General features: G+C 49.6%; 3 protein-coding genes across 4 annotated transcripts; 2 read left to right on the forward strand and 1 right to left on the reverse strand.

Annotated features, from left to right (window-relative positions):
* Positions 1 to 329: 329 nt before the first annotated feature.
* LOC133345974 (aryl hydrocarbon receptor nuclear translocator 2-like) lies at positions 330 to 33,331 on the forward strand. The gene is given in 21 exon segments (XM_061557199.1): positions 330 to 674; positions 9,179 to 9,335; positions 10,932 to 10,988; positions 15,341 to 15,554; positions 16,601 to 16,814; positions 18,325 to 18,427; positions 20,975 to 21,034; positions 22,159 to 22,244; positions 22,508 to 22,543; positions 23,147 to 23,223; positions 23,939 to 24,073; positions 24,192 to 24,266; positions 25,443 to 25,594; positions 26,546 to 26,639; positions 27,912 to 28,053; positions 29,049 to 29,160; positions 29,565 to 29,724; positions 30,820 to 30,989; positions 30,991 to 31,100; positions 32,330 to 32,469; positions 33,069 to 33,331. Coding segments are annotated over 21 exon segments (2,487 nt in total). The 5' UTR covers positions 330 to 580; the 3' UTR covers positions 33,168 to 33,331.
* Positions 33,332 to 39,601: 6,270 nt separating this feature from the next.
* On the reverse strand, positions 39,602 to 51,693 carry SCNM1 (sodium channel modifier 1). Of its 2 annotated transcripts, none has more exons than XM_061570012.1 (8): positions 51,376 to 51,693; positions 51,055 to 51,125; positions 48,222 to 48,310; positions 47,226 to 47,323; positions 46,339 to 46,430; positions 44,320 to 44,516; positions 41,731 to 41,836; positions 39,602 to 40,797 (listed from the first exon to the last, which is right to left on the reverse strand). In XM_061570012.1, exons 1-8 carry the CDS (start codon positions 51,424 to 51,426, stop codon positions 40,575 to 40,577), a joined length of 927 nt encoding a protein of 308 aa, XP_061425996.1. In that variant the 5' UTR covers positions 51,427 to 51,693; the 3' UTR covers positions 39,602 to 40,574. The 2 variants fall into 2 exon arrangements, with proteins under 2 accessions (XP_061425996.1, XP_061425912.1); XM_061569928.1 differs by having other exon boundaries at positions 46,339 to 46,433.
* Positions 51,694 to 53,364: 1,671 nt separating this feature from the next.
* Positions 53,365 to 60,054, forward strand: LOC133360080 (ARL14 effector protein-like). Its single transcript, XM_061578701.1, has 3 exons — positions 53,365 to 53,881; positions 57,443 to 57,519; positions 58,166 to 60,054. Exons 1-3 carry the CDS (start codon positions 53,825 to 53,827, stop codon positions 58,374 to 58,376), a joined length of 345 nt encoding a protein of 114 aa, XP_061434685.1. The 5' UTR covers positions 53,365 to 53,824; the 3' UTR covers positions 58,377 to 60,054.
* The last annotated feature ends 11,042 nt before the right edge of the window (positions 60,055 to 71,096 follow it).

The following is a 71,096-nucleotide window of genomic DNA, read 5'->3' on the forward strand; positions in this document are numbered from 1 at the left end:
AGGAGCCACGGGGACGGGGGGAGGAGCCACGGGGGAGGGGGGAGGAGCCACGGGGACGGGGGGAGGAGCCACGGGGGACGGGGGGAGGAGCCACGGGGGAGGGGGAGTGGCCACGGGGGAGGGGGAGGGGCCACGGGGGACGGGGGGAGGAGCCACGGGGGAGGGGGGAGGAGCCACGGGTGGTGAAGTCCTCAACGGATCAAAAAAACCCAACAGCAGCGGCAGCAGCAAAAATTCGTCGCAAATCGCCGCGGCCCCTCCGCTCGCGCCGCTCAATCGCGAGGCCGCGGTCCCTCGCACGCGGCCTCCATTTTGAAGGGGGGGTGGGAGGGGAGGGGCTGCTGCTCTAGGATTTGTGATCGCTCGCGAAGGCCCAGGGCCGACTTCGAACACTCCTCCCTCTTGCATCGATCTCTCTCTCTCTCTCTCTACCTTTACACCGCCGTCTTTGTCTTGTTCTACACACACACCTCATCATCATCATCACCACCATCATCATCATTATCCCTCCAACAGTCGACGACGACGAGGAGGTTCAGAGACTGATGCTCTCGGCCCCGGCCTTGGAACCGGCCGCGATATGAACGCCAGGCCGCCGCCACAACAACAACAACAGCAGCAACAACAACAGCAACAACAACAACAGCAACAACAACAACAAGCCCAGGGCGCAGGTGAAGTTGTGGCCACTTGTTTGCTCTGCGTGTCGAGATGTCGCGGAGTTTGGGGGGGCAGGGGGGTGGTACGGAACCACGCCCGGCCGCCTTTGTCTCCCCACCTGCCCCCCCCCCCTGAGGTTTACTCACCACCACCACAACTATCACAATCGTTGTTGTTGTTGGTTGTTGTTGTGGTGAGCTGAGAGAGGGGGTGCGCCGTGGCGTCTGTCACCCATATTTGACCCACCCCCACCCCACCCTGTTGAGTTTTAAACTTTAGTTCGCTAATCGATTGTTGTTGTTTGGGAACTTTTGTTGCTGCTGCTGTTGTTGTTGTTTTGCCCCCTTGGGCATGTCAACAGCCCGGTTGGTTGGAGTTGCTGCTGGTGGTGGTGTAAGTTGGCAACAATCGCCGTCTCGCACCCATCCGTACGGCGCTGTGTGTCCAAGCCCGGCCGTGTTGCTTATATACGGCGAGGAGGGGAGGGTGTGTGCAGTGGTGAGGTTGTTTGACCATACTTCACCACGCCGGTCAATGCGGGATGGTGAAGACGCCAACAACAACAACAACAACAAGCGCCATTCGCCACTAAGTGGCGGTGACGTCACCACGACGCTTGTGCCAGGCCAAGTGCACCTTGAGGCTGCCACGTGAAGTGTCGAACGCCCGCTGGCAGGAGGTCACGGGGCAGACCCAGCAGGTGCCACGGGTCGACTGACCGAGATGACCGAGATGAGTGGCTGATGCACCACCTGTGCCCCCTACTGTGCCAACTTGCTGTGCTTTAGCCACCCGGCGCTCCGCTCGTTGTTGTGAGCGTCGCTCCTCCGCCCTCCGTTGTTGTTGGAAGGCGACTGCCTCCTATTGCCCAGTAGCAGCGTCCTTCACGAGCCTCCTCCACAGAGGCGCCGAGCACATGTACACACACACACGTGGGGACATGTAAGTACAACAATAGATGTTTTGTTTTTAAAGCAACGTAGTCTTGCAGTCCGAGCAGATACCAGACTCGACTCGGCTGAACTCCCGATATCTCGCTTGGTTGGAGCTGATTCCGGACGATTTGGTCTAAGGCGGCCACAGTCATCGTCAGCAGCGGTTGTGTAATACAGGTTGGGTCGGCCCCGCCATCGGAATGTGGAATTTACGACAATGCTCGGTCAATCTGTTCAACGCGTAGTCGTAATAGGGCATTAGCCACCAATATTATCCACAGTGGAGGTGGTCTTGGGTTAGATCGCGTAAATACAAATGTTGTCGTTAAACCCGCCACCACCCGACACAGATCATTGTTGGTACCAGATTGTCTAACAAGTGACGACTTCACATTCATCCCCACCCGCGCTGTTTACTGTTTAAGACCGAAACAGGAGGGGAAGGGTTTCTCCACAACGCTCTGGCTGGCGCCTGATGATGCTGGCTGCTGCTGCGGTTGTAATTACCGGCGAAACGTTACGGTAATCGAATGCTTAAACGTTGTAGTTGGGGTTTAACTCTCCAACACACAGCCGGTGTGTGTGTGTGTGCTGAACTGGTTACGAATTGGCACGTTTTTGTTGCTAATTGGCCGTGTCGGTTTAATGACACGCGTTTACGCGACATCGGCTAATGTGAGCCATATATACAATCTGTAAAGTCTGGCCGAGTGTTCTTTTATGACAGAGAACTCAACTCGCACACTGCTATTCTGATTGCGAGTGTAATCGTTACGTTACCGAGTCCAGCCATAGGAATGTGGAGCTGACACCCATGGAGGCGAGGGCTGTCCCAGAATGTTTTATTTTTTTGAGTCGCACAATGTAAAACAACGTAGGGTTCATGAAGCATACAAAACAAAAGTCATGCACATTAGCAAGTTCACTCAACAACTTGACATACGATGGAGGCATACGATTTAGAAAGCAAATCAAAAAGTATGAACACAATTTCGATTTAAAGCTTTCGTGACTGCATGGATTCATATTCTTGGTTCTTTCGGTAAAGTCACGTAGAAGGGAAATAATAAAAATAAAACATAATCAAAATTCTCACGACGTTTCGGCCACAACGCAAGCAGCCGTCCTTAGGTGAAGAACAGAGCTGTCGGAAAAGACAGCGTCCTAATGAACACTGCTAAGCTTGGCAGCTGTATATTATCTAAAGCTGTTATTGAAGGCTCACCAGGATCAAAGTGATTAGATAAAGGAAGGGGTGGGTAAGAGCAGGCTGGTGGAAGTTAATCATTCTAAAGACGATATTGAAATGCAATGTAGTCGTGTGCCCGAAGAAGAACGTTGTTTTAAATCAAGTTCAAGTTCATTTATTAGGTATAGCCCTGTGAGCCATTCGGCTCTTGAATCGGGTGCAACCGCAACAAACAATAAACTGCTCGGCTTACAAAACTGGCCCCCAGGAACGCAACGAGTCTGTAAGTCGGGGGACTGCCCGCGTAATAGGCAACGTTTTAGGCAATGGCCTTTCACGGCACATTTAGAACACTCTTCATCCCTGGCCTCTCTCTCTCTGTCTGCGTGCGCTGTGAAAAAGGTCCGTTGCCCGAAACGTTGCCTATTAGACACACTTGTTCTTGTTAAGGTCACGTGTGTTTTTTGACAAGGGTTGTTTGTGTGTTTTTGTTGTTGTTGCATTTGTGCTTTGTGCACCGCTCTGAACACACTGCATTGTCAAACAATGGCAGTCTCGAGCATGTCATCCAGTTGCATAGCCTACCTTTGTTGCCCCAAGGCAAGGGGTGTCTGAGTAGATAAAGGCTGATTAAAGGTGATATCCCTGCCTCTTGCACCCGCCACCGTTCGTCCTGTCCAAGTAGTTTGTTGTCGGTGGCTGATGGCATTATTATCCACGCTCGCGCTTTGTATATACGCACACGCATCGTGCCTTTTATGTGTCACGTCGGCCGTTTTTAATAGGCTCTGTCGGAGTTTTAGAAGTTATGGTGCAGTGCAATATGTGGCTTGTGTTTCTTTAATGAGCTGTTGAATGAGTTTCAACCTCGCTACGTCCTCTTGTCAGTTAAGTAAAACATCAGCTCGCAGGTTATGTAAAGCATTCGCCAATTAAAGTAGATTCATATGCTCACGACGCACGCATAAAATCACGTGCGCAAGAACAGATTGTTTAACGTCCATGCATATTACATGCGAATGTTACATATGTAATATTAATCATGTTGCGTATCGTAAAGCGGCGTTCATGTACGTTGTGTCTTTCCGTCGCTGAGGAACCAGACAAGCTGCTAGGCGGCTGGTACGAAACACGCCTTCCATTGCAAGATCTCAAAGCTCTGCAGTCCTCTATATAGTCAGATGTTTTCAGCCAATTAATGTGTTTTTATACGCATGGGTTGAAACTTGCCACAACATGCAAAAATAATACCACACCAATTATTGCTTAATTTTATGTAGTAATTAGTTTTGGGTCAAACTTGGAGCCATATCTAAGGCATAGGACATAGTGAGGGTGAATGTCATCAAATATATTCTGAAGAAAATACAAGCCACAGTGTGCTAAGGGTTTTTACCTATGAACATCTGATAGTTCACCAGCATTGGTTCAAGCAAGCCAAAAGTCTGCTGATGATAAACTGAATGTTGAAACCAGTCCAGAACTTGCTTGTGTTAAAGCAATGCAACTGAAATTGTGCACTCCCAAAAAGCCCGTGTGGCTGATGGAATGTGTTGAAGAAAAAATACTTTTATTTCTTATGTCGAGGGACAGGTATTGGATGGATGCTTCACTGTCTGCCTCGTCGATTTTATGGCGTGGATTTAAACAAACAAAAAAACGTGGCCGTTGCTGGAAGAGACATGGAAACGAAAGTTGAAAAGAGTGCAAAACAACGTCGATGCATGCTCGGAGTAATGGACGTCCTCTCTAGGACGCGTACCCTCATTTGGCCACCGCTCGCCAACCCATCGCTCGATGGAGTAAGAAAATCGCCTCGTTGCTCGCCTCTTTTTTTACATTTCTGCCAAACAAAGGCAAAGATGGGCAGGTGCTTGCACTGATGTTTAAAGAAGAACAATGAATGCATGGATGAGATAAATAAACTACAGCTTGCGGGCACATGTCATGTATGCAATTGTAAATAGCAGGGTATGGTGAGAATTGAACAGGTGGGGTTAGTGGAAGCAAGGAACAGCTACAGGCGGCGAAGAAGAGAAGGGATCTTGATTTTTGGGTTCAAACAAACTCCAGGACGACGATGACGGGGGTTTGATTCATGAGCCAGAGGGACCGCAGTGTATTCCGTCTACCTGTTCTCACCCCCCTCCCCCAGCTCTTGCAGGTGAATGTTTCTCCATTGAGAAGGTAACGAGTTTAACAAAGAAAACATCGATTGACATTTTGAGTCTTTCCTGGATAAAAGGGTATCATCATTATTATTACTACGGCTCTCGTTGGGCAGGTTCCGCAAATCGGGCAACCTCAAGAAGAGTAAAAAATGTCATCGCCCTTTAAATAACGCACGTGGTGTCATGTTGAAGGTTGATCGTCTGCAGTTGTAGAAGCTATAGATTTGCTTCGGGAATGAGTGACTGGTTTCTCACGTGCGGTGCGCGAAACTGAACGCGTACCTCCCATTGGCACGGTTGGCTACGTTACAGTGGATATGTTGCGATGCGAAAGTAGTTAAACATACATACAACGCACCACCACCCCATCCCGGCGTGGATGAAAAAGCAAGTAAGTTCGAGTACATCCGACGCCGCTTTTATGTTACGAGAGTTTGTCTGTCCTCAAGGAAGGTGGATTGATTAGTTGTCTCTGAATCACAGTCCTACTCGTTTGGCGTACTACACCCCAGTAATAAAATAAGTAATATTTTAAAAACACTTTTTGTTTTTAAACACGCTTTAATGAAATGTACCCTACTAGTAATGGAAGAACTCCATGACTCCAGGAAGTAGCCGCAAAGCTTGCCACAACATAAGGGGCCGTGGTGATTTACAGCCAACGTCGGTTGACCGTGGAACATTAGACCCAAGCCAAAACATAACATATAAACAAGATTGTTTAAAAAATATATATAATTTTTTTATGAAAGAAAATAGTATTGTCATCAGTATGACGTAAGTATACCAAGTTTGCAGTCGATACCACGTTGGGAAGTGGGTTAAAATTGAGTTACAAGATTTGAGGATACGACAACAACAACAGAGTGAGTTAATAGAAAGCGTGTAAAAAGGCCACTTCATAGATATGCTATTGGTTACACACATCTTCAAATTGACTAATATGTACGTCATATGAATGTGTGCATGTACGCTGAACTTCTTTCGCACCGTATGTAGCCAACCGCGCCTAATCGGAGTTACCCAACTAGTTTGGATTTAGTGCATCCTGTCAACATCTTGACAACGTGAGAGATTGTGCCAGAAAGATGTGGCACGACTACTTGAGCCATATTGGCACAAAACAAGAGGAAAGTGGAATCAAATGATGAAATGTGCAGTGGACACCAGTACAGGCTATCTGCCCATGGATCGTGATGATGATGTCAACATCCTTTTGAGGTTAATAATTTTCTGAGCACTACATTTTTGAGAAGCCCAAAAGTGGCTGTGTTGCTGAGAAACACGCTGACGTCATGGCAATGTTGTGGGGAATTTTGACTCCTGGTTAAGGGCCGCAGATGGAGATGATTAAAACAGGCTGCTTGATGTATTTTTTTTTTGAGCGTTTGATTTTATTTTATTATGAAATGCGACAACCCACAGAGGAATTGTTTATGCTTCCACCAAGTCTCATCAGCAGGGTTTGCCACCAACTCCCCCCTTTAAACCAATTGTGCTGAACCATTAAAAAAATCAACGTGTGGCTTCAGGAAGAGAGATATTGAAGTGCATCGCAACCACTAACATTGCCCCTTGCTGAAAGCAGGAAGTTTTTTCATGGTACTGAAAATAAGCTGGGCAAAATATTTTCTCGCGTTCAACATCGGTGCTGGGTAATTGCTGCCGGTTATGCATGCCAAAGTTGCAATCGATTGTGCAACGGATGACGGTGCGTTGCATAATTCTGCAGTTGCCAAGTCCTGACGTTTTTGAAGCCTCGTGTGTCTGCAGTTTATTCGGAAGAAATTAAGTTGTTTATTCATCTTTGATGAGCATCGTTGGGTCTCAAGACCTTCCTTCAGGAAGGGCCTGCATACCCAAATGAGAGCAAATACGTGTAGGGAATGTCTCCACGCACGGATTCATAGGCACAGTTTCTGTACTTCCATCTCTTGGCCACCTCACAGCCCCAGTGGGCAGAGGTCGCAAACGGGTTTTGATTCCGTACCCGTACCCGGCCGCACCAGGGTCGCAAACGGGTACCCGTACACGTGCCGGGTACGGGTAGCCGGGTATCGGGTAGGGTACGGGTATCGGGTACCCGATTGCGACCTCTGCCAGTGGGTTTGAGAGTTTACAATTGTGTTGTTCCTCCAAATCACTTGATAACGAGCATCCTTCATATGGTTATAATGAACGAAACTCATTAACGGCCTTTTGTCAATCAATCTCTGGATGAAGTGCTTTCCCGCACGGTATCAGTCATTGTTGTCCTTCCCCCGCTGCGGTGGCTAGGAGATGTTAACTCCCTCGCCTGATATGCAGGAGGTCGTGCGTTTGATGCCGACCCTGACAATGCCTGTATGTTTTGGAGTCTGCATGTTCTCCCTGTGTTTGCGTGGATTTTTCTTCGGGTCCTCCGGTTTTGTTACGTCCACATTCAGAATGAACGTGCGTTTAGAGTATTTGGCTGCTGTAAATTAATCCGGAGATAAGCCACTTCGTTGAGCTATCATTTGCGGCCCAGGTCGCTTTTGAAAAAGAGCCGTATAGTTCAGTGGGCCTTACCGAGTAAAATACAAAAAAAAAATTGTTTTTTATCGACTGTGCAAGAGTTGTGCGATGTGACAGAAAGAAACAAGCAATTTCTGGGTGCGGTAGCGTCTGTAGAGAATTGTTTGTGATGGCCTCTTGACCCGACCTTGTCCTTCATACAATTCTAACACGCGGCCAGGCGTCAATGCTGTGATAAGGTAAAGCCTGGCTGTTACCTTGCGAGCTCAAGCTTCTTCGTGCGGTGCCAGTGATGAATGGCCCCGAGCTGGACGACTGAATAATAGCTCTGTCTAAACACAGGCCCCCCGAACTTGTTTGTCCTGTAACCCGAACCCTGAAACCCTCCCAGTCATGTTTGCAGGCTTGATTTGTCCATTCCGTGTACACGATTCACTTCCGTGTGTGTGTGTGTGTGTTTTGTTCCGTCAACTGGTTAAGCCTCACTGGGGTTGCTGCCTCTTCCTCCTTCCAACGTAATGGCTCAAGCAAAATGACACCTTTTCTGAATTCTTCCCCCAATCGTTTGCCAATTTGCGCCGGTGGCGTCGCGTCATACGCGACTTAACCCCGTTCCCGAGACGGTCTGCAAGTTGCAGGGTGGATGAGTTTTCCCGTTCACCGCCAAATCTCGGAACGAGCAAGCGGCTCAGCGTTAATTTTATTTAGAGAGGCTTAGTAACGCCGCTGGTTTGTTAAGACGTTATTCACCGCAGAGAACTGCAGCGACACCACGACCGCCGCCACTCTACGATAGCTGGTACCAAACTGTGCCACACGCTCTCCCGCATGGCTTTTTACTTGCGGTTCCATTCCAATGATGAACACGTACGTCGTCGGAATGAGAAAGGGGTTGGTATTCATTCACAGTCATGTGAGCCTTCATGTTATAGACAATTGCTCCCCACAGAAGCGGATACCACAGAGCTACCTCTTGAGATCCCTTCCAAGTGACCTCTGGTCCACGCAATAGGGGGCAGCACTGTCCCATGAAAGTTAATGTTGGCACATCATTTACGTAATGTTTGGGGCATGGCAATCAACCCAATACTTTGTTTTCTTAGAGATGGAATTTAACCAAACTAAGCACAGAACCCGTATTTTTCGTGTGTGCAGATCACTTGAGAAACCAGTTTAATCGCAGCTCAATCTATATAGAGTGTGGATCTCTGAGGCTATGGGTCTCTGAGAGTGTTGGTTTGGTTGCGAGTCTATGGATGTCTATGTAAGTCTATAGGTTTCCTATGTGAGTCTGTGGGTCTCGATGCGAGTTCGATTCCCACTCACGGCCAACACCAGTGACGATTATCTGAACCGGTCCTGGACCTCCCCATGCTCAATTCAGCCTCAAATGAGTACCTGGTGCAGTGTGTAAACATCGTCACTGGGGAGACGAAGGCAATTGGGCGTGGTGTTGGCCACCCACCCCCTCGTGTGCCATCCCGGCCTTCATAGGTGCTCGCGAATAGCACTTGCCCCAACAGCCTGTTCAGGCTACACAGAGGATCTTTGTCTTGTCTGCCATCCTACGAACCCTGTGACCCCTATTTTGATTTGCCGCTCACACCAACACTGGTGACGATTATCTGAACCACTCCCCTACCAGGCTTCTCCTAACAAGCACTTGTCCCAAAAGTCTGTCTGAAAAAGTTCTCACAGGTTGGGGGGGATGTTTTGTCTCGCTGCAGGGGGTGAGATGCCGGCCGAAGGGAGCCTGCTCTCGGGAACGGCAGGCGCCCTGTCTCTGCCAGGACAGGGCCCCATGAGCGGCCACCCACACGCCCTCGCCCTCCCGCAGTCGGCCTCCGGCACCCCGGCGGGCCTCGGCGCGAAGAAACGTACCGGGTGAACCACCGCGCACCGCACATTCAACCGCCGTGCCGTCGCGTCCATGCCGTCGTCTCGACGCGTCGCCGTTAGCCGGGCATCACCTTTTGAAATTCGCTGACGGGTCACGATCGCGGAAAGTTTGCCCCGCGAACCGAAGTTCTGTCTAGATCAAGCCCTTAGTTTAGCGTTGACTTCCGTTAGGTAAATTGGAGAGGCTTTCCCACGGAAAGACGTTTCCGCTCCAAGACGTAATAAAAATAAGCTTAAGAAAGCAGCAAACAATTTTATTAAGCACACGTTTGATGTAAAATATCAATAATAACACTCTAAATAAGTCGCGAAATATAAATACTCTACAGTACTTACTAGGAACTGTCATGAAATGCACACTCGGACAAATTACAGACCGTGCATTGCTAGATTATATTCCCACCCCCAAAAATTTTTTTATTTAGAAATTCCAAATTCAATAATTGCGAATTTATCGTAAGGTTCAACAAGCAATGTCTGTACTATCATCTCTTAATGTTTTTTGTCACCCCCGTTAACCGTCTTCGCTGGATTACGACGCACTCGTTTACCCTCGCGTATTAAAGGGGGCCACGGTGGCGAGATGTTAACTACCTCGCCTGGTATACAGGAAATTGTGGGTTCGATCTCACCCGTAATGCCTGTATATTTGGAGTTTACATGTCTCTCTCCCTGTGGTCAGGTCGATTTTTCACCAGGTCCTCTGGTTTTTCCCTCCACATTTAGAAACATTCATTTAGAATATTTGGCTGCTTTAAATTTCAACGTGAATATAGTCTGAGCTATCGTTTGTGGCCAGGTCGCTTCTGAAGAAGAGCTCTGTAGCTCGGTGGGGCTTACCTGGTAAAATAAAATATAAATAGTTTATAGTTAACTTCCATTGCTGCACAGCATTGCCTCGTCTTCCGCAATGTTTGCAACCGGGACATCGGCTACCCACCTCCGCTTCTGTTACACAAAGAAGTTACAGGACGGAAATAAGTTATAACACCGGACTACGAGCACATCGACATTCACCCGCACACACGCCACAAATGAACGGCAGAGGATTTTCACCATACACTTTGCTAATGGTTCAAAGCAAGCGGCCACAACCTGCATGCATACATCATCGTCCACGTCATAAACCACTTGGTTGAGCTATCATTTGTGGCTAGGGCGCTTCTGAAAAAGAGTTACGTTAGCTCGGTGGAAAAATTAAAATTGTTTAGTTTTTTCTTCTTGGCTCTTTCGGTAAAGTCACTTAGAAGGGAAAAAATAAAATAATAAAATTAAACAGCGTCTTTCCGACAGCCCTGTTCTTCACCTGAGGACGGCTGCTTGCGTTGTGGCCGAAACGTCGTGAGAATTGTATTTTATGTTTTATTTTTATTATTTTATTATTTCCCTTCTACGTGACTTTACCGAAAGAACCAAGAAGATTAATCCCTGCAGTCACGAAAGCTTTAAATCAAAACGTTTAGTTTTTGTTTATTGACAAGGAATGTAGACTCAATAGATGGCAGTGTTTCCAGTCATCGGGGATCGGCTTTTGACGTTGTGCCCCTCCCCCCTCTTCCCCCCCCCCCCCATCCGTCGCAGGTCGGAGTTTGACGATGACGAAGATGACGACGGCCCCGGCACGAGCAAGTACGCCAGGTGAGGGTGTGCGTTGTTGTCAGTCCGACAAGGCTTCCTCTCTCTCTCTCTCGCTGCTCTTTTCCAGCCGTCTGTTGTGAAGTCCTCCTTTTCCTCCGGAAAACTCCATCCTCCCCACCCCCCCCAACTGTCGCTCTCTAACAGCGACAACAGCAGCAGCAGTAGCGGCATTGCGTTTATCTAGCGACGATCAGGATCGAGGCCTCGCACGTGGCTTAAGGCACCCGTGACGTACGTCGACTTTCACACGCATTAATTCTAGATTTGAAGATTTCGTGACTGCAAGGATTCATATTCTTAGGTTTTTTCGGTAAAGTCACGTAGGTAAAAAATGTAAATTAATAAAAGTAAAATAAAATAAAACAATAAAAAATCACGACGTTTCGGAAGCAACACGGAAGCTTGTGTTGCTTCCGAAACGTCGTGATTTTTTCTTTTGTTTTATTTTATTTTACTTTTATTAATTTACATTTTTTACCTACGTTACTTTACCGAAAAAACCTAAGAATATATTTCACACGCATGTAATGGAGATTTTTTTTTTACGCCGACCTGCGGGCGGGGTGGGGGGGGACAAGCACACGGCCCGTGACCAAATCGTCATGTCCTGCGTCGCGTGACGGTTTGTTAAATCGTCCAGCGGTGAGGAGCGGTAAGTCGTCCTCCGTGTGTGTTTATCCGTGCTGAATAAAAACATTTATATATGGAGATGGCAGGAGGGCCTTGCGTTAGGTGTAGCGGGTTCAACCGTGACATCCCCTTAAGCATGCCCACGACGCGACCCTCGCTCAATCAAGCGCCCGCTAATTTACTGAAACCAGCACTTGCCTAGCCAGCCACAATTCGGCACCATTTATTCTTTGGTGCGCACCACGCGTGGTGGGGGGAATCGCGATGCTACCAGAAGAGGGAGAGATTTTCTGGCAAGTTTAATTAATAAAAAAAAACATTTAATTGGTTGTGCCGCAGGTCTGAGGATGACCAGAATTCTGGCGACAAGGAAAGGATGGCAAGGTGCGTAATTATTAGCCAACGCCAAGTGGTCGATTTTTTTTTATTGTTCCCTCCCGGTAATTCTAGATTTGAAGCTTTCGTGACTGCAAGGATTCATACTCTTAGGTGTTTTCGGTAAAGTCACGTAGGTAAAAAATAAAATTTAAATTAATAAAAGTAAAATAAAAAATAAGTATAACCCGTAAAAACAAAGTTTTTCACTCTAAATCCTTTATATGCGTGGCGGCTAGAGTCCTCTCGTCCTCTGGCTTGAGATGGCTGCCACCTATGGGTCAGATGATTGTCTGCCAGTATTAAACAATTGGTAATTAAATATTTAATTTGTTTTCCCTAAACAATGTAAAATTTTGGAGATTTTTTTTCACGAACATCAATTGTCTCGCACAACGAGTCTGTGTGCAAAATGTCAGCTCGATTGGATCACGGGAAGTGGGTTAAAAAACGACCGAAAGGTTTGCACGGTCGCAAGCAAGCAAGCACGCAAGCAAGCAAGCGAACTTAATATAAAGGATTTAATCACGACGTTTCGGAGGCAACACAAGCTTCCGTCTTCAGGTGGAACCGTCACAGCACGATTGCTGTATTACTTTTATTAATTTTATTTTTTACCTACGTGACTTTACTGAAAAAACCTAAGAGAGTATCCCTCCCGGTAATCCGTCAGTGGGATTCTGACTTCGAAGCTCTGAGTTTTGAGCCACCCTGCAATTGTAGCGAGCCCATGGTCCCAGTCCTCTCACTCAGTGCCCCTGGTCATCTTGTGCAGATTTGCATTACTCTAATATAGCCCACTCACCCTTTCTTGTGAGCTCTGCAACCTTGTGGGTAGGTGAGCGAGTACCCATGATGGCTTGCACGGCACACGAGGGGGTCGGTGTGGGTCAGCACCACGCTCAACTGCCTTTGCCTCCCCATTGGTGATGTTCACACACCACACCAGGTACTCATTTGAGGCTGAGGTCAACCTAGAGCAGGCACGTAACCGGTTCAGATAATCGTCACTGGTGGTGGCCGTGAGCGGGAATCGAACTCGGGTTCGCCGGGTTCGTAATGCAGCGCTCTAACCGCTGTACTACCGCCCCCTGTGTTGTGCTACCGCTCCCGCATCGGTGCTTCTCGCTAACAGCACTTGCCCCGACGGTCTGTTTACAGGCTATGCGGGGAATCTTTGACTTTGTGTGAGTGAGTGAGCCAGCGCTCTGTAACCTTTGTTGTACTCGCATAGCATTTGCACGGACAGTCTTGACAAGAGGATTCTGGTGCAAACCCTTCATCGGAGGGTTGACCCCCCACCACCCCAAAGCCTCTTGAATGTGTCCTGCCTTTCTCAGCTGTCAACTTATCTTGTTGCACTGCTTCTATAACCCCCCCCTTCCCCCCCTCATAGATTCCGCCTTCTTCCTTTTAAACAAATTGTTTTGGTGATGCTGCTCCATTGGCAGCGGTGCACGAGTAACACAGGAAACTCGGCACGTTTGTCAGCAACACTGTGCATGCGGCCAGAGCAGGAAATGTTTATAATAAGTGACCTTTCGGTTATGCTCGCAGCAGCGGCGGCGGCTTTTAGCTCAGCCATCGGACAAAGATGGTGGTCACCGCACCGCGCGGCGCTTTCAGATGCGCTTCTGCGGCCGGCCGAAGCGCTCTTCCTTCCGATATTAGGAAGACACTGGGAGCTATGGACGTTTAAATCATCATCTCGATGGAAAACTAATTTTTTTAGAACTGCTTTTTGTGTTTTTTAGTTTGTTGTCCTTCCCCTGCACCTCCAATTAGCACGATTGGCTTGCGTAGTGTGAAAGAAGTTCAACATACAGACAGCTTGGTTGGCTACATATACGGTGCGATAGAAGTTCTAAACAGCACGGTTGGTTACGTATGGTGCGAAAGAAGTTCGACATACAGTACATATAGGTGGAGGAGGGTCTACTGTACAATTACACACAACCTAACACCCCCCCCCCCCCCCCCAAATAAAAATACAACTGAATCATGATTTTAGTAATGAAAGCCTACGTTTAAAACGCGTTATAATCCCGCTTGGCCTCCGTGGTCGGAGATCGGATGCATTCCAGGCCGTTTGCGCTCTTTTACGCGATTTAAAACGGGCGTTGACGCTGTGCCGTGCTCACCGTTTAAAAAAAAAAAAACTACGGGGAGCCAACTCGCAGTGAAATGTGCCAGCTCCCATCTTCGGACACCCCAAGCCGCCCACCTGCGGATGGAACGATCGTATCCGGTGCGCTCGAAGCTGCGTGCACACGTCCTGAAGTGTCCAGTCTCTGTTCTCTTGCTAAGGCGACGGTAGTTTCTTCCCCGAAGAACAGCGCGTTGTGAAAAAATTGCGTTATAATGAATAACATTTAATACATTAGCCTCTCGATTGTGCGAATGACGGGGAGGACGGCCGCGGATTATTCAAAATCGCGGATCATCTGAAAATATAACAATTTTCCGCGGATCTCTGTGCCAAAAACCACTAATGTATGTATAATAAAAAACTCGCAAAATCAATGATCCGATAAATCACTCAATTAGCACAACTGATGATTTCGATTGTTACTCTTTTGATTTAGAGCGAATGCTGACGGTCGACCGATCGATGCACGTGCTCTGATAACACTTCCCTGCTCCCGCACAGAAGATGCAGAGGCACGCCAATCAACATCAATCAAACGCCGCCCATCGTTGTAAAGATATACAACTACTGTACTGTAGAGGTGATCACGTGGACTTCGGATTAACCGAAGCACGTATTTGTTCAGTTTATATAACAATGTAAAAGTGTTTTTAGATTATTAATTTGGGTTTAAGGGAAAATCCACAAGTGGTTAATCCGCAAATCGGATAAACCGCACGTGGATAATTGAGTGTCTACTATATTGGATAAAGCACAGTCCGCGATTACACGTAAGGTGCGTATGCAGGCTGAACAAGTCTTGAGGCGTGTGGGGTAGCATCCAGCAGCATCCCAATGCCTTTTGCGACGCTACGCCGAGGCACCCATACAAACCGCGTATTCCTACTCGCACTGCGACGTAGTTCTGTCCAGTTCGCATTCCGCGTTCTAAAAAAAATGTGTTCCCTAATACATTAATCGCGTTATCAAATTCGCGTTATGAAATCCACACGGCGTGATAGCGGAACTTACTGCAGTTGAGTTGTTGAGGAAAATCCTTCCCCCGAAACAGCTAGTTTTTGGGTAGCCTCTGATTCGTGTGTGGAAATCTGAGCCGGAACCGGACTGCCAAGCTGCGAAATAATCTTCGCACGTGCTAAAAAAAAAAAACTCCGCGCTGATATGGTCGGCAAAACCTACTGGCCGCGACCGTGCGCAGGGAGAACCACAGCGAGATCGAACGGCGGCGGCGCAACAAGATGACGGCGTACATCACGGAGCTGTCCGACATGGTCCCCACGTGCAGTGCGCTGGCGCGCAAGCCCGACAAGCTGACCATCCTGCGCATGGCCGTGTCGCACATGAAGTCGCTGCGCGGCACGGGCAACACGCCCACAGAGGGCGCCTACAAACCGTCCTTCCTCACGGACCAGGTGTGCCAGAGGGCTGTGTGTGGCGCCATGCCCTGACCCCTACCCCCCATCGCTACCCAATACCCCGACCCTCATCACTACCCCAACCTCTATCACGACCCCCATCACTACCCCATACCCCTATCACTACCCTGGACCCCTATCACTACCTCAACCCCTATCACTACCCCATACCCCCATCACTACCCTGGACCCCTATCACTACCTCCAACCCCTATCACTACCCCATACCCCCATCACTACCCTGGACCCCTATCACTACCTCCAACCGCTATCACTACCCTTATCACTACCCTGCACCCCTATCACTGCCCCCAACCCCTATCACTACCCCCAACCCCTATCACTACCCCATCACTACCCCATACCCCTACTCCCATCACTAGCCCAACCCCTATCACTACCCCAACTTGTCCTTAACCTCTCCCGCCTGTTCTCCTAACTGTGACCATAACCACACCGCCACTTGCAAGAACAACAACAACGTTTCTTATGAAAAAAAACAACAACAACCCCACACTTTATTATCTCAACCACCGTCATCTTACGTACAATTGTACAATTTGCTGTAAAGCGCCTTGGAATTAGGTGGTGCTATATAAATCTTGATAAGATAATTGTATAAGGCAAATGTAATGTCGCCTAAATTTGACGGTATAAACCGTAAGAGAAAACTGACGTTCGTGGTTGTTTGAACCCAAATGGGTAACACAAGTTAATACAAATTATACTGCTCTACAATTTGAACAATCAGTAACGTGTTAACTTTCACTCGTATACTTCTTCTTTAACTTCATACAGAGCTCTCACAACACAGGCACTGCCCTCTCCAGGCTTAACTGCACTCCCATCTGCCATTTCACCCCTTTGTATCTGCTTTTCAACTCCCTTGATTGCCTTAACTCGCCTCAACTGTCTCAATTGCCTGGACCGTCTTAATGGCTTTAACCGACAGCTTCGTGGCTGTCCGTCGATCCCACTCCCATGTCCCAGCAACGAGCTCTGCGCGTGCGTGACCTCTCCCCCCCCCACCCCGCCCCTTCCAGGAGCTAAAGCACCTGATTCTGGAGGCGGCTGACGGCTTCCTGTTTGTGGCGGCGTGCGAGACGGGCCGCGTGGTCTACGTCTCGGACTCGCTCACGCCCGTGCTCAACCAGCCGCAGTCCGAGTGGTTCGGCAGGACGCTCTACGAGCTGGTTCACCCCGACGACGGGGACAAGCTGCGCGAGCAGCTCAGCACCTCGGAGAGCGCCATGGCCGGTCGGCACACGCACGCACACCTGCACACGCACGCACACCTGCACATGCACGCACGCACGCCTGCACATGCACGCACGCACGCCTGCACATGCACGCACGCACGCCTGCACATGCACGCACGCACGCCTGCACATGCACGCACGCACACCTGCACATGCATGCACGCACACCTGCGCACGCACGCACACCTGCACATGCATGCACACCTGCACATGCATGCACGCACGCCTGCACATGCACGCACGCACACCTGCACATGCACGCACACCTGCACATGCACGCACGCGCATCTGCACATGCACGCACGCACACCTGCACATGCACGCACACCTGCACATGCACGCACGCACGTCCGCACCCACGCACACATGCACGCACATTCGCATGCACGCATGCGGACATGCACGTCCACACGCAAGCACATCCATGCACGCACACCTGCACGCACGCACACCTGCACACACGCACACCTGCACGCACACCTGCACGCACGCACACCTACACGCACGCACACCTGCACACACGCACGCCTGCACACACACACCTGCACGCACACCTGCACGCACGCATGCACGCACGCAACCCTAATGCGCAGATAGACCTACACAATATAAAGATTTCCCCAGACAGCCTTGAAAGAATGTTTGGGCAAGTGCTGATAGCAACTAGCACCCATGAAGGCCGACACGGCACACGAGGAGGTAAGGTGGCCAGCACCACTCCCGGCCGAGCTTTGATGGCGTCGGGGGGACCCACACAGTGTGAGTCGCCCCCCCCCCCCCATGGGACGGCCCTGGCGATGAATCACCATCAGGCACCAGCACCATCAGCTCTGTCACCAACACCAAAGATCATCCATATAGCCTGAACAGGCTGTTGGAGACACTGCTGTGAGAGAGCACCTTGGAAGGCCGGCACGCCACACAAAGGTGTGGGTGGCCAGCACCACGCCTGGCCACCTTTGTGTCCCCAGTGGCGATGTTTACTACACACCGCACCAGGTTCTCATTTGAGGCTGACTCAATTTAGGGGAGGCCCAGGTCCGGTTAAGATAATCGTCACTGGTGTTGGCCGTGAACGGGAATCGAACTTGGGTGGGCGGGTTCGTAGCGCAGCGTAGCGTATTCCAGACGGCCGCAGAAGCACATCTGGAAGGAGGCGATGCAGTGGCCACCTTTTTTCAGTGGTTAACCAAAAGTCGCTGTTGCGAGGACTACCAGAGTTTGCGTGATGGTTTATGCTCCTTGGCGATATCAGCAAGGTGTTGGTGGTTCATTTGTGGCAAGCACTTTGTGTGTAATCAGTGCGACCTCATAATGTGCTCGTTCGGCAACAGCTAGACAGATAAACACAGCAACACCGGTACATCTGCACAGCTACACGCACAGAGACACACACGGCTCTGACCCTTCCACTTTGTGCTGCGTTGTACCGTACCCGAGTTGTCTCGTACGTTAGTGGGGTGCGGTGGGTTGAATGGGTCTGTGGTGCTTGTGTTGCTGGTGCTCAGGACGTATACTGGACCTGAAGACGGGCACCGTGAAGAAGGACGGGCAGCAGTCGTCCATGCGCATGTGCATGGGCTCACGGCGATCCTTCATCTGCCGCATGCGGTGAGGCTTGGCGGCAACGACATTACAAAGACGAAGGTTCCCCCGTGTAGCCTTAACAGACTGTTGGGGCAAGTGCCGTTTATCGAGTAGCACATGCGAAGGCCAACACTGTGCGGGAGGGGGTGACGCGGCTAACACCACGCACGGACATTGAGACACCGGGTTCATAGCACCACTACACTACCGCTCCCAACACAACAGCCACTGCGTCATTGGCTCGCACATGGGTATAGACACGTGCACACATGCACAGGGAAACACAACAACAACAACCGCCATTCGCCACGCTTGTGCCAGGCTATGCGCACGTTAAGACCACGTGATGTGTCGAACGCCCGCTGGCAGATCACAGAACAGACCCAGGTGCCATGGGTTGACTGACTGAGATGACTGGCAAATGCACCATCTGTGCCCCCTACTGTATCAAATTAGGGGGCACAGATGGTGCAATTATCACAAAACCACGTGAAAAATATCCAGGGGCACATAAGCATGTAAACACATGCATATTGTATATCGACAAAGATCCCCCGTATAGCCTTAACAGACTGTAGGGGCAAGTGCTGTTAGCGAGCACCTATGAAGGCCAGAACGGTACACGAGGGGGTGGGTGGCCAGCACCACGCCCGACCGCCTTTGTCTCCCCAGTGGCGATGTTTACACACCGTACCAGGTACTCATTTGAGCCTGACTCGATCTGTTCAGATAATCGTCACTGGTGTTGGCCGTGAGCGGGAATCAAACCCGGGTCGCCGGGTTCATAGCGCAGCGTAGCGCTAACCGCTACACTATACACACACACAGACATCACACAAGCGTTACACCGCCAAGATCCCAATTCTAGATTTGAAGCTTTCGTGACTGCAGGGATTCATACTTTTAGGTTATAAAGATCCCAATTGCTGACAGAAACTGAGCAAAAGACTGCTAAAAAGGATGTACATTGTACGCACTGGCCACGTGTTTTAGAGGGCATCGATTTTCCAGTATCCTTAGAGCGCAGTACAAAGCTGGCAGCTTGCGAGCTTTCTGACCCGCCCCTCCTGGACATCTGCGAGAAACAGGTTTGTAGCTCATCGAATTTCTCCAGGTTAAGATTCAGATTTTGGCACGTGGACGTGTGGACGTGTTCGCACGCTCCTTGCTCGTGTAGACCAAGGTGGGGTTGCCAGGTTTTTGACCCGATGAGCCACGTACCCAAATGTTCATGTGACCAAGAGCCGCAAGACGCGCGTGGGGAGGTCACGGGGTCGGTTAGTGCCCACCGGTTGGCTGTGAGGTTTTGATTTTAGAAATATATCTGCAGGAGCACCTTGGGAGTGCTCATGTGTGAGTCCGCTGCGAAGGGTGAGTGTCCCGGGTCGCTCCCAATTCCGCAGATTTATTTTTCTCTTTAAAAAAAAATTAGTTCCATGGAAAAGTCAGGAATCTTCTGCGTCTCTTCTTTCTTTCAAAAAGTATTATAGAAACAAAGATTCAGGTACACAACACAGGATATGAAAGGGGGTTGACACCAGCACAAACACATTATAGATTACAGTGCAATGGAAACTAAACTGCACGTTTCAATAAACTCTACAACCCTGGTGTCTTCCAAAGCTCTGATACCCCTGCAGAGGGAGCTGGTAGGAACGTTGGGTTGCTCGGTCAATGGCCAGGGTCAACGGCGGCGTGGTGTATTCCGCAAATATGCCCGACGGTGAGGGCGGGCACAAGCCGCGTGAGTAGGTTAAACGTTGAGTTTTATAAGGGCACCACGGGGTGACCAGCCCCTCCCCACCCAGCCCCTCCCCACCCCTTTCTCCCCACCCAGCCCCTCCCTCCCCACCCAGCCCCTCCCCACCCAGCCCCTCCCCACCCCTTTCTCCCCACCCAGCCCTTCCCTCCCCACCCAGCCCCTCCCCACCCTTCCTACCCAGCCCCTCCCCACTCTCCCCTCCCCACCCAGTCCCTCCCCACCCAGCCCCTCCCCACCCTCCCCACCCACCCCCTCCCCACCCTCCCCTCCCCACCCAGCCCCTCCCCACCCTCCCCTCCCCACCCAGCCCCTCCCTCCCCACCCAGCCCCTCCCCACCCTTCCCACCCAGCCCCTCCCCACCCTCCCCTCCCCACCCAGCCCCTCCCCACCCTCCCCACCCAGCCCCTCCTCACCCTCCCCACCCAGCCCCTCCCCACCCTCCCCACCCAGCCCCTCCACACCCTCCCCACCCAGCCCCACCTTCCCCACCCAGCCCCTCCCCACCCAGCCCCTCCCCACCCAGCCCCTCCCCACCCTCCCCACCCAGCCACTCCCCACCCTCCCCTCTCCACCCAGCCCCACCCCTCCCATTTTTGGATGGAACCAAGTGGTTCCTAACAGTATGAATGCTCTTAGAAATCAATGCCCACGGGAGGAGAGGCAGTGAGGGGATCTGCTGCGTCTCTTTGTGAAGCCGCGCTTGACCCCCCCCCCCCCCCCACATGCGGCTCATGAGCCGCAAGTTCTCGCAGACTCGTGGCGCGGACGCTTTCAACACTCGACTGTTTTTGTTGGTTTGTCGTGGCAGGTGCGGCACAACTCCGGTCGACCCCCTCTCCATGAACCGGCTCAGCCACCTTCGCTTCAGGTGAGTGAGCCGCGACGCTGCCCAGCGCTAGCGCGGGTGCCATCCGTTGTAAATATAACATCTCCCTAGCCACCGTGTAGCGCCAGGATGTTAATTACCTCGCTTGGTATGCAGGAGGTCGTGGCTTCGATCCTGACCCTGACGCCTGCTGCTGTGTATTTGGAGTTTGTGTGTCTCTCTCTCTTTCTCATCATCATCACGGTGGCTAGGACGTCGATCCTGACCCTGACGCCTGCTGCTGTGTATTTGGAGTTTGTGGTGTCTCTCTCTCATCATCATCATCACGGTGGCTAGGAGATGTTAACTACCTCGCTTGGTATGCAGGAGGTCATTGCTTCGATCCTGACCCTGACGCCTGCTGCTGTGTATTTGGAGTTTGTGGTGTCTCTCTCTCTCATCATCATCATCACGGTGGCTCGGAGATGTGAACTACCTCGCTTGGTATGCAGGAGGTCATTGCTTCGATCCTGACCCTGACGCCTGCTGCTGTGTATTTGGAGTTTGTGGTGTTCTCTCTCTCTCATCATCATCATCACGGTGGCTAGGATTAACTACCTTGCTTGGTATGCAGGAGGTCATTGCTTCGATCCTGACCCTGACGCCTGCTGCTGTGTATTTGGAGTTTGTGGTGTCTCTCTCTCATCATCATCATCACGGTGGCTAGGAGATGTTAACTACCTCGCTTGGTATGCAGGAGGTCATTGCTTCGATCCTGACCCTGACGCCTGCTGCTGTGTATTTGGAGTTTGTGGTGTCTCTCTCTCTCATCATCATCATCACGGTGGCTCGGAGATGTGAACTACCTCGCTTGGTATGCAGGAGGTCATTGCTTCGATCCTGACCCTGACGCCTGCTGCTGTGTATTTGGAGTTTGTGGTGTCTCTCTCTCTCATCATCATCATCACGGTGGCTTGGAGATGTTAACTACCTTGCTTGGTATGCAGGACAAACGCATGTCGGGAGGCATTACGTGCCCGCGCTTCTTTCTTGCTATCAATACGAGCTGTTGATTGTCCCCCGCTCCCCAACTTGTTTTTGTGGTTGGCCGTTTCTTTTTCGCTCGGACCGACAGCAGCAAAATCGTCCTTCGCGTGTCGATGAACTGTGCCGGTGTTTGCTCGCAGGAACGGTCTGGGCCCCGTCAAGGACGGGGAGCCGCAGTACGCCGTGGTGCACTGCACAGGATACATCAAGGCTTGGCCGCCCGCCGGTGCGTTCTCCAACAACACCCTGCCCCGTCACCCCGCCCTTTAACACAAACATAGCCTGTACGGGCAACCCTCGATTGGCGACCGGGGATGCCTTCTTCAAAAAACCCCGCGTAAAAACGACATTTCTTCCATCGAAATGGCTATTCTCCGTTGATGTTACCCGATAATATTGCATCGTTTTTCACGGTACTAAAAATTAGAACAATTATTAGTTTAAGACGTTGACCGTGGGCCCCCCCCCTGTGTGTTTGGCTCCCCATAGGCAGCTCAGTGGCCTCCAACCTTGGGGCTTTTTCAGGTGAGCGGAGCGGCACGCATCTCGCGTCAGACTTTCCGTGCGGCTTGTGTGCAAACGATCGATTAGGGCTCAGGTTAATGGATCACCCTGCCCCCCACCTCCCGCCACCCCCCCCACTCCGCCGCCCTCGCCTTGCTAAGATTGATTGGTCGCGATTCCGAGTAATGATTCTACTCGAAGCTTTGCGCGTTACCTCGGTCCGCACTCTCTGACATGCATGCGTCTGTAAATTCCGGGAGGGGGGTGGGGGAGTGGTGGTGCTGTGGTTCGCGTACCAAGCTGTAACATCAGTGGAGATGATCTGATCCCGGTCCTGGAGCAGCTGCCATGGCTTGACAGAGCCTTCAATGAGTACCTGGCACGCTGTGTGAGCATCAGTGCCGGGGAGACGGCAGCTAGGCGTGGTGCTGGCTACGCGACTTCTCCCCCCCTCCTCCCACCACATGGTCCGAGCCGACCTTAATACGTGCTCGCTAACAGCACTTGACCCAAAAGTCCGTACAGCTACCCGGGTGACCTTTGTATTTGACCGACGCGGTTCCTGTAGTGCAACGTTTTGACTGACGCTGCGTCCTTCCCCCCGCCCTCCCCACGCGCTGCCAGGGATGGCCATCCCGGACGAGGAGGCGGAGGCTGGACAGGGCAGCAAGTTCTGTCTCGTGGCCATCGGCAGGCTACAGGTACGACACCAACACCAGGGTAGGCGGATTGAAACACTGTCTCTCTCATCACCACGGTGGCTAGGAAATGTTAACTACCTCGCCTGGTGTACAGGAGGGGCGTGGGTTCGATCCCGACCCCTGACGCCTGCTGCTGAATAATTGGAGTTTGCCTGTCTCTCTCTCATCATCATCACGGTGGCCATGAAATGTTAACTACCTCGCCTGGTGTACAGGGGGGGCGTGGGTTCGATCCCGACCCCTGACGCCTGCTGCTGTATAATTGGAGTTTGCCTGTCTCTCTCTCATCATCATCACGGTGGCGAGGAAATGTTAACTACCTCGCCTGGTGTACAGGAGGGGCGTGGGTTCGATCCCGACCCCTGACACCTGTTATTTATTTGGAGTTTGCGTGTTCTTTCTCTCTCTCCGTGGTCGTTTGGATTTTCCTCAGGGTCCTCCGGTTTTCCCTCCACATTTTGAATAAAATATATATATATTTAGATTCCTATGACTATTTCCTCTTGAATTTTGCTCTCCCGCTCCTCCCGAAGTACTTTTTCACTTCTGTTTGCACTTTTAACGTATTTATATCTACATTTTGCGACGAGCGGCGGATGAACAATCGTCAGGGATGCAGGACCCTCCCCCCAAAGGAGATGTCACAAAATCTTGGCTTGGTGCCGTTGAGCGTCACGCGTGACCCGCGGTTGCTCGTGGGCTCGTGCGTTTGCAGGTGACCAGTTCCCCCAATTGCTCGGACATGACGGGCATCTCCGTCCCGACGGAGTTCATCTCGCGGCACAACATGGATGGGGTCTTCACCTTCGTCGACCACAGATGCGTCAGCGTCCTCGGATTTCAGCCGCAGGTGTGCCGAGCGAATGTCCTCCGCTTGTCCTCTGCTTGTCCCCTGCTTGCCCTCTGCGTGTCCTCACGTGTCCTCGTATCTTCCCCGTGTCCTCCGCGTGTCCTCCGTGTGCGCGCAGGAGCTTCTTGGGAAGGACCCTGTTGAGTTCTGTCACGTCGAGGACCAGAACCACGTGCGTGACAGCTTCCAGCAGGTGCGGCGACCAGCGATCAGACACCGTGGCACACAGGCCTGCCCCGCTTAGCCCCGCTAGCCCCACTAGCCCCGCTAGCCCCGGGTGGGGGGGAGAAGGATGAGATTGTGCACATTCAAAGGTGCCAAGTTTGTTTTGCTAACCAAGGGCGAACCCAAGAGACCCGGATATAATTTAATTCGCAAGAGTGACCTCTGCGGGCATTAGTCTGCCAGCAGGGAGCAGTAGCGCAGGGTGACCGCAGCTGTGGTGCAAGGTGACAGGGGCTGTGGTGCAGGGTGACAGGAGCTGTGGTGCAGGGTGACAGGAGCTGTGGTGCAGGGTGACAGGAGCTGTGGTGCAGGGTGACAGGGGCTGTGGTGCAGGGTGACAGGGGCTGTGGTGCAGGGTGACAGGAGCTGTGGTGCAGGGTGACAGGAGCTGTGGTGCAGGGTGACAGGGGCTGTGGTGCAGGGTGACAGGAGCTGTGGTGCAGGGTGACAGGAGCTGTGGTGCAGGGTGACAGGAGCTGTGGTGCAGGGTGACAGGAGCTGTGGTGCAGGGTGACAGGAGCTGTGGTGCAGGGTGACAGGAGCTGTGGTGCAGGGTGACAGGAGCTGTGGTGCAGGGTGACAGGAGCTGTGGTGCAGGGTGACAGGGGCTGTGGTGCAGGGTGACAGGGGCTGTGGTGCAGGGTGACAGGAGCTGTGGTGCAGGGTGACAGGAGCTGTGGTGCAGGGTGACAGGAGCTGTGGTGCAGGGTGACAGGAGCTGTGGTGCAGGGTGACAGGAGCTGTGGTGCAGGGTGACAGGGGCTGTGGTGCAGGGTGACAGGAGCTGTGGTGCAGGGTGACAGGGGCTGTGGTGCAGGGTGACAGGGGCTGTGGTGCAGGGTGACAGGGGCTGTGGTGCAGGGTGACAGGAGCTGTGGTGCAGGGTGACAGGAGCTGTGGTGCAGGGTGACAGGAGCTGTGGTGCAGGGTGACAGGAGCTGTGGTGCAGGGTGACAGGAGCTGTGGTGCAGTGTGACAGGAGCTGTAGTGCAGGGTGACAGTGGCTGTAGTACAGGGTGACAGTGGCTGTAGTACAGAGTTACTATGATGATGCTGATGGTGATGTTAATTAATAATAGCCGCAATCTTTTGCAATGCCTTTTTTCATTTTGCCAACTCCCCTGCTACGTGCGCGCGAACTCAGGTGCTCAAGCTGAAGGGGCAGGTGCTGTCGGTGATGTTCCGATTCCACAGCAAGAGCGGCGAGTGGATCTGGCTGCGAACCAGCAGCTTCACCTTCCAGAACCCCTTCTCCGACGACGTGGAGTACATCGTGTGCACCAACACCAACGTCAAGTGAGAGCCGCGCGTGATCGCGTCCCGAGCCAGCCCAAAAGTGCGCTCGCGTTGAGTCCCGAGTCTCCCGTCGTGCGCGGTGCCGCCCTCCGTACGGCCGTACGTGTGTGCGTACGTACGTATGTAGACTAGCCGTAGTCTCAAGCCGCACCTTACCATAATAATAAAAAGGGGGCCTGTCCTGGCCCATCACCCCCCACCCCTCAAACCAGTATATATACGGGGTAATATCTCTTGGAATCTCTCATTTACTTGATACAGCAAGCGTGCTGTGACGGTTCCACCTGAAGACGGAAGCTTGTGTTGCCTCCTGAAACGTCGTGATTTTTATTTTACTTTTATTAATTTAAATTTTTTACCTACGTGACTTTACCGAAAAAACCTAAGAATACGTACGTACATACGTTGAACTTCTTTCGCACACCGTACGTAATCGGAGGCGCGGGGGGACGGGACGGCAAGCGAAACGCACAAAGCAGTTCTAAAGAAATTCGTTTTCTAAACGATTTCAAAGTGCGTAGCTCCAGCGGCTTCTTAATATCAAAATGAAGAAACCCATCGAGAGCCAGACAGCTCCACTCCTATAGACCCACAGAGACCCACACTCATACGTACGCATGTTGAACTTCTATCGCGCACCGTATGTAGCCAACTACGCTTATTCGGAGGTTCGGGGGAAGGACAACAAACTAAACACGAAAAACAGTTCTCAAGAAATTCGTTTTCTAGACGATTTAAAAGAGCATAGCTCCAGTAGCTCATCCCCGTGGTTCATCGGCGTCCACGAGATTAACATTTTTTGTTCATCTTGTCGATGCAATACAAAAACGGAACGTCGATAATTACCGGAGCCTCCTCTCTGTCTGCGACCGTCCGACGATGTGTGGCCTGTCTTGCTTGACAAACCGCTCTTGTTCGTGTGTGTTTATGTGTGTGTGCGTGACGCACCAGGCAGCTGCAGCTGCAGCAGCAACACCAGCAGCCGCAAGCAGAGCTGGGCGCTCCGACGGCCAGAGCGAGCATCGCTCACTACGAAACGACGCAGGTGTGCGGCGGTGGCGTTGGTTGGCATCAGAGGTCGCAAACGGGTTTTGATTCCTTACCCGTGCCCGGCCGCACCAGGGTCGCAAATGGGTACCCGTTCCCTACCCGTACCCGTAGCCTACCCGAAATGAGTGGCAAACGGTTACTCACCAGTGACTCACTGGCCTACCCGTACCCGTACCCGGCCGCACCAGGGTCGCAAACGGCTACCCGTACCCGTACCCGGCTGGGTACGGGTAGCCGGCTATCGTGTAGGGTATGGGTATCGGGTTCCCGGTTGCGACCTCTGGTTGGCGTTGGTCGCCGCTTGCTGTTGCAGAGGTTTCACGATTGGAATCCCGGGCAGTATTAACCGCCCTGGTTAATACTGCCGTGTGTAGGGTTCCTGACCAGTCGTTCGTTGCACGGCAAAGTCCGCGTGATCGTTTCCGTGTCTGACAGATTGGAAAAATGATTTTCAATTATGAACCCAATTTTTATTATTATTAAAAGTTAGAAAGACTCGTGGCAGGCTTATGTTGAGCTTTGCTGCAGTTTGAGAACTTGTAAGTCATCTCGATTCGTAATGGGTTGGTGGACAGAGCACAAGAAATACGATAGCACAGCTACGGGAAACTGATATCTCGATAACCGACGCGTGGTAAGTGATCGGCATCACGTGGACAAAAAACAATAACGCAGCAGCCGTCACCTGCCAGGCTGTGAGGTGGGCAGCGATCCACCAACCATACCTTCACGTCTCTTCGATGTGAAAGCGTCATGGTACTCAAATTGGGGGCGCTGAAGTAGAAACTAATCGAAGTTAAAAATGTGTGCCCGGTGTCAATCAAATTCTACAAATCTGGACATCTATACCGTTATAACACAGCGGGGCAGGGGGTAAGGGAAGTGCGTTTTATAATCCGGAAAAATGCGGTAATATAACACGTAGGCTTTCGCGACGGTTATTATCCATAGTAAAAAAAAGAATGTGGGTTGGATCGCGTAAATGTGAACGTGTCGTTAACCCAGCAAAAACGTGGTACTCATTTGTAAATGTTGTGGGTTTACTCTCCAACGCACCGGCGTGCTGAACCAGTAACTAATTGGTCACGTTTCGTTTGGGTTGGCCGGTTTAACGACACATTTACATTTAGGCGATTTCACCCAACAAAACCCCCTTTACTATGAGTTAGTTTAGTCTCCTGCCCCCCCCCCTCCGCCCACCACTTGTTTGGCTCCGAGCCGACGCCGCCGCTCGTGCGTGTCCGCCCCCCTCTCGCCGCCCGCGCAGATGCCGCTGCAGGCCGTGCCGACCGGCCCGGTGTGTGCCGAGCCGCACGGGGCCAAGCGCGTCGTGGAGAAGACGGAGCCGGTGTTCGGTGGGACTGAGCGCAGCCCACGCTTCACCGAGGTGTACCAGGGCCTGCAGCAAGGTGGTGGCCCCCACGCGCCCCGAACCCCCGACCCCCCTCTCGTTCGCGTCCCCGGGGTCGTTTCGTTTCCTGGTCGGACCCTGAAACGAACTGCGAAATGTGTGTGTGCGCGTCGCTCTTGCGGCGGCGACAACTCGGCCGTAAAACCGGTGCCCTGGCGAGTTACGGGGGGAGGCGAGAGGTTTACATCGGTTGTGTTGTAGGACGGGTGATGAAACGATTGGCCCAGCGCGTTACGTGGGACAGGGAGGGTTTACGGGGGCCGCGTAGCACGGCGGATGCGACGGTAGCGAGCACGTGATTTAGGGAGGGTTTCCAGGTGCCGCGTAGAGCGGCTGGTATGATGGTAGCCAGCATGTTAGATGGGAAGGGAGGGTTTACAGGGGCCGCGTAGAATAAAAGCGGGAGAAATGTTTCGACATGACAGATAAATAATGGTAAACACCCAAAGCTACGTACAATGTAAATCTAGTAACCGATATAAAATAACGTTTTGCGTGACATTCGCGACAGAAACTTGCATATGGCATTTTAAAACGACATTTATAACTGCAAGAAACCACAACTGTTTGTGCGTGTGCGCGTGAGAGAATGTGTAGGCGTGTCGGTTCGTAGGTGCGCACCATTGAGCGTGTGGAGGTGGAGCAGTTGGCGCACTGCGACCAGAGTTCCATTTCCACTCGCCGTCAACTTCCGTGAGGAATATCTGATCCCACTGAGCTATTAGCTTATTTTTCAGAAGCTACCTCGCTATTGCGTATGATAGCTCAGCGAAATGGCTCATCATCATCATCACGTGAACATTTATAGCAGCCGGATACGGTATGATTCCAGTAACCTGCAGTGCAATTCTCAGTCGTGCGCAGCATTGGTGGCGCTTCATAGTTCTGCCGCTCCCCGACCCGCCGCGTAGCGTCGAGTGTGCGGGTGGATCATTAGCTTCACCACCCCTGACGTGAAACGTTCCGGTTGTCCTTGACGCTTTCGTCCTCCAGCAGATCAGAAGCTGAGCACCAAGCCCATGGGGGGAGGAGGAGGAGTGAGCTCTGTGGAGATGTACCAGCACAACATGCCTTACCGGCCGGCCCACCCAGCCCAGCCATACAAGTACGTACTGCTGACTAACCGACACCATCCTCCCCGTGCATCTGAACGTTTCACAAGGATGTACGCGCGCGCACACTGGGAGATGGCGGGATAAATTACCGAGGGTAACGCCGCCACCCCGCGCTACCGTGTCGTGCCGCGTTACTCTATCGCCGTGCCGCTCAGTAGTTCGGCGTCGACCGCTCAGAAACCGCGTGATAGCGGCGCGCGTTACAGCGGCGTGAAAAGCGTTCCCGAACGGATGAGCCCGCGTTGTAGCACAACACGGTGCAGTGTAACTACCGCACCACGCGTTAAGCGAGGACCCAACCGTACCGATCGTCGCGAGTGGCTACAAAAGAGCCCACGTTTGTTCTTTGGTTGTTTTTGTTTCGTTTCATCAACTGGACGTTGCGTGCGCTCAGGCACCCGCACGCGCACGGCACTCCGGCGATCGTGCCCGGGGTGAACCTGCAGGGCGGCGTGGGGAGCCAAGTCCTCGTTCAGACGCCACAGCGCCCGCCGGCAAACGGCCTGGGAGTGGCAAACGCGTGGCCCGCTACGCGGCCAGCCTTCACCGGCCAGGTTAGTCCCTCCGCACCACCCACCACCGCCCCCCACTACTCGCAGAGGAACTGTGCGTGTGTACGTCTAAAAGTGAATTATATTTTATCTCGCCGAACGGAGCGAGCGAGCGTAACAGCCCGGCTTGGGCTCATCTCACTGCCTCGTGTTAGGATTGTGTAAGGACAAGGTCGGGTCAAGACGACATCAAAGACTGCTGCCGATGATGCTACCACACCCCCAAGTTGCTTTGGGGTGTGGTAGCCAACTTTCAAGCGGGTCTCTTACAGTCTCTAAACTAAAATATGTTCGTAGTAATAGGCTTTTACCCTTTCAACTGGTACAAAAACTGACACCTATATACAAGGCATCATGTTTGCAATAACCACAACACAAGCAGTCAAAATGCAAACAAAAAGAAACAACTCTGATAATGATAATGATATGCACTGTCATTATCAAAGTTGTTTATTTTTGTTTGCATTTTGACTGCTTGTGTTGTGGTTATTGCAAACATGATGCCTTGTATAAAGGTGTCAGTTTTTGTACCAGTTGAAAGGGTAAAAACCTATTACTATATTTTGCCACTGGTAAAGGAGATGTTTCATAGTAAACTATTTTCATTTTACTAGGTAAGGCCCCACTGAGCTGTTAGAGTCGAGCTCTTTCTCAGAAGCGACCTGACCACAAACTATAGCTCAATGAAGTAACTCGTCATCACGTGGAAATTTACAGCAACCAAACACTCTCTCAACGCCTCCACATACCCTACCGCCTGTAATTCGCTTCGATTCACGTCGCTTCAATATTCACCGTCGCAGTATTCTCAGCCTTATCCAGACCATCCCCCACCCTTCCCCCTCCTCCTCTTCCCCCCACCCCACCCCCTACTATCCCCCTCCCACTCTTCCCCCCACCCCCTACTACCCCCCCACCCCCTCCTATCTCCCTTCCCCCACCTACTATCCCACACCCTCTCCCCTCCTCTTCCCCCCACCCCCTACCATCCCCCCCACCCCCTACCATCCTCCCCACCCCCTACTATCCCCCCTACTATCCCCCCCACCCCCTACCATCCCCCCCACCCCCTACCATCCTCCTCCCTCCTTCCTCCAGGTTCCCAAGCCTCAGCCGCAAGCGCCGTTCTCCGTGGGGGCGCCGCCGCCGCCGCCTCCTCACGGCTTCTCGCCCCCGGCGGGGGCCTCCGTGGGCGGAGGCGGCGGCGGCGCCATCGCCGCCAACTCCGTGGGGGGCGGCGAGGGAGTCGGGGGGGCGGGGGGCTCCTCCGTCAGGGGCCCAGCGGTCGTTCAACCCCCTGCTGGGGAGCCCCACCCAGGGGGCCCCGGGGTCCACGGGGTCCCCCTACAGCGGCATGCAGGGCGGGCGAACCGCATACGGTGAGGGGCGAGGATTCCTCGAATCCGCCCGCGCGGGGTGGAGCTTCTTGACGAGGGTGTTGTTAAGTCTTGACTGAAAGCTTTCGTCACTGCAGGAATTCACATTACTCTTTGGGTCTTTCGGTAAAGTCACGCAGATAGGTTCAAAGAAATAAACAAAAAATAACAGAAAAACTAGGAGAAAATAAAAAAAACTCGTATCTCGGCCGCCGCTGGGATTTGTGCCGGAGCGCTCCCAGCCTTCTCCCTGTGATCGAATCGCCCTCTTCAACGCGCCTGAGTCGTCCCGTCGGATGATGTCATGCCGAGACCGTGATCGCGCGTGTGTGTGCGCGTGTGTGTACGTTTTGTGCGTGTGTCACGTGTGGGGAACGGTGGCGCAGCGGTTAGCGCTGCTGCGCTACGAACCCAGCGACCCGAGTTCGATTCCCGCTCACGGCCACCAACACCGGTGACGATTATCTGAACCGGTACTGAGCCTCCCTGAGGTCGCCTCAAATGAGTACCTGGTGCGGTGTGTAAACATCGCCACTGGGGAGACAAAGGCGGCCGGGCATCATGCTGGCCACCCACCCCCTCGTGTGCCATTCCGGCCTTCAAAGATTGCTACTCGCTAACAGCACTTGCCCCAACAGGCTGTTAAGGCTGCACGGGGGATCTCCTGTACGCTCGCGCGAGCGACTCACGTGACGTTACGCTCATTCAACTTGAGATGAAAGCCTCCGTCTCTGTGTGTGTTTACGCGTGTGGGTGATGCATGCCTCGCACAGGTCCACCACGCTCATCATCCTTATCTGTGTCCGTGTGTCTCTGTGTCCGTGTGTCTCCGTGTGTCTCCGTGTGTCTCTGTCCGCGTGTCCGCGTGTCTGCGTGCCCGCGTGTCTGCGTGTGTCTCTGTGTGCGTGTCCGCGTATCTCTGTGTGTCTCTGTGTGTTTCTGTCCGCGTGTCCGTGTGTCTGCGTGTCCGCGTGTCTGCGTGTGTCTCTGTGTGCGTGTCCGTATGTCTCTGTGTGTCTCTGTGTGTTTCTGTCCGCGTGTCCGTGTGTCTGCGTGTCCGCGTGTCTGCGTGTGTCTCTGTGTGCGTGTCCGTGTGTCTCTGTGTGTCTCTGTGTTTCTGTCCGCGTGTCCGTGTGTCTGCGTGTCCGCGTGTCCACGTGTGTCTCTGTGTGCGTGTCCGTATGTCTCTGTGTGTCTGTGTGTCTCTGTCCGCGTGGGGGGCCACGGAGTAGCCGAGACGAGCCCTGGCGCCGGATCGTACCAATCGCGGAGAGTCGAGGGGGCAGCCATCTGGCCGCAGTGGCCAGGGCAGCATGGGGGGCAGGCGGGCAACGACCCTTCCCAGGGGCAGACGCAGCCCGAGGTTTTCCAGGTGAGTGCGTGCGCGTGCGTGTGCATGTGTGTGTGCGTACGTTTGCGTGTGCGTTTGTGTGTGTGCGTGCGTGCGTGTGTGCGTGTGTGCGTGCGCGTGTGTGCGTGTGTGTGTGCGTACGTGTGCGTGCATGTGTGTGCATGCATGTGTGTGTGCGTACAGCTGCCTACGTGTGCGTGTGTGTACGCGTACGTGTGCGTGCGTGCACTACTCGCTAACAGCACTTGGCACAACAGTTTGTTAAGGCTATACGGGGGGGTGTGGGGGCATATTTATCTTTGTGTGCGCAGTGCACGGGTCAGCGACAAGATCACAATCCCCTGCAATCGATAAATCAATAAATGAACTATAACCAGGGGAGAAAGGCCTGTGAGATAAAATACTCCTTGACAAGAAAGGAAATACGTACGCATGTGTTGAACTTCTTTCGCATCGTGCGTAGTCAACTGCCAATCGGAGGTGCGGGTAAGGGACAACAACCGCAAGTCCTCTTCACAATCCCGTGACCTTAGCATGTGCCTAGACATTCCATCACAGATTAATAATAATAATGAACCCTTCTGTATCTCCCCCCCCCCCCCCCCTAATTTCTCCTCCAGGATGTTCTCTCCATGCTCGGGGACCCAGCTCAGGCTGCGGGCAACTACAGCAGCGAAGATTTCGGAGATCTCAGCATGTTCCCTCCGTTCACCGAGTGAACGATAAGTTCGAAATCCCACTCGCGTGCCCGCCCATCTCTCGCGCTGGCAACTCTGTCCTTTATCCTGGAGCAATTTGGTTGTCCCGTACGGCCCACAGCTCCCTCGTTGGAAGCCCCACGTGCAGTTTCCGGCACGGTGTAGAACCGGACTCCTTCGCGGAAGGTGGGAGTTTGCCGCGTGCTCTCTTTGCTCGTCGTTCCGCAACCCCCACTCCTCTCACCGCTACCGGCGATGACGTCGTCACGCGTCGCCTTGACCCCCTGGCCACCTTGTGATGACCCCCTGTCGCTTTGTCGACTTGGAATCGAGCGCGACAGCCGCCCGCCTGTCGACACGCACCCCTCCCCGCGACGGCTTGACGACGGATCGCCGCTCACGAGATTTAATTTTTTTAGCGCCGGGTTTACATTGTTTTGGAATGTAGATTTGTATGTTTTGTTTTGCTGCGGGCCTGCGTTATTTGTCGGGGAAATGTCGAACGGGACAAAACAGAAAAAAAAGAAAACGACATCTATTTTCAGGGATAGTTGTTTTTTTTATCAGCTTCCAAAAGGAGGTTTGGGAGAAATGTCCGGAACCGTGTAGAGAACACAGTTAAATAGTGCATGCACCTCCTGAAAAAAAAACCACATTTGGTAAAGTTAATAGTGATTGAAGTGTATTTTTGTTACCACATCAGGTGCACATTTTGATAACATCGTATGTAATACAAACTTGAAAAAGAGGATATTAATTACTTCTCCTTTTGCTTCTTAACCTAAAGCTTAGCCGCTTGGAAACTCAGGCCTAATTGCACTTAGCACTGCAATAACAAAACTCGCGCCCTCCACCACCACACGGCACTCGCTGCCACCTCCTGCGTAGGGTTTACGCATCGCGGCGGTCGCTCGTTTACAGGGCTGTCGTCTCATTCCGCCAAAGTTTTTCTCGTTCAAATGAGCAAATTTTGGCGGAGCGTATCTCGCTCGCCTCGCTCAACGGGCAAGATACGTTCCGCCAAAATTTGCGGAGCGTATCTTTGCTCGTCTCGTTGAACGATCATCGTTCTCCTACACAAACCACCCCGTCCCCCCGGTGAAAAATTAAGTCTCCAAAACGTTCCACTCTCGAACAAATTTTTCTTTTCTTTTTTGCACTTGAGAAACACGAATTCTCATTTTCAAAATCCTTGGGGAGAGTCTGCAATTAATTTAGGCGGCGTTCAAAGGCCGAGATGGGGAGTTGGGCAACCAGCAAAAGCTTCCCCCCCCCCCCCGTACCGACCGTGTCGACGTCGCATTGCCACGTCGCTGCTTGTACGAGTTGCTGACAGATGCGCGGAAACGTTGGTAATACGTTGAACGTCTACGGCAAACGAGAGTTTACGCCATAATGCACAAATACTGCACTGGGCTCGGTGGGATGTGCGAGGGTGGGACGTGCGACCGTCGCCGTCCTGGAGTTTGGGTCGCGGGGAAGTAACGCTTTGGATAGGAAGTGCAATGTGTAATATTAATTGTGCGCACAAAACACCAGCTCCGTGCGTTCCCGACATACAAGCAGGGTTGTGCGTGCAGTGTATGTGTGTTTGTTGAACTTCTTTCGCACCGTACGTACCCAACGGTGTTTATCGGGGGGAGCAGCGTCGTCCATGTGACTGTTAATGGTCAGGGTAGCTCACCCACAGCCTTAAGCCGGATCCACGCCAGAAACGATCGCTCACAAGCAACTTGGTTGCACGCAGTTGAAGCGCTTCGTATGTGGATGTCTGCGACAGATTGCAGAGACGTAACTCGACATTGAAGCGACGGATCGCACGGCGATTTGGAGCGGGCAGTGTTTCACCCATCGCGTGCTTGCCGCCTTTGTGAAGCGGTCGTCACGATCCTGCGCACGCCGTTTTAATTCCCTCGCTGCACAGACGCTCACTCGCACGTGGACAAAGCAGTGGCTCGTATTTGTTCACTCTCCTGCCATTAAATTCGCACGATATTTTTAACGCCAAGCACCAATTTCACGTTGGCCCACTGATCGCTCGTGCGTGGACGCGGCTCTAAAGGAGGGGGGGGGGGGATCGTGCTTTTTCGCCTTTTGAAACGCGTCGGCGGTAGGTTGTGTGGACTCGTCGATTGCGCAATGCGCCTGCGCGTTCTCGCCGAGGATAATTTCGCGTCCCCGCTTTGATGACGAGGGCTGTTGAATGACTGCTAACAAACAAACAAAATGCGCAAGCTTTGTCTTTGCAATAAAAGTCGTCCCGCCAACATGCACAGGTAGGCCGAGTCAGGGAATAAATACAAAGTTGTAAAAAAACACACACAGACAGAATATCATGCAAACGTTGGGCCAAAGTTGCACGTTTTAGCAGGAAGCCAGCCGGGTAAGTGATGATGACCTGCTTTTGAAATATCGACGACGCTGCATCGTTCCCGTTCCGTCGCGCTTGACCCGATGCGCGAAGGGCCGATTGAAAATTCGTCCGTGCCCCGACACGGAGAGCGCGGCTCGACGAAGCGGTGTTGATTTCTCCCGCTCGACATCTGTGATGAAGGGAGCTCATCGGATTCCTCCGGCATGAATAGAGATCCTGACGCCGATCGATCTCATCACGTTCGCCGCGAAGAAGCGCGATGCGCTTCTGTCCACCGTCGCTGATATTACGGGGCTTTAATCGTCGCCCGAACGGAAACGAAACCCCCCCCCCTTCTTCTAGCTCCTCAAAGGAATCGCTCACAACATCGCCATTTGTTAGCGTAGCTGTGGAGACGTGGAAGGTGTTGGGAAGGCGGCAGGTCTGGTGGCTATGCGTTTCCTCCAGGCTTTCATTTGGCCTTCCTGCTCGAGTTTCTTCCAGATTATTCATATTTTTGTCAATTATTATTCAACATTATTTTTTACGCCACATCTGCAAACAGACGTGTCCGCTTTTTGGCATTTCAGAATGTTTTAACGCAAAGCATGACCAGATTCCGACACAATTTGAGGACTTAACCAAATCACCTGACGTGCCTTTTTATAACTCCCTTAACCATCCGTCGTTCATTGTGGCAACAACCAACCGCTTCGAATATCAGGGACATTAGGACAGTTAACAGCAGCATCCCTGTCAACCCACACGGTTTACCCCGTATTCTTCTACAGGGAAATTGAGTTTTCAGATCCATACGCCGAACGGCCGTTGCAATACGGGCAATTTTTGTTTATTTGTTTGTGTTTCTCCCTTGTGATGGGACTTTGTAGGATGAACGTTGAGATTTGAGGGGCACGGGGTGACCGATAATGTCTGAATTGGTCTGTAATAAGGTAGGGCACTGATAAGGGGTTGACAGGTTTGCAATAGCCTTGCTGCGCGCGCGCAGAGTGGAGCGCTCTTCTGTTGGGACGACCTGCTGCTGTAATTGAAATGCACATTAACCCCCCCCCCCAACCCTCCCTCCTGGCCTTCGCACCCAATTGGCTCGCAAGTGACGACATCGCATCGATCACCTCTCTTTAAGACGGAAACAGGAGGATTTCTCCGCAACTCGCCGCTGCCCGGTTGTGTGTTGGAGAGTAAACGCACGACAACGTTTACGTTTCGACAGCCCGAGTTGGATATCGCCTGATGATGCTGGTTGTAATTACCGGCGTACTCGAGTGGTAAATGTTGTGGGTTTTACTCTCCAACACACCGGTGTGCTGTACTCGTAACTAATTCGCACGACATGGTGGTGGCGGGGTTAACGACACATTCGTATTGACGCGATCTAAGCCAACAACAACGGCCTTTGGCATGCACGGTCACATCGTTGTCGAGATGGCGAGCATCCCTTGCCCGTCCACTCAGCGCGCGGCCCATCCTGGTGAGGTCCTCGAGCGTCAACGCTCCGCCGTTCTAAACAGCGCTTCCCTAACCGCGCACCGTTCCAACGAGAGCCGGCGCTGGACGTGTGTGGGGGCCACAGCCGAGCGACGGAAAGTTTCTGCTTTCCGTCATATCCCCCCGGGCCCGCTTTCCCCCACCCACCTCCTACTCCTGTCAACGCTGAAATGTGCCCCGTCCCTCTGGACTTCCGTCAATTCCTGCCTCACTGGCGCGTTATCAGCGTCCGGCTTTCGCTGGTGAAGCCTAGCAGAGGGGGGGGGGGGTGCCTTTCGAGAGGTTTCCGTTTTTATTTTGCGGACGAGCGCGGTGTGTAACAACTCCGCTGTGCCCCTATTTTTTTTTTTAGAAAGCACAATCGTGGTTTGTGACGTCGCCTTGCGCCGTTTGCGCCACGCACACGACCAGGGCTTTGGTTGCGGCGGAAAAATAATATTTTAGATGCAAATACAAAAAAATAATGTGTTTTATATATTTATACTGTATATAATATACGTGTGTGTGTACGTATGTACGTGTGTTTTAACATGAATCCAATTTCAGTCGTCGACGTTGTTTCGTCAGTACACACCGGGCTTTTTTGGCTTGTCAGCTGCGCTGGTGTGATGGGGGCGGGTGGACAGGGAGGGCATGAGCTTTTGCTCATTTTCAGCGACGGCTTTTACTCTACCAACTGGCGGTTTCATTCGGAAAACGTAATTGTCTGGGAGGGGGAGCGGGCATAAAGATTAGTCTCACCTCTGTGTCTGTTCCCCAACGTGTGCCGCTGGACGGGAGGTGACGGGGGGGGGCTGGCCAGCATCTCCAAAAAGGACCGAAGTTAATCGATCGACCGTAACATTTTTGGCCGATTAATTCGCTTTGCTGACTTAATGGGCGAATCGACCTCCAGCTTTGCACGGAGGGATCCACTCGCACCCCCAGCTGATCGGAGGAAATTTTGGTTCAGTCTCAAAAAAAACGTCTCTGTATTTCCCCCGCACCTCCGATTTAGCGCGATTGGCTACGTACGGCGCAAAAGAAGTTCTACCTACGTACCTCTGCTTTGCGGTGAACGTAGCAACCTCTGGCCGCTTGCAGGATTTACGTTAGCCACTCGTACGCAACATACGTGCACATGTTGCCCTTCGTCAATCTACTGCTGTGTCAGGGGCCTCCCCAGGGCTGTAAGGAGTGGATTATTTGATTACACTTCGCCTGTGTGGGTTGCTCGAGGCCAAGTATGGTACAATAGAATTCGCTGTACTGCCCTCTGCTGACGGAGTTTTGAATCGACTCTGTGGGTGGCAGACAGATGGGATAAAGACTTTGCTGTCTGTATGCTTTTTGGACGCATCAGCTGTGTTGTGCCAATGTCCATCTGTCGGGGCGCATGTGTTCAGCCTGTCCATGGTGGTTCAAGGTTCAAGAGATGTCGGTTCAAGCCAGATGTTGAAGTCGTTTATCGCTCAAAAAAAAAGTCCGCTTTAATGTCGTGCTCTCCCTGTGCCGCCGATCCTAAACCTGTATGCATAGTTGCCGGAAAAGTCAAGTGGAAATTCTATGTTTTTGCTCTCGTTCGTGGTATAACGGACTGACAATTCAGCTGTGAAAGTAACAAAACATTTATAATCCGTTCACTCGTCGATTCCCTCCGCCTATGTCGAGGACATGATCTGCCTGACTCACCCCACCGATCGGGCCGCCACACTGCAGGCCAACAACCGCGTGCCTTTCCGCTCCTTGCCTTGCACCGCTGCGGCTTTAGAATTTCCCTCTTGTTTCTTTCCCACCCCCTCCACCCAAGTTCCTATAATAATAACCTTGCTTGTTTCAAGGAACCATTACACCCCCCTTACCTATTACAACGTTCAGTCGCGCTCTCCGTGTGTACGAATGTTGACGCTTTTCGCGCTGTACGTCGCCAACTGCGCATAATCGCAGGTGCGCCGCTCGAAACGTTTGGGCCGTGTTTAGCAATCGTGATGTTAAAAACACAAAAAAAAGAGAGATTAGCAAACGAAAATAACTTAGGAAGATTTCTAAGTCACTTTGTAGCTTTGGTAGTTTCAACGCATTATATACTACGGTGGTTAGAGGATTGAACGTCGGCGCTGACATCCGGTCGTCTCGTTCTCGCTGGCCCGGTCGTCTCGTTCTCGCTGGCCCTGTCGTGATGGACGGACTCGGACTAGAGTTGGGGCACCACACGCGCATGTACAGAACGCTTTGAAATCCGCGCTGCTGCGGGATCCGCTCGCATATTCACGTGTAAACTCGTTTATTGGTTTAAGAGGTAAATAATTAAGTGAAAGAAAATGTTTTAATGTATAGATTTTTTTATTACTGTTATTATTTCTCTAGAGAATATATCGATAAAGTTTTACTTTCTTTTTTTAACTCGGCTTTTCGCTCGCCACCCGAGAAAAGCCGTTTGTATCATACACTTTGCGACTGCTTTGGACAGATGACGGACGTTATGGCAAGTGTGTTTGATGTGTGCCACCTTTACAGCACCAAATCCTGCTAGCCCAACCTGATGATGATGCGATTGTCCACTGCGTAGTTTATGTAAAACTTAAATATGCATATGAAAAATATTACCCAGCTGTTCATGGTAAAAAAAAAATCCATACATTTTTATTCATGTTTTTTATGTACAAAATTTTGAATGTTATAAAAAATAAATAAAACTTCGGAAAAACAAGTCCTGCTTTTGTTTTTTGTATGACGTATGAAATCACTCAAGGATCTTATGGCACGCTTAAGCCTTTGGACCAACTTTCCAGGAATGTGGAAAATCTCATTGGATCCCGTCAAGCCCAATGTCAGTTTCAAAGTAACCCGCACTCAACAAGAACACAATGTGAAGATCAACACACACAACCTGAAACAACCTGCGATATTGATGTTAACGACCTCGCCTGATATGCAGGAGGAAGTGGGTTCAATCCTGACCCTGATGCCCGCTGCATATTTGGACTTTCTCTCCCCGTGGCCATGTGGATTTTTCTCTGGGTCCTCCAGTTTTCCCCCTCCACATTTTGCAACATGCATTGAGAAAGTATTTGGCTGCTGTAAATTTCCACTTGATGAGCCACTTCGTTGAGCTATCATCTGCGGCCTTGTCGCTTCTGAAAAAACAGCTGTATAGTTCAGTGGGCCTTACCTGGTAAAAAAATAAAATGTTTTAAATACTCTCAACACAAGCATATCTTTTGGAGGATGACCATTACTGAGTATCAAGTATTTTTCCAGTTGCACCCCCTCCATTTCTGAAGACTTTCACAAGGCCAGCGCAGTGACAAATAACATTTCACATCATAATGGAAATATCTTGCGATGATGTGCCAGTCGCCGCTGTCTGTGACCCACAATGCCTGCGTCTGCCCCGGACTTCCTTCTGGTGAGTCTTTGACGTGCACCTAGCCAGGCACGAGTGCTCCGATGATTCTAATCGTCTCGGTGAGTAACACACGGGACACCTCGTTCCGCCCTGTGGAACTCTTCGCCAGCGAGCATTCGACACTTCACGGCGACAGCCTCAACGTGCACCTAGCCAGGCACAGAGCGCTACGGGGACATCACCGCCGCTTAAAGATGCCCGGTGGCTGCTGCCGTTTCTGCCGATGGGGAGTTGGGTGATCGGAGGGCTGAGAGAGTGGAGGTGGAGCAATGTTGATTGTATCTGCTTGAGGCACCATGGGAGGAAGAGGAGCGATGACGGGAGGTTCCTCCTCGTCCGAGTCAAACTCCACGTCTTCATCCTTCTCCCACTGTCCGTCCCTGTTGCGGACCCAGCCCAAACTGCAAGGGAGAGGGGTAGCGGCCCCAGCCCGTTTGTTAGGCGCACCGACGACACAACCGACGCTTCGCGTAGCGCCTCCCGCTCGTCTGTGAATGTAGACAACGTGAAAGTCTCGACTCGAATTCTGTTTCACGTTCAACCGGTGTTTTAAAACCCTTCGCAACTATCGTGGCTTTATTTATCCATAAAAACAGCGGGATTCCAGTCAGCCCCGTACTTCATACCCAAGTAAAACAAAAACATCTGGCATTTGTACGGTTACCTTGCCGATCTCGTCAAGGAACAATGACCAATCACGCCAGCCATTGAACAAAGACGGTCACCACATCGCACGCATTCGGATGCGCTTCTGCGGCCGTCTGGAACGCTCTTCATTCTGATATTAGGAAGCCACTGGAGCAATGCACTTTTAAATCATCATCTAGATTGAAAACTCATTTCTTTTAAACTGCTTTTTGTGTTTAGTTTGTTGTCCTTTTCCCCGAACCTGCATACACTGAGTTTGTAACCGTTTCTCCAACATGTATGTTGAACTTATTTTTTACCGTGCATAGCCAACTGTGCTCAGCGGAGGTGCGGGGGATGGACAACAAACTAAACGTCACGTTTCAAGTCACACGCGCGAGGACCTTCCGCAACGCGCGTCGACATTAAACAGTTTCCCCCAATCTCGCGCGAAACAAACCTTTGACAAATATTAAAATTAAATTTTATCCGCACAGCCAAACCCATCGGCATCCACAGCCAACGATTGCAGCAACTCCAATTGAGCGCTGTTCGCTAAGCACGGTGCTGAAGAAGTTGAACACATACAACCGACGACTGGCAAAAGCACGTCGGAAAGTGTTTACAAAGCCACGCGCAGCGCACGATTTTTCTTCCGAGTTGAACCAAACGTCGAACCGATTTGTCGCGAGGAGTGAGAATCGTACCTTTTGAGGTGGAGGTAATGTTCCAGCTCATGCCTCCTGGCCGGATCTGCGGGCTGGCACGGCACGTCCCGTGCGCCCTTGCTCTTGCACTTCTCAGACTTTGTCACTGCGAATGAGAAACGAGATGTAATTACCAGCGAATGTCGTGGATTTACTCTCCAACACAACGGGAGGTTGAAGTATTAGTTAACTGGCCTTTTGTTTGCGTGACAAATCCCTTACTAATTGGCTGTCGGTCGAACCCAAAAACCTTTATTATGAAAAATATTGCTCGCGAAAGCCTACGTGTTACACTAACCTTCATGCAGATTCTGTTGGTGTACCGTTGGCGTCTCTACTGAACCTTTGTTCTGTTGTATTGTATTAGCTTAGTCACATACCAGCATGGCCATTTGGTCAACCCAATGCTTGAAGAAGGCTTCCGAAATGCCGTGGGGGTATTTGACCATTCTTCACCACGCTGGTTAATGCGGGTTGGTGAACACGTGCATTGGGTTTTACTGCACTGCCCCCTGCTGCCCACAACACAATACCACACAACAACAACAAACTCACCGCCGTTCACCACTCAGTGGCGGTGACGTCAACAGGTTGCATGTGCCATGCTAAGTGCACTCTAAGGCTATCGCTTGAAGTGTCGAAGGCTCGCTGGCAGGAGGTCACGGAACAGACCCAGGTGATGCCATGGGTTGGCCGAGTGAGATTTTTAAATAAAATTACAGTAGACTCTGGATTATCCGCGTGCGGTTTATCCGATTTGCGGATTAGCCGCGCACCTTGACATTTTGACATCAATTAACAACTCATGGATTTTCCCTTAAGCCCAAATGAATAAACTAAAAACAGTTATACACTGTCATTCTTGAAAATGTTTATTCCAAGTCACTTGCTTAAACCAATCAAATATGTGCTGCGGTTAAACCGAAATCCAAGTGATCGCCACGACAGAACAGTAGTTGCATATCTCTTCAAGAGTGGGCGGCGTTTGATTCTGATTGGCGTGCCATCCACGTAGTAGATGACATTTTTAGATTACCCGCAATTTAGAATTATCCGCAAAACGTCCTCCCCGTAATTAGCGCGGATAACACTGGTCAACAAAAAAAAACTTTTTTTCTGGCCTGGACTTTTGCAGCTGTTTTAGATTAATTTCAGGGTGCTGATTCCAAATCTGATCTCAGATTTGCTCTATAACATTTCATTTTTACGCTATCGGCATACCCCATTTTCATTGAATTTACCCGAAATTAACTCTGTCACTTATGATTGCAAGATGTTGCGAGTCAATGACTGCTTTAGTTTTCGATTTAAAGCTTTCGTGACTGCAGGAATTCATCTTCTTGGTTCTTTCGGTAAACTTTACCGGTAAACTTTACCGAAAGAACCAAGAAGACTGCTTTAGTGTTAAAATATGGTGCTGTATTTTTAGGATAGTGTGTTTATAATATAATTTTATGTAGATATCCACATTTATTTAATATTTTTCTTCTGCAGTTTTTATTTAAAATGCAATATTTTTGATATCTCAAAAACTTGATGTCATAGACAAAAACTGATGCCAGATTTGGAATGAGCACCCCAAAATTACCTTAAACCCGTTGGAATACCTTATGCCAGAAAAGCGTGTTGATCAATGTAATCGAGAGCCTGCTGCAGTTTAATTTTATCTCGCGTCGCGTAAGGCCCACTTAGCCAAGAAGCTCTCTCTCTCGCAATGTTTTTTAACTCCCCCCAAACGTCTTCTTGGTTCTTTCGGTAAAGTCACGTAGAAGGGAAATAATACAATAAATAAAAATATACATAATAAAATACAATTCTCACGACGTTTCGGCCACAACGCAAGCAGCCGTCCTCAGGTGAAGAACAGGTCTGTCGGAAAGACAGCGTCTGAATGAACACCACCAAGCTTGGCAGCGTATATTTAAGCTGGGATAGAGGAAGGGTGCCTTGACAAAGGAATTTGCATATCAACAGAGGAATTTTGCATATGTATGGTAAATGCAGATATGGGATTAGTCACTACTTGTGGAATGCGTAGGAGGTGGGGGGGGGGTCTCAAAGTCATATTATGCCCGTGCATTATGTAGGATTAGCAGCAACAAAGGGAAGGAATTATGGTTAGCAGTAATAAAGGGAAGAAATTTTATTAGAAATGAGCTGCAGCAGCTAAACCACCACGTAAAAAACTAAAATATAAACTACATCAATATCATCTTCTTGGTTCTTTCGGTAAAGTCACGTAGAATGGAAATAATAAAATAATAAAGATAAAACATAATAAAATAATTCTCACGACGTTTCGGCCACAACGCAAGCAGCCGTCCTCAGGTGAAGAACAGGTCTGTCGATAAGACAGATATTGATGATATTGATGTATTTCGATTTAAAGCTTTCGTGACTGCAGGGATTCATCTTGGTTCTTTCGGTAAAGTCACATAGAATTGAAATGACTTTACTGAAAGAACCAAGAAGATGAATCCCTGCAGTCACGAAAGCTTTAAATCGAAATACATCAATATCATCAATATACTAAATATACTCTCCAATAACCTGAGCTACTAACAGTATCCCCCCAAACGCTAAACTCACCCCCCCTTCTCTCGGCACCGGCGGCAGCGCCTTGAGGCGCAGACGGCGAGGGAGCTGAGGAGGCGGCGGCGGCGGCAGGGAGACGGGGAGATGGTGCCGGTCCCGGCGAGGAGGGAGAGTCCCGCGCTTCCGCTCGCTGCTCCGCGCCACGACTGCAGCCACCGCTCGCGCTCTCCGAACCTTCATCGCTCGGAACTCTGCAGAAGAGACGAGAGAAAAATATTCCAGGCTGAACTAAAATTTCATATTCTTAAGTTTTTTCGGTAAAGTCACGTAGGTAAAAATTTTAAATTTAAATTAAAAAAAGTAAAATAAAATAAAAATCACGACGTTTCGGAGGCAACACAAGCTTCCGTCTTCAGGTGGAACCGTCACAGCCACGACAGCTGTATCAAGTAAATGAGAGATTACAAGAGCTACCACTCCGTATATATAATGGTTGAAGAGGGGAAGGGCCAAGTACGGCACACTTTTTATTAATATGGTAAGGTGAGGCTTAAGACTAAGAATAGACTGCATAACAAAAGACTGAGCCTTTGTTATGGAGAGGTGCGGTTTGTGACTACGACTAGCCTAAGAATATGAATCCTTGCAGTCACGAAAGCTTCAAATCTAGAATGAACTAAAATTTGTCGGTTTCACCGGGCGTTAAAAAAAGCGACGTGTTTGCAAAACGAGGTAAAATGGGGAGACGTAATACTCTTAGGTTTTTTCGGTAAAGTCACGTAGGTAAAAATAAATAATAATAAAAAATAATAGAAATAATAATAGAAATAAAATTATAAATCACGACCTTTCGGAGGCCACACAAGTCTCTGTCATCAGGTGGGACCGTCACAGCTAGATTTACTGTCTCAAGTGAGGCAAGATTCCAAGAGACAAGCCCTTAAATACAAGTTAAGGGGGGAGGAGGGGGGAGGGGGTTATCTGAATGTGGCAGCCAATGAATGGAACGTGTTGGGGGGGTGGGCGGGGCTAAAAGAGAACAATAGGTGCAAATGTTGTTGTTTTACCTGGTGTTGGTTGACAATCCAAATACAAAAAGGAGAGTACTGTTAAACGCTGGGGATGTCAACACTCGGTAAAGTAGAATAGTACCTGTTAAATAAGATGGTCCAAAAATGTGTAGTTAAATCTTTTTTGCATGGTTAATAACAAGACGTAAATCGGGGTAGCGCTGTACAATCTGTTCTCCTGTATTGCCACATGTTTTCAAAACGCGAATTGTATACAACGCGATGAATGTATTAGGGAACATGTTTTTTTAGAACGCGGATGCGAATTGGATCTAAACGCGATCGAGTGAACGGAACTACGTCGCGCGAGTCGGAATAACCATGCAGAAACAACCACCTGAAACTCCGATCAAAATCATCACACTGCCATACATAGCAGGCGTTACCAAAAAGATTTCCAAAATTCTAAACAAACACAAGATCCATGTCCGGTTCAATACAGTACACAAAATCCGTGTTCTGATCCCATCCGTAAAAAATGTCATTCCGGATTTACAGTATCCCGGTGTTTACAAATTGAGTTGTACCTGCGGTGACTGCTACATCGGGGAGACGAAACTACATATTTCGGACCGAATTCGCGAGCACAAATCAGATTTGTATTTCGCTGTGACTTTTTACACCTGATGAGGGAGGCTTGTGTTGCCTCCGAAACGTCGTGATTTAATTTAGTTATTTTCATTTATTTTATTTTATTAATTGTTTTACCTACGTGACTTTACCAAAGAGTAGGAATAAGAAGTTTTACGGCTGCATCTGTTGAGCATCGCACAAGGCGGGATGCTGCTGGATGCTTCTAAGCTGCTACCCACGAACCTCAAGTCTTTGTTCAGCCTGCGTACGCATCTTGCGTGTTATCGCGGTGTGTGCTTTACCACCTATATTATTTATTAAAATGCGATTTTTCTTTTTTGTCATCACGCGGTGGTCTTTGGGAACGCAACTGCCGCGTTATAGGAAAACCGACCTGTACTGGAGGCAGACGCCCCACCTACCCACCCACCTTCTCTTGTGGCAGCAGCTGTTGTAGGGAGCACTCTTGAGCAGGGCGTGATACGCCTTTTGACGGGTCTCACTCAGCAGCGGAGCCGGGTCCTCCTTATCCGTCAGGGGAAATGTCAAAGGAGCACAACACTGAGCACAACACTGGGCAGAAGATACAACAAGGATGTGCGTTCAACCACGAGTCACCCAAAAATCAAAACTATAAAACTATTTTTGACTTTACTAGGTAAGGCCCACTGAGCTATTCAGCACGTTTTTTTCAGAAGCGACCTGGCAATCGCAAATGATTGCTCAACGAAGTGGCTTATCATCATGTGGAAATCTATAGCAACCAAATACTCTAAACGCACGTTTGTAAACATGGAGGGAAACACCGGTGGACACGGAGAAAATTCAACGCGACCACGGGGAGAACATGCAAACTCCAAATATACAGCAGGCGTCAAGAGTCGGGATCAGACCCACGATACCTCCTGCATACCAGGCGAGGGAGTTAACATATCGCCACCGTGGCGAGAACACCAACCCCGCGCGCCAGCCTGCACATTTTCACCGGGTTAGAACACACGGGGGGTGCAACTACCTGCTCTGACGTAATGATCGAATTGTGACAATTGTATTCTTTGGGTCTTTCGGTAAAGCCACGTTGATAGATATATATTTTTTTAAATCAATAAGTGTCGATCGCAACACAAGCCATTGTCACCTGATGACGATTGCTTGTGTTGCGATCGAAACGTCGTGATTTTTTTCTTTCTATCTACGTGGATTTACCGAAAGACCCAAAGAATATGAATTCCTGCAGTCACGAAAGTTAAGATTTGTGACGATTGATTAAATTGTGGCGAGGGCAAATGATGGCGACAACCTTAGCTCCAGCATTACCTGGGCTGTGCCGCTCTCTGCTTCCACGTAGGCCCTGTGTTTCCTTTTCAGTAGCTCATTCTTCAGGTCAAGCTTCCTGCCATAGTGTTTCTGCAAACCTGTCCAGCACACACGTGACACGCCATCAGCAGCAGCACCAGCAGGATCATCGCCCACCATCAGCAACCATACTACCATCATCATATCCATCACGCACTTCCGATTTCCCAAGCACCTCCGGTGGGCTATTAATCCATATGTAGTGTAATAGTGCCGGCTGGTGGACAGCAGCAACGACTGTGGTGGACGGACACGCCGGTGAGGGTGAGCACGGTGTGTTGGCAGAGCGGAGGAACTAAGGCAAGGGTCACGGAGGACTCCATCTGGAAGCCCCTGGAACCTGCTAGCGGGTTTGAGAAGGGAGGTGCGGAGGGCGGAGCCAGGCCGCGCTGGGAGGATAAAAGGAGCCGAGAGCGGGGAGCTCGAGGCTGACGATTCTGGAAGTGGACTCGTCTCGCCGTTGCTGTCGTCTCGTCACCGTCATCGCTGTCATCTTCGCAAGACATTGCGTTGCAGGATAGTTGTTGGCTTTCTCAGTCAGCGCCGTCAGTGTTAGACGGCTCGTGTTGTGTACAGGCTAGGCTAAGCGACCGTGGAGAGTGTGTGGACGAGGCCGTGAATGTTGATAATAAAGAAGGTGCCTCCTACAAACCTTGTCTCTGAATCACTGACACTACACATACAAAAGAAGAAGACTACACTGCGGATATGGAATGAGAGCGTTTCGATGCGATGAGTGTGCGTGGTGATGCACCAAGTTGACCAAGTGCGTTGCTGCACCGGTGGCTGTACCGGTGACGTTGATCTACGCACTTCGTGCCGTGCTGCAAAAACCAGGGAATAACCCGACCGCGGGTAGCGACATTCACTCGAAGCAAATCTATAAATTATAAAAAATGTAAAAAATAAACAAAAAATTAATCATCCTCCAAATCAAAACAGAGACGTGTTGCTCACTCTGTAGGTGGCGCTTGCCCCGACGGTGCGACGCGAGGACATCGACGGTGTCGAAGACGGGCCGATGGGGGCACACGGTGCACGCCAGCCTGGTGGTGACAGCGGTAGCGGCGGCAGTGGCACCTCCGATTAGCGCGGTTGGCTACGTGCGGTGCGAAAGAAGTTCAACGTACTACATACACGCAGCACGCCTGTTCACTCAGCGGCGCGCGTGAACACCCGGCAGTAATGCTCCGCAATGCGTGTTCACCCAGCGGTACGCGTGAACACTGGGCAGTAGCGCTCCACAGCACGCACGTTCACCCGGCAGGACGTGTGCACACTCCGCAACACGCGTGAACATTCGGCAGGACGCGTGGACACTCCGCAACACGCGTGGACATTCGGCAGTACGCGTGGACACCCCGCGGCACGCGTGGACACGTGCGGCCCTTCGCCTGTCAGCTCACTCCAAGCAACTGCTTGAAGTGGGTGGATTGCTTGACCATCCTTCACCACGCTGGTCAGTGCAGGCTGGTGAAGGTATGTCGGAGGGGGGGAGCAACAGGTAATTGTTCAGATATCACTCCGCAATAAACATGGAACGTTGAGCCAACATTTGTCCAACGGCTCCAATCACGTTCCATGTTTTCTTTGTCGTGGGCGGAAATCGAACTCCCAGTTTGCTTGGGTTCATGGTGTGCAGTACTGTAGTGCGCTAACCACTGCGCCACCGCTCCCCTTACCTCGCTGTGTGCGAGTTAATGATGATTTTGTACGGCTATTGAAGAGAAACTCTATCATTCAGGGTTTTTTTTCTGTTAGATCGCATGAATAGAAATGTGTCGTTAAACCCACCGCCACCAGACACGGTTTGTCACGTAACACAAAAGGTGCCAATTCGTTACTAGTACGGCACTAACCGGTTGTGTGTTGGAGAGTAAAACCACAACATTTACAATTCGAGTACGACGTTTCGCTGGCGATTTCAATCGCCTGATGAAGCTGATTGTAAATCATCGGCGAAACGGTGGTGGCGGGTTTCACGACACATTTATCTGTACGCGATCAAACCCCCCAAAAAAAACTTTATTATGAATCGGAATCTTTATTTATACTGGAGGAATCCGATGAGCTATAAAGCTCTTTTCCAGTAGGGGCAGGCGAGAACATAACAACAAATACAAAAACACGATGGGAGTGCCAAGTAGGCCTCGGCAAGGTAAGGTAATTTACCCTTTTTACTGGGTAAAAGGGTAAAGGTGTCGACATGCCAAGGGGTAAGGTAAAGGGTAGGGTAAAGGTAGCTCGGAAGAATTACCCGGTAGGGTAAAGGTAGCGCAAAGTATTACCCGGTAAATACGGTGCCTTGTTTACCGCTAGAACCTCCGTGGCGCAGTCCGTGGCCTCCATTTAATAAGTAATATTTTAAAAACTTAATAAAAAAACACGCTTTTATTAAATGTACCGTACTAGTAATGGCAGAACTCCACGACTCCAGGAAATGGCCCCGAAGCTTGCCATAACGTAAGGGTCCGTGGTGATTTACAGCCAACGTCAGTTGACCGTGGAAAATTAGACCCAAGCCGAAACATAACATATAAATAAAATGTTAAGAAATATATTTTTTTAATGATAGAATATAGTATTGTCATCAGTATGATATAAGTATACGAAGTTTGCAGTCGATACCACAGTAGGAAGTGGGTAAAAATTGAGTTGCAAGATTTGAGGAAACGACAACAACGACGACGACAACAACAACAACGACAATAACGACAACAATGACAACAACGACAAGCGTGTAAAATTGGAATCATCGAGAGTATTCTATATTAATAAAGCGCTCTACCTAGCATTTACCGTTATAAACCTTGTTGATGTGTAGTAGTACCCCAGTAATTACCCTGTAATCGGGTAATTTGTATGGGCTAAGGGTAAAAGGTAGGGTCGTTGCTTTTTACCTATTACCTTACCTGCTGAAGGATAAAAGGTAGGGTAGAGTGATTGTATTGTGGTAAGGTGAAAGGTAAGGTAAAGGTAGGCTCGTTGTTTTTACCTTTTAACTTTTACCTTACCTTGCCGAGGCCTAGTGCCAAGTATAGGAAAGGTAAACAAATCGCTTTAAAATATATATCCAATTAAAACTAAACTATTTTTACACGCTTTCATTTAACTCACTCGGTCTGTTGTTGTTGTCGTTGTTGTATACTCAAATCTTGTAACTCAATTTTAAGCCACTTCCCAATGTGGTATCGACTGTAAACTTGGTATACTTATGTCATACTGATGACAATACCATTTTCTATCATAAAAAAAAATGCAACATTATTTGTATATGGCGAGGTAGTTAACATCTCCTAGCCACCGTGATGATGATAGAGAAAGAGACACGCAAACTCCAAATATACAGCAGGCGTCAGTGTCGGATTCAAACCCACGACCTTCTGCGTACCAGGCGAGGTAGTTAACATCTAGTCACCGTGATGATGATGAGAGAGACACACAAACTCCAAATATACAGCAGCAGGCGTCAGTATCGGGTTCGAACCCACGACCTCCTGCGTACCAGGCGAGGTAGTTAACATCTCCTACGACCGTGATGATGATGTTGAGAGAGAGACACGCAAACTCCAAATACACCGCAAGCAAGTGTCAGTATCGGGATGTAACCTACGACCTCCTGCACACCAGGCGAGGTAGTTAACATCTAGTCACCGTGATGATGATAGAGAGATACGCAAACTCCAAACATGGACTGATATTGGTCGCAAAAGCCTACAAGTTAAACTTAAGAGCGAGTGCTGTGAGGTTATATGGTGAAGATCATCACCATCACCACCACCACGTTTACCTGCCATTGCTACACAACATCGCCTCGTCTTCGGCAATGTTTGCCACCAGCAGATCAGCCACCCTCCGCTTCTGTTCACAACAAAGAGAGTTACAGAAGAGGGACAACTTGTTATAATCATCGGACTACAAACAGATGAACGGCGGCTTAATGGTTCAACGTAACCGGCCCAACCCCGCAAGTTGCCCCCGCCGCTACTGCCGACTCCCGGGGCAGGGGTTCTAGGCAAGGCGGGAAAAGCCTGCGCTAGGCCCCACGTGCCGTGAAATTCGCGCGGACAAAACGAATCTTTAACACAAATGTGTTGTTGTTGTTGTTTACCTTTAACAGATTCAGCTGGCTCGAGTCATCTCCTTCACGTTTAAAAGACATTGCTAACGACGCGTGGATGTGTATGGTTGAAAGGCGGCAACGCTCCTTATTTCGGCTTGACGAGTGTTTAAAGTATCCGCAGCGGCGTAATAACACTTCTTGTGCCGATATCAAAGTAAGAAAGAGAATTAAGAAATGTATCTTAACCCTTTCCCGGCGATCAGGGGTAATAATATAAAAGTGTTCGCCTTGTGGCGTTGTTGTCTAGGCTGACGCTGGTAGAGAGACTGGGCTCCTGAAGAAGGCTGGCTGCTGGCTGGCTGCCTGGCTGCTGGCTGGCTACCTGCTGCTGCGGGCAAAATCCGTTTCACAACAACAATACCGTAATTCTAGATTTGAAGCTTTCGTGACTGCAAGGATTCATATTCTTCGATTTTTTCGGTAAAGTCACGTAGGTAAAACATCAAAATTAATGAAAATAAAATAAAATAAAACAAATAAAACAAAAATCACAGCTTTAAAGTCACGTAGGTAAAACATCAAAATTAATTAAAAAAAAAATCACAGCTTTATTGTTACAGTATTCGAATACTGTAACAATAAAGCTGTGATTTTTGTTTTATTTTATTTTTATTAATTTAGATGTTTTACCTACGTGACTTTACCGAAAAAACCTAAGAACAATACCGTAGACTCCGTGGAGGATATACTAATAGGGGTTTTTCCACCTTTTTTTCTGGCAACAAAACTGACACCTTTTGCAAGGAATCATGCTTACATTAACCACAATACTTGCAGTCAAATGCAAACAAAAAACAATACTCTGATAATGTATGCATTGTCTTTGAAACTGATTGGTCCACGCCAGAGACAGCTTTCTTTGGAGCCTAGTCTCATATGGTGTTCGACCAGATGACGCCAAAAGGCGCACAGTTCAAAGACAACACACTACCAGAGTAATGAGAGCTCGGGGTGAGCAGCTACATCATTGCATTTGACTGCAAGTATTGTGGTTAATGTAAGCATGATTCCTTGCAAAAGGTGTCAGTTTTCTTGCCAGAAAAAAGGGGGAAAACCCTATTAGTATATTTTGGCACTGGCAAAGGAGGTCCCATGATCCGTGGAGGATAATTTATCAAAGCAATGTTTGTATATTCTTGTTTCTTTCGGTAAAGTCACGTAGAAGGGAAATAATAAAATAATATAAATATAAAACAATAAAAATTCTCACGACGTTTCGACTGCAACACAAGCAATCATCATCAGGTGTGAAATCCACAGCAAGAAGATCATTTTCCCATGGTGAACTGGACTGCCATGGTAAATTGGCCTGCATGGTGAACTAGCCTTCCATGGTAAACTGGACTCCCATGGTAAACTGGACTTCCATGGTAAATTGGCCTGCCATGGTGAACTGGCCTTCCATGGTGAACTGGACTCCCATGGTGAACTGGCCTTCTATGGTGAACTGGACTCCCATGGTGAACTGGACTCCCATGGTAAACTGGACTCCCATGGTGAACTGGCCTTCCATGGTAAACTGGACTCCCATGGTAAACTAGACTCCCATGGTAAACTCGACCTCCATGGTGAACTGGACTCCCATGGTAAACTGGACTCCCATGGTGAACTGGACTCCCATGGTAAACTGGACTCCCATGGTGAACTGGCCTTCCATGGTAAACTGGACTCCCATGGTAAACTGGACTCCCATGGTGAACTGGCCTTCCATGGTAAACTGGACTCCCATGGTAAACTGGTCTCCCATGGTGAACTGGACTCCCATGGTAAACTGAAATCTCATGGGCAGGGTGATCAGCAACCAAAAAATAACAAGTACCACTTTTTTCGGAATTCGGTAACGACAACAGAAATTTTGATTTTAAGCTTTCGTGACTGCAGGGATTCATATTCTTGGTTCTTTCGGTAAAGTCACGTAGAAGGGAAAATATTTTTTATTATTTATTATTTCCCTTCTACGTGACTTTACCGAAAGAACCAAGAATACGACAACAGAATTCTCCACCCAACTCAAAGGCCGCAATGTTGGAGTCCTTTAAAGATCCGCAGTTCGCCGACCCCTAGGCTGTTATATTGACTCTGTAGGTGAAACAACAACAACAACCACCACGACGCTTGTGCCAGGCTACGTACACCTTCACATTCAACAAAAGACGAGCCCACGAAAAAACCTCTGCTCTGGTAACGCCATCGCCATCACATCACTCCACCATCTACCACTCCTGCTGTTCCTCCTCCATTGCCGCTGAACACAACAACTACAACTCGCTTTGACCCAGACGCCGGCCGAGAGAGAGAGAGACACACACACAGACAAAGGACGACTCAAAGTCGACTCAAGTAGTCGTCCTTTGTCCACCCAGAGAATGCACCCTCGGTAAGCGGCTGAGAGAGAGAGGAGAGAGAGGGAGGGGAGGGAGGAGAGAGACTTGGAGCCATGAGGCGAGCAAAACGTGGCAAGGAAACTCCGGGAGCACAACAGCAACACGACGAGGTGAGTGGTGGTGGTGAGGGTGGTGGTGGTGAGTGGTGGTGGTGAGGGTGGTGGTGGTGGTGAGTGGTGGTTAGGGTGGTGAGTGGTGGTGGTGAGGGTGGTGAGTGGTGAGGGTGGTGGTGAGTGGTGAGGGTGAGTGTGGTGAGGGTGGTGAGTGGTGGGTGGTGAGTGGTGGTGAGGGTGGTGGTGAGTGGTGGTGAGGGTGGTGGTGAGTGGTGGTGGTGGTGAGGGTGGTGGTGAGGGTGGTGGTGGTGAGTGGTGGTGAGGGTGAATGGTGGTGGTGAGTGATGGTGGTGAGGGTGAGTGGTCAGGGTGGTGGTGGTGAGTGGTGTTGAGGGTGGTGAGTGGTGGTTAGGGTGGTGGTGGTGAGTGGTGGTGGTGGTGAGGGTGGTGGTGGTGGTGAGTGGTGGTGAGGGTGCTGAGTGGTGTTGAGGGTGGTGATGGTGGTGGTGATGGTGAGTGGTGGTGAGGGTGGTGGTGAGTGGTGTTGAGGGTGGTGGTGAGTAGTGGTGAGGGTGGTGAGTGGTGGTGATGGTGGTGGTGAGTGGTGGTTAGGGTGGTGAGTGGTGGTGGTGAGGGTGGTGGTGGTGAGGGTGGTGGTGGTGAGTGGTGGTGGTGAGTGGTGGTTAGGGTGGTGAGTGGTGGTGGTGAGGGTGAGTGTGGTGAGGGTGGTGAGTGGTGGGTGGTGAGTGGTGGTGAGGGTGGTGGTGAGTGGTGGTGAGGGTGGTGGTGAGTGGTGGTGGTGGTGAGGGTGGTGGTGAGGGTGGTGGTGGTGAGTGGTGGTGAGGGTGAATGGTGGTGGTGAGTGATGGTGGTGAGGGTGAGTGGTCAGGGTGGTGGTGGTGAGTGGTGTTGAGGGTGGTGAGTGGTGGTTAGGATGGTGGTGGTGGTGGTGAGGGTGGTGGTGAGTGGTGGTGAGGGTGCTGAGTGGTGTTGAGGGTGGTGATGGTGAGTGGTGGTGAGGGTGGTGGTGAGTGGTGTTGAGGGTGGTGGTGAGTAGTGGTGAGGGTGGTGATGGTGGTGGTGAGTGGTGGTTAGGGTGGTGAGTGGTGGTTAGGGTGGTGAGTGGTGGTGGTGAGGGTGGTGGTGGTGAGGGGGGTGGTGAGGGTGAGTAGTGGTGGTGGTGATGGTGGTGGTTAGTGGTGGTGGTGGTGAGGGTGGTGGTGGTGAGTGGTGGTGAGGGTGGTGAGGGTGGTGGTGGTGGTGAGTGGTGGTGAGGGTGGTGGTGGTGAGTGGTGGTGAGGGTGGTGGTGGTGAGGGTGGTGGTGAGTGGTGGTTAGGGTGGTGAGTGGTGGTTAGGGTGGTGAGGGTGGTGGTGGTGAGTGGTGGTGAGTAGTGGTGAGGGCGGTGGTGTTGGTGGTGGTGAGTGGTGGTGAGGGTGGTGGTGAGTGGTGGTGGTGAGTGGTGGTGAGTAGTGGTGGTGAGTGGTGGTGGTGAGTAGTGGTGGTGAGGGTGAATGGTGGTGAGTGGTGGTGGTGAGGGTGAGTGGTGGTGGTGATGGTGGTGAGGGTGGTGGTGAGGATGGTGGTGGTAGAGACGCAATGGAGTATTTGTAAGGGCCTGGGGTTGTCCTCACACAAAGACAAAGATGCCCCGTGTAGCCTCAACAGACTGCAGGGGCAAGTGCTGTTAGCGAGCACCTATGATGAAGGCCGGCACCGTGGTACACGAGGGGGTGGGTGGCCAGCACCACGCCCGGCCGCCTTTGTCTCCCTAGTGACGATGTTGACTGCACACCGCACCAGGTACTCATTTGAGGCTGAGTCGACCTAGGGGAGGCCCGGGACCGGTTCAGATAATCGTCACCGGCGGTGTTGGCCGTGAGCAGGAATCGATCTGGAATCGATCCCCAGCAACAACCATTCGCCACTAAGTGGCGGTGACGTCACCACGACGCTTGTGCCAGGCTAGGTGCACCTTGAGGCCACGTGAAGTGCCCTCATCACCCACCCACACCAACCCACGATATTGAAACAAAGATATATTTGCAATCACAGTAATTGCCACGGTAAGCACATTGCAATGTAGGGGTAACATTGAATGGATATTGTGTATACTTGGAGTTTGCGTGTCTCGTAAAATGAAAGGGTTCCGTAAGTCTTGTGACCCCCCCCCCCCCCCCATTTAATTATCTAAAAAGTAATGGTTTTATTTTTATTTAAAGCTTTCGTGACTGCGGGGATTCATATTCTTGGTTATTTCGGTAAAGTCACGAAGAGGGGGAAAAATAAAATAATACAAATAATAACATTCTCACGACGTTTCGACTGCAAACACAAGCAATCATCATCAGGTGTGAAATCCACAGCAAGAAAATTTTATTGTTTTATATTTTTATTCTTTTATTTCCCTTCTACGTGACTTTACCGAAAGAACAAAGAATGTGTAATGTTTTTAGTTTAAGTAATCTTACCGGTAAAATTATTTTTTTGTGTCTGTCTGTGTTCGCATATCTTTGTAATGCTTTTAACAGACGATGTTGTTTACGTTTTAACAAAGTACACAAATACAACAAACTAAGCCCATCCCACCCACAACCATCCATAAATGACGTCACGCACCTGGGAGGGGGGGTGAGAAATGTGACGTCACATCAAAATACGCAACTTTAAATAAATATAGACAACACGTTCTACTTAATTAAATAGACTTTTTAAGAAATGTTTTCTCCTACAACATCAGAGTGCAGCGCCACATTAAATACGCACTACAATGACAATAGTTTAAAGCGATTTGAAGCATATTTTATTTTCAAAATGGAAATATGGTTTTGGGGGGGGCAGAGCTTTGTGACGTCATATTTGAGGGGGGGTCTGACTTTTTGTGACGCCGTGTGACGAAGGGGGGGGGTCAAAAATCATCCAAAATCGCGTGACGTCATTTATGGACGGTCCCTAACTAAATAAAGAAAAATTGAGTGGGGAGGGGTTTACAATTTTTAAAAACCTTTTGTATCAACATTTTACCCCCACTTTCTAAAACTTTTTGGTTCAGGCCTTCTCTAAGGCTCTTAAAAATTTGCTGACGGACAAATGGAACGCCGGACTTTTATAATAGCTCAGTATTTGTGTGTGTATATGTTAAGTTTTTTAGGAGAAGACAAGTTTTTAAATATACATATTTTCCCCCTGCCAAAGCCGGATACTTCCTGCTAGTGTTTATTTAAAACAGAAGTGAACATGCAAATCGAAAAAAAATATGTTCGGGGAGCGATTCCCATCTCAGGTTAAAAGGCGTTCATGTCATATCTCTGTCCGCCTGTGTTGTTGACGGGGCCACTGACAATCATTAAAACGATACAATGAAATTGTGTTGCTATTTGGGACTTGCCCCTATGTAAAACCGGCCAAATTTACCAAATGCTTTCCCAGGTGTTTTGAGACAAAACCACTGCTAAAATGGCCCACCTCGTCATGCCCGTCTTGCTAGCCTACATCCTCCTGCACGCCGGCGTGAGCGTCGGGGTTCTCGCCACAGCTTGTTACAAAGCCGGGCCGTGCGCGCGTGTATGATTATTCTTCCTTGTTGATGCACAGGCTATCTCCCTTGTCGCTACCGCAGGCAGCCGGTGACTTCAACCCAGAGACGAGCAAACGAGAACGTCGCAAGCTGCAGACCAAGCTTCAGCAAGTGGACAGGTGGGTACGGGGTGGCGGGGGTGGTTGTCAGTGCAAAGGGGGTAGAGAAAATCAGAAAATCAGAGGCTGGGTGTAATGAAGCGAGTTCTCAGCGGTTGAGGCGATCAGCTCGAAATCGTAATGCAGAGAAGTTCATTTGGTGGTGGAGAGTTACGACACATTTATAAATAACGCGATCTAACCCAAAAACGTTGATTATGATTAATATTGGTCGCGAAAGCCTACGTGTTAAACTGAAGGTCATTTTCCGGTTGGCAGTATTGACTAAACCTACCCCCCTCCGTCATCGCTCCGAGGTGAATAAAATGAGGATTACTTTGTGGGGGAAAGCAAATATTTGAGCACGACGTCACGTTCACTTCTTTCAATGAAGGGGACGATTCATCCCGGGAAGTTGAGTTTTGTTTAATCGACTAAAATTGCAATCTTCCACTTATTTATTCTTGCCCCCCCCCCCCCCATTTTTATTTTTTGTTGTGGTCAATCACTCTCGCTCCTTGAGACCAGACGATTTCTGATGTCGCGATGGTTGTCGTGGATTTAAAAGTGCACAGTGCCCAGTGGCTTCCTCTCTCCTGCCCACAAGCCGCTGTCGTTCACCCTTCACCCTCACCCCCTGCCCTCTGCCGTTGCCGCCCGCCCCTAGCCGTGTGTACGACTCGCAGGGCCGGTTGGTGCGGGGCGGCGTGGACGCCTGCGATTGCCTACAGGACGGCTGCCCCGGCTGCTTCTACCCCTGCTCGGCCTGCAGCTCCACTCGCTGCGGCCCCACCTGCCGCCGGGACCGGCGCTGGCTCTACGAGCGGCTGGAGACGGAGGGGGGCGGCTCCATCGATAACGTCTACGCCAACGTGTGATCGCGCGCGGGGAGGGAACTGCCACGGTTGCGCTGGTTTTTAGACGGGCTCGCGGCCTTTCCGACCGTGCCGTCGTCTGTATGTTTTGCATTCGTGCCGCCAGGGCTGTCACGTGGGCGCCGTGTTGCACTGGCGGCGTAGTCTGCAACAGTTTCTCAGTAGCGGGAGGGGAGGGCGGCAATGTTGCTACGTTGCTTCCTGATTGGGCGATTTTGAGAGTCGTTTGCAAATTTGGCACAAGTGAACTGGTAACGCCGGCACGCGTGACCGACACTTAATTTTAAATAACGTCCCCTGTTAAAGGAGATGGGCACGTATATTTTTGGTTTAATGCACCGGCTGCAGTATTAACCAGGGTTGCCTGCTGGGCTCAAGCTGCGTACCTCTGAAACGATGAGCAGCAAATGCAGGAACGGAACGGATTACTTTTCCACACCTGCGCTGAATTTCCACGGCTTTTCCACAATCCAACTGCAGTCCTCGGCATTGGTTCACCGTCTGAATCGTTCGTTCGAGACGATGCTTGCTAACAACAGCTGAGATCATCAACCCGTCCGATTTGGTGGAAAGCAGCAGCTTGGATCGACTTTTTCGACTCGTTTATGAACAACAACAGTTGTGCAGTGCGCGGCTATTGGGAACGGCCGATTGATCCTTTGGTTCATTTCTACTTGGGTATGGCGTTGTGTGGCAACTCTCGCAACTCCATGGACAGATCTGGTAAAGGACCTAACTCCAGTGAAGCTGTATGGACGCCTTCAATGCCACACCTCCAATTGGCACGGTTGGCTACGTGCGGCACGAAAGAAGTTCAACATAAATACATACATGCCTCCGCTGAATTTGCAATGTACACAATGGTCAGTTCCCAATGTGGTCCACGCATGGTTTCATTCATTCATTCAAGCAAGTGACCTACGCCGACTGCTAAGCACACGGGGAGGTAACGATTGATTGATAACGATTAGTTGATTTCAAGTAGTTCTATAGACGGGGGTGCTTCAACTGACTTCTGGCGGCCGCTATAAATTTGGTGGGCCACGTGCGATCACATGTTACGTGCGTACTCGCCAACCCCTACCAATTTAAGTGGTGGGCTGCTGATTTTTAAACACCACCGTCAAACACAATCGCACCGCTTTTTCGAGTAAACATTTCACGCGACGTTTTCCTGTTTGCAAATTGTCATGAGACGAACGTTACTTTAAACCCGCAGAGCAGATGGAAAAGTGCGGCCGGCCACTCCCGTGTAGGACAGAGTCACTGGGAAGAGATCTCGGAAGCAGCTCTGTGAGATCCGCTTCCACGGATCATTTTCTCTCCGAACACAAAGGGTTGGTTTCCTCGTTTCGTGTTCGCGATGGCGACTTCGCAAATGGAATAAGATTGTTCCCGGCAAATGTAAACAATTGTCAAACTCAATGTGCAGGTGCTTTTGTTTTATATGGAAGGCGCACTGCAAATGTTGACAGCGGCGAGTGGCGGGAAGTGTGCATTCTGTTTAGTGCTTGCGCGATCAATCAATATTGTCTTCCGTCTTGTTGTAAAATTGACTTGTGATATTTTATTTTGCAATTGCTTAAATGTTTACCTTAAGTGAGTGCGACACAGCCTTTACCCTTGGACTGTGTTATTTTAAACACTTGCATTTCGAATAAACATCGACGCGTTAATGCACTTGCGTGGCAAGTTTGTTCGGTGTAATTCTTCTTCTTCCAGGAGAATAGATGCGGTTATGGGTGTTTCAGAAAGTGCGAACTACATGTCATTGTCTCGTAAATATAAATGTACTAGCTTAACTACCCGGCTTCGCCCGGGACTTGGATTCATCACGCCCGGCCGCCTTTGTCTCCCCGATGGCGATATTCACACACCACACCAGTTACGCGTTTGAGGCTGAGGCGACCTAGGGGAGGCCCAGAACCGGTTCAAATAATCGTCACCGGTGGGGCTGGGTGGGGGGGTGGGAGGGGTGGGGCTGGATGGGGAGGGACTGGTCACCCCGTGGTGCCCTTATAAAACTCAACGTTTAACCTACTCACGCTGGCTTGTGCCCGCCCTCACAGTCGGCCATAATTGCGGAATACACCACGCCGCCGTTGACCCTGGCCATTGACCGAGCAACCCAACGTTCCTACCAGCTCCTTCCGCATGAATGTGTTTTTTGTTGACATGCGTGTTGCCTTTTTCGCTTAATTCTGCCACTCAAAGTCCCCTAACTCGGGGTTGCAGGCTTCGGCTGCGATGTGGCAAGAAGACGGAGGTCCAAAGTAAGGGATTCCTGAATCTATCTGTGCAGAGCTTTGAGTGTTACCATGTTCTCGGTCTTCCAAACGAAGCCAAACACTCATTAGTGAATGGAATTGGCCAACGATGCCAATGCAAGCTCCTGCTGAGTTAAATAAATGCATTATTATTATACATCAATGTTTTTTTTTTTTTACATTGGGTGCTTAGAGGGAACCTGGAAGAAAAGAGACAGTTGTAAAGATAAAAAAAAAATTCTCAAAATAAAAAATACACAAATTAACTTTATTCTACTACACCCAAAATACAATATCGTCTGCATCGATGGTTGAAGCAAGTGTAGTTGCTATTAAGAGGAGCTATTCAGTCTTGATTTGAAGCTTTCGTGACTGCAACAATCCATACTCTCTGATTCTTTCGGTAAAGTCACGTAGGTAGAAAAAATAATAAAAGAAAATACGACGTTTCGGTCTTCAGGTGCTATTCAGGCTGCTGGAGTGCATGAAGCAATATTGAAGTGCGTCCATCACCATGCCAGCCTGGCTCCCTTTTGTCTTTCCGGCGTCAACGATAACAACACACAAGGTCCCCATTTTAAGCCAAGATGACCTAGGGATGACCCAAGCCTTAAAAAGCTATATATATTGATTTGCCACAGACGCTCCCCGACAATAAATCCCTAGCCCAGCTGGGCCAAATCCACCAAACCTTGGCCATCTCTACCCAAACACACACAGCCACACACCGCACGTGGAGGCATCACCTAAATCACGCGGTCGTATACAGCTCCGCTCATATTAACAATATACATCACGTGGCTGGAAGGCACGTGGCTAGCTCTGGGGGAGTCTATAGGGGCTTAGAACGGCCACACGTAATGTATGGCCCCGCGTTAACTTTGAATTAGAAGCAAGTCGGTAACTTCAGAGGGCAGGAGAGCGATTAAAATCTGAACCTCGCAGCTCTGAAACACTAGCTTTGACATTCTGGCAGCTTTCAAAGCTTGGGGGGGAGGCACAACGTTGCTTCCCCGGTAAGGAGGAAGGGCCGCACATCTGTAAACCAACGGTGGTTGATCATCACGACACTTAAAACGCGAGTAATAAACACTTTTTAAATACCCTGGCTACCAATTGACACATTCTTTTGAATGAATGAATACCGCGGGGGCTAAAACTGTCGGCTTTTTTTGTTCCATATACATTAACATCTCTTTTTTTTTCTGCTACGACTTTATTATTTTTTCATGCCTCCTCGGCTGTGGCTCGATTCAGCAGGAATAGTCTGGAACGCAGTTTTTTTTCTATCCCCCAGGAATTAATTTGGCATCACAACCTCGCCTGATTTTGTCATGAGCCTCTTCCGTAGCATTTTGGGAATATCGTACCTTGTAATCAATCTCTTGGTGCTGACTTATTACGTAACGTACATTATATAACATCAGATGTCATCACATCAGTTGCATGCAAAGTGATTTGGTTATAGTGACCATTTGTGAAGTTAATTTTACGTAAGTCAAGCGTGATCTCCCTACGGTATGACTTTCTCTCACCAGTGGTCAGTCGATAAGGGCGCCACGCTGGTGCGATGTTAACTACCTCGCCAGGTACACAGGAGGTCGTGGGTTCGATCCCGACCCTGACGCCTGCTGCTGTATATTTGGAGTTTGCGTGTCTCTCTCATCATCATCACGGTGGCTAGGAGATGTTAACTACCTCGCCTGGTCTACAGGAGGTCGTGGGTTCGATCCAGACCCTGACGCCTGCTGTATAATTGGAGTTTGCGTGTCTCTCTCTCATCATCATCACGGTGGCGAGGAGATGTTAACTACCTCGCCTGGTCTACAGGAGGTCGTGGGTTCGATCCAGACCCTGATGCCTGCTGCTGGTTATTTGGAGTTTGCGTGTCTCTCTCTCCCCATGGTCGCATAGAGTTACCTCCGGGTCCTCAGGGTTTTCCTCCACATTTGGAAACTTGCATTTCGAGTATGTGGCTGCTATGAATTTACACGTGATAAGCCAATTTGTTGACCTATCATTTGTGATTGCCAGGTCGCTTCTGAAAAAGAGCTGTGTGGGCCTTACCTGCTAAAATAAAAAAAATAGTTAAATAGATAGCAATGTAATAATTCATTGTTGTGCTGTGATCCAATTCCCCTACGTGCGGGCTCCCCCACCTTAATCTTGAGTTGAAGGCGGTATAGTACTATAGTAATAGAGCAAGTGAAGAATCACTGAACCGGAATTGATAGTCTTAGTTCTTTCGGTAAAGTCACGTAGGTAAAAAATGAAATTAATAATTAATAATAAGGGCTTGCATCTTGAATCCTTGCCTCACTTGATGCAGCAAATCTGGCTGTGACGGTCCCACCTGATGACGGAGACTTGTGTTGCCTCCGAAACGTCGTGATTTTATTGTTTTATTTTTATTAATTTTAATTTAATGTTTTACCTACGTGACTTTACCGAAAGAACTAAGAGTATGAATCCTTGCAGTGACGAAAGCTTCAAATCTATAACGGAATTAATAGCTTGAAAGCATTTAGCGCGGGGCCCGTAGCATATGTAGCTAGTTTTGCTACTAGGAGAACCCGGCACTGGATCCAACATCTGGTTCGGGTGGCCGCAGTGTCACATCGTGGGGTGGTCTTTAACGTCTCCACTTGTGGAGGCGGTGTACGCAGTCTTCACAATGGGCAGCAGATGGCGACAGAGGACTGCATGAAGCTACCCACCCCCACCCCAATCCCTCCTTGCACGGGACAAGCAATTGGCTTGAACTGGTCAAACAAGTCGTGAAAACTCGTGTGTTTTTAAATCCTTTATATTAAGTTCACTTGCTTGCTTGCTTGCGCGCTTACGACCGTGCAAATCTTTCGGTCGTTTTTTAACCCACTTCCCGTGATCCAATCGAGCTGACATTTTGCACACAGACTCGTGCGTGACAATTTATTTTCGTAAATTTTTTTTCCATAACTTTACACTTTTGTAGGAATTTTTTTTAAATATTTAATTACCAATTGCTTAATGGTGGCAGGCAATCATCTGACCCATAGGTGGCAGCCATCTCAAGCCAGAGGACGAGAGGACTCTAGCCGCCACGCATATAAAGGATTTATAGTGAAAAACTTTGTTTTTACGGGTTAATTTTTTTTTGTTAAAACTAATTTCTTTAGAACAGTTTTTTGCGTGTGTTTAGTTTGTTGTCCTTTCCCGCGGCTCCGATTAGCCACCACGGTTAGCGAGGTAAGGTGTGAGAGTTTCAGTTTCATTCATTAGGTATGGCCCTACTTCTAGATTTGAAGTTTTCGTGACTGCAAGGGTGCATACTCTTTGTTTTTTTCGGTAAAGTCACGTAGGTAAAAAAGAAAGAAAAGAAAAGAAAAAATAAATTTCATTTTATTTTATTTTTTACCTACGTGACTTTACCGAAATAACCAAAGAGTATGGATTCCTGTAGTCACGAAAGCTTCAAATCTATCAGCCATGCGGCCCGTGTCGTACGTACGTTGAAAGAAGTTTCAACATACGTACGACACGACATCAAATACCACGATATGACGATTATGGCGAGAAAGTTTCTCTAAACTTTGTCAAAACAAATACTCCCTTCTATTTTGAACCATTTCGATGTTGAGCGTTGATGCACAACACTTTCACGAGAACTAAAGATTACAATTCTAATCATCGTGTATAAAACCACTTTAAGATTTACATATTACTGTCCTGTGGCTGGCATCGTCCATGCAAAGGGGCCGCAGGCAAAACTTCAGGGCAGGATGAAACTGGAAGCGTGAAAAGTTGGTGGGTTAGAGGTTACACGCAGATCGATTACAGAATTAAAACTGTGAAATGAGTGGCACTTTTGATAGCGAAACGTCCGTGCTTCGAAGGGACGATGGATTATGGTTAAGACTAAAGAAGAAGAATAACAACAACGGAGCGGCAGGCAAAGGAATGAAATGTGAGAACGATTTACTGTACATCCACAGCGGAGATGGAGCGACGGGGACAAGATCGATTCTTATTGTTACATCGCGAGAGGCGGCGGCTTGGGGAGGTTTTTATCCAGCAGTGGATTGGTCACGGCTAATGGTGATGATGGTATTGAAGAACAAAGCATGTACGCATGTTTTAACTTCTTTCGCATCCTACGTAGCCAAAAAAATAGAAATAATAATAGAAATAAAATAACCGTGCTATTATTTTATTTATATTACTATTTATATAATTTTAATTATTTATTTTATTATGCTAGTATATATTTTATCATTTATTTCTTACCTACGTGACTCTACGGGCAGTGTTGAGTCTATGGGTAGTGTTAGTCTCTGCGGAGAATGTATGTATGTTGAACTTCTTTCGCACCGTACGTAACCAACCGTGCGAATCGGAGGTGCGGTGTTAAGTCTATGGGCAGTGTTGAGTCTATGGGTAGTGTTGAGTCTATGGGCAGTGTTGAGTCTATGGGCAGTGTTGAGTCTATGGGTAGTGTTGAGTCTATGGGTAGTGTTGAGTCTATGGGTAGTGTTGAGTCTATGGGCAGTGTTGAGTCTATGGGCAGTGTTGAGTCTATGGGTAGTGTTGAGTCTATGGGTAGTGTTGAGTCTATGGGCAGTGTTGAGTCTATGGTGCAGTGTTGAGTTTATGGTGCAGTGGTGAGTCTATGGGTAGTGTTAGTCTCTGCGGAGAATGTATGTATGTTGAACTTATTTCGCACCGTACGTAGCTAACCGTGCCGAATCAGGGATACGTGGGGAAGGACAACAAACTAAAATCAAAAAGTAACTTCTAAAGAAATTAGTTTTCAATTTGGATGTGAAAGTGCGTAGCTCCAGCGGCTTCCTAATATCGGAAGAGAAGAGCGTTCCAGACGGCCGCAGAAGCAGCACATCTGAAAGCGCCACGCGATGCGGTGACCACCACCGACTTTGTTCGATGCTTTGCCAAAAGCCGCTGCGAGGATGAGCGGAGTTTGCGTGATGGTTCACGGACCTCGACGAGTTCAGCAAAACGAAGTTCCTAAAGAAATGAAGCTTTCGATCTGGAGCATGGGTGCGCAACCTTGCGGCTCCTAAAGGGACCGCTTCATGACCCGTTCTTTATTAAGGGGCCGTCCATAAATGACGTCACGCGATTTTGTACGATTTTTGACCCCCCCCCCCCCCCACCTTTCGTCACACGGCGTCACAAAAAGTCAGACCCCCCCCCCAAATATGACGTCACGAAGCTCTGCCCTACCCCCCAGCAGACAGCGCGTATTTGACGATCACACACTCGCGGCGTTAACCAGGGCAGTCCGCTTGGTTCGAACTGCGAAACCAGCTGCAACAGTCAGCGAAGTTTGCTCCCAATTGCCCTGCCTGCATTGTAAGTGTGGGGCTTTGGCCTGTGCCAGTCATAAACAGGCTTCTTTTCTCTCTGTGCACAATTTGTACTAATTATGGGCAATTTTAGATTTCGGTTATGGGATGTGACACAGCACACAGAAGGCCGCTTTGACAGATTTCCACATCTGGTTTACAGTAAGCGCACAATTAAATGAAAAGATCATCTGGGGTTGTGAACTTATGAACACGTGGACTCTGACATATCCTCTAGCTGCGTGGTACAACCACCAGCACCGCGAACATCAGCCATGGTCCATCCACTGCTGGATGATGAGGTTCCTCTCTGACAAGATGCTGGATACCCCCCTTTTGTCTGTACCGCGTCCTAAGATGGGGGTGCATTCACATGCGGCGTAAACATGGGCGAGGTTATGGGGGGCCACGGGAGGGGTGGGGGGCAATGCCCCGCCCAATGTGGACACCGTTATTAATTTATTTTAAGTATTCTTGGTTCTTTCGGTAAAGTCACGTAGAAGGGAAATAATAAAATAATACAAATATAAAACAATACAAAATTCTCACGACGTTTCGACTGCAACACAAGCAATCATCATCAGGTGTGAAATCCACAGTGAAATCCACAGTGAAATACACAGCAATACAATTTTCTTGCTGTGGATTTCACACCTGATGATGATTGCTTGTGTTGCAGTCGAAACGTCGTGAGAATTTTTTATTATTTTATGTTTATATTATTTTATTATTTCCCTTCTACGTGACTTTACCGAAAGAACCAAGAATATGAATTCTGCAGTCACGAAAGCTTTAAATCAAAATTAGTTTTAAGTAGTTTACAATTTATTTTTATGATATGCTCCCACGATTCCTAATGTGAGGGACAAAGCGAACACCCCCTCGCCCCTCCTCCCAATATAGAAGTCAAACTCCACCTATGGATATAAATCCAAATTATTTAATATTACAAATGAACCACAGTACCTTGCTGATCTCGTCAAGCAAACTCCACTTATCCTCGCTTCTGTGGCCGTCTGGAACGCTCTTCCTTCCAATATTAGGAAGCCACTAGAACTATGCACTTTTACATCTAAATAGAAAACGAATATCTTTAGAACTGCTTTTTGTGTGTTTAGTTTGTTGTCCTTCCCCCACACCTCCAATTAGCACGGTTGGCTACGTACGGTGCCAAAGAGGTTCAACATACAACGTACATACATTACATCAGCGTGTGTTTCTCAACTCTCCTTTGCGAATGTTTGACTATCACAGGTTAATGCGACAGATGTAAAGTTACACAATACGAGTATAGGCCGGTGTTCTTCATTGCAAGGCCCACGGGCCACTGATGGTCTCTGGTGGCCTTTAGTGCGGCCCTGACGTGCGTTCCGTGACAATACACAAATGTGAAAACACCCCCATCATCATCATCGTCGTCGTGCTGTCGAACCCAACAATGGTTTCAAATGTGTCGCGGCCATCATCACTGATGCTGTCTCACGGGCGAAAGTGGCCGGCCGCCTCTAAAAATTAGTGAAGAACCATGGTACACATTTGCCAAATATGAAACATTCCTTGCAATTTGCATCATGGGAATTCCCAAGAGCAACATCGCCCCTTACTGACATACTGATGACAACTTGCAGGCCAGTCCTACACAGTGCCGGATTATCCTAGTAGCAAAGTAGCTACACATGTAGCTACGGGCTCCGCACTTTCAAGGGCCCCACGCTAAATGCTTTCAAGATATCAATTCCGGTTCAGTGATTCTGCACTTGCTCTATTACTATAGTACTATACTGCCTTTAACGTTTATGAACGACTGGGTGCTTAAGTTTAACACGTAGGCTTTCGCCACCAATATCATCCATAATAGAGGTTTTTTGGGTTAGATCGCGTAAATATATAAATGTGTCGTTAAAACCCACCACCACCCAACAAGTTCAAAGGACTCGCATAATGCACAATGTACGTTGCCTCAGTAATCCCCCCCTCCACTTTGCACTAGAGTGCAGAAGCGTGGTCACCACATCTACGCCTCTATGTAAGGAACAAAACAGGTGGACTTCTCCACAAATCTGGCTGTGGCCTGATGAAGCTAGTTGTAATTACTGGCGAAACGTCGGACTCAGATTGTAAATGTTGTGGCTTGGCTCTCCAACGCACCGGTGTGCTGTACTAGTGACGAATTGGCCACGTTCTGTTTACGCGACAACCCTCACTAGTTGGCTGTGTCGGGTGGTGGCGGGTTTAACGACACATTTATATATTTACGCGATCTAACCCAAAAAAAACCTCTATTATGAATGTTTAAGGTTAGCGATTTGTCGTATTATCTGGCTTTATAGCAACTGAAAAAATACAATTACTTTACTATGCAAGCTAAACATTCATGTGTTTTTATATGTATGTGTTTTTTTCTATTTAGGGTCTCTTAATAACATATGCTACAGGCCCCACACTAGCTTCATTCGACACTGGTCCTGCATCACCTGAAGCCGCAACAGAGACAGCTGCCAGCGGGGGTGCCCTAGGCTAAACACATTCCTGCAGAGGGAGCTGGTAGGAACGTTGGGTTGCTCGGCCAATGGCCAGGGTCAACGGCGGCGTGGTGTATTCCGCAAATATGGCCGACTGTGAGGGCGGGCACAAGCCGGCGTGAGTAGGTTAAACGTTGAGTTTTATAAGGGCACCACGGGGTGACCAGCCCCTCCCCACCCAGCCCCACCCCTCCCCCCACCCACCCCCACCCTCTCCACCCAGCCCTTCCCCACCCTCCCCTCCCCACCCAGCCCCTCCCCACCCTCTCCACCCAGCCCCTCCCCACCCTCCCATCTCCACCCAGCCCCACCCCTCCCATTTTTGGATGCACGACGGACGGACGGACACAATAATCCCCTGTGGGCTGGTGTAACCAGGAGGTTCCTACCAGTAAAACAAAAGATCATACACCTGGGCACTGAGACGATGAGATGAGAGAGCCGATGTATAAGGTGCGTTGAAATGCTGGGAGTATTTAAGAGCCCAATACGTGCAAATCTCTTACCGCGTTCTAAAATAAACACCGTCAATCGCAAGTGTGCTGTCGTGCGTTAAGTCTGCTGCAATCTTGGGATGCTGTTGGAAAGTGTTTCGGAAGGGATGAACTCTCGCCGAAGAGGATGAACACGCCGATCTAGGCGGCTTGCGAATGAATTGCGTTTGTTCAATGACGCAGCGATTTTTTTTCAGACAACGGTAAGAGACAGGGAAACATTGTTGGTGGCAGGCTGTTAAGACGAATACTTCACAACGCAGGTACGGCACGGGCGTAACGCACGCTGCGTCGTATTGATTTACGAAGAGGCAATGTCGAAACGTGTCTTTCGGGAAGGTTGCTCAAATGCGAGCGCTTTCAGATGCGCTTCTGCGGCCGTCTGGAACACTCTTCCTTCCGATATTAGGAAGCCACTGGAGCGATGCACTTTTAAACCATCATCAAGATTGACAAAATCGTTTCTTTAGAACTGCTTTTTGTGTGTTTAGTTTGTTGTCCATCCCCTGCACCTCCAATTAGCACGGTTGGCTACGTACGGTGCGAAAAAAGTTCAACATGCATACGTACGAACACACAGGTGTGAGAATGTTGTTTGGAATCGTCGTTCATGAAAATCGCATCCCACAGTCACCGAAGGTAGCACCGACAAGCGGGAAGGGAGCCAGGCGGTAAGCCGGTGCAAACGATTGCCCAAGCCCTTCAATCCTCTAGATGTTAAGATGTATCAGCCAATCCGTGAGTGAATAATAGGGTTTTCCCCCTTTTTTCTGGAAACAAAACTGAAACCATTTTTTACAAAGATTCATGTCTGCATTAACCACAATACTTGCAGTCAAAATGCAAATAAAAACACACTGATAATATATGCATTGACCTTGAAACGGATTGGTTCACACCAGAGACAGCTTTCTTTAGAGCCTAGTCTCAATCAGTTTCAAGGACAATGCATATATTATCAGCGTGTTTTTTGTTTGCATTTTGACTGCAAGTATTGTGGTTAATGCAGACATGAATCCTTGTAAAAAAAGGTTTCAGTTTTGTTGCCAGAAAAAAGGGGAAACACCCTATTATTATACTTTGGTACTGGCAAAGGAGGTCCAATGATGAAATCCGTGAGTTGTTGTAAAGAACCCAGGGCACCCGGGAGAAACCGCACACGTGCGAGGCGGCAACGCTCTATCCCGCGCAGAAGGCTCAGACGATATTAGTCTGTTCGGCCTTCTCCTGGCGAACCAGGAAACCGGTAACCTCGTGGAAGCTCACGGGAAGGGAGTTTTCACGGCATTTTGTGTGCGATCCGCCAAACCCGTCTGGAAGTTTTGCAGGAGAGCAAATACTTTAGCTCGTACCGAGGAGTGAGTGTATAATTATATAATTATACTATAATTATACTGTAGACAGAATGACAATACGAACGCGTTTAGCCTGGATAAGTCATTCGTCTGGGCTTTAACAATAATGATTTAAATGTATAAAGCGCCACTATGAGACCTCCTTTACCAGTGGCAAAATATAGTAATAGGTTTTTACCCTTTCAACTGGTACAAAAACTGACACCTTTATACAAGGCATCATGTTTGCAATAACCACAACACAAGCAGTCAAAATGCAAACAAAAAGAAACAACTCTGATGATGATAATAATATGCACTGTCCTTGAAGTTGATTGGTCCACACCCGAGACAGCTTTCTTTAGAGCCTAGTCTCACATGGTGTTGGACCAGATGACGCCAAAAGGCGTACAACTCAAAGACAGCGCACTATCAGAGTATTGAGAGCTCGGGGTAAGCATCAAAATGCGCAACTTTAAATACGTATAGACGACGCGTTCTACTTCATTAAATAGACTTTTTAATACATGTTTTCTCCTACAACATCAGAGTGCAGCGCCACATTAAATACGCACTACAATGACAATAGTTTAAAGCGATTTGAAGCAAGTTTTATGTTTTTTTGGGGGGGCAGAGCTTTGTGACGTCATATTTGAGGGGGGGTCTGACTTTTTGTGACGCCGTGTGACGATAGGGGGGGGGGTCAAAAATCGTCCAAAATCGCGTGACGTCATTTATGGACAGCCCCATAACGATACTTG

This window comes from Lethenteron reissneri, chromosome 1, assembly GCF_015708825.2.
Source record: "Lethenteron reissneri isolate LAM-NWPU_2019-01 chromosome 1, ASM1570882v1, whole genome shotgun sequence".
Taxonomy (NCBI): domain Eukaryota; kingdom Metazoa; phylum Chordata; class Hyperoartia; order Petromyzontiformes; family Petromyzontidae; genus Lethenteron; species Lethenteron reissneri.

Coding starts and splice junctions, on each gene's coding strand:
- LOC133360080 (XM_061578701.1), top strand. CDS start 53,825: ATGAGGCGAGCAAAACGTGGCAAGGAAACTCCGGGAGCACAACAGCAA. Junction 53,882..57,442: donor CACAACAGCAACACGACGAG/GTGAGTGGTGGT, acceptor TCGCTACCGCAG/GCAGCCGGTGACTTCAACCC. Junction 57,520..58,165: donor AAGCTTCAGCAAGTGGACAG/GTGGGTACGGGG, acceptor GCCCGCCCCTAG/CCGTGTGTACGACTCGCAGG.
- SCNM1 (XM_061569928.1), bottom strand. CDS start 51,426: ATGTCTTTTAAACGTGAAGGAGATGACTCGAGCCAGCTGAATCTGTTA. Junction 51,126..51,375: donor GCCAGCTGAATCTGTTAAAG/GTAAACAACAAC, acceptor TGTTGTGAACAG/AAGCGGAGGGTGGCTGATCT. Junction 44,517..46,338: donor AGCTGCTGCCACAAGAGAAG/GTGGGTGGGTAG, acceptor TCTCTTCTGCAG/AGTTCCGAGCGATGAAGGTT.